The sequence below is a fragment of the Dipodomys merriami genome, unplaced genomic scaffold (genome assembly GCF_024711535.1).
Source record: "Dipodomys merriami isolate MVZ:Mamm:240054 unplaced genomic scaffold, mDipMer1.0.p SCAF_87, whole genome shotgun sequence".
NCBI classification, from domain to species: domain Eukaryota; kingdom Metazoa; phylum Chordata; class Mammalia; order Rodentia; family Heteromyidae; genus Dipodomys; species Dipodomys merriami.
In genome coordinates, this window is record NW_027206479.1 from 4,722,571 (window position 1) to 4,789,307 (window position 66,737).

Here is a 66,737-nt window from a genome sequence, read left to right on the forward strand (position 1 = left end):
TTAGGTTTAGGGTTAGGCTGAGGGTAAGGATTAGGGTTAGGGTTAGGGTAAGTTTTAGTGTGAGGGTTAGGGTTAGAGTGTGGGTTAGGTTTAGTGTGAGTGTTAGGGTGAGTGTTAGGGTGAAGCTTAGGTTTAGTTTTAGGGTTAGGGTGAGGGTGAGGGTTAGGGTTAGGCTGAGGGTGAGCGTTAGGGATAGGTTTAATGTTAGGGTTAGGGTTATTGTTAGGGTCAGGGTTAGGTTTAGGGTTAGGGTGAGGATGAGTGTTAGGGTTAGGGATAGCATTAGGGTAAGCATGAGGGTGAAGGAGGGAGTTAAGTTTAGGATTAGAGTTAGGTTTACGGTTATGCTTAGGGCTAGTGTGATGGTTAGGCTGAGGCTTCAGGTCAGGATTAATTTTAGGGTTAGGGTGAGGGTTAGTGTTAGGGTGATATTTAGGGAAAGGATGAGGGTTAAGGTGAGGTTGAATGTAAGGGTGATTGTGAGTGTTAGGGTTTGGGTGAGGGTTAGGTTGAGGGTGAGGGTTAGGGTTAGCATTACAGTGAGTGTTAGGGTTAGTGTTATGTTCAGAGTGAGTTTTAGGGTTAGGATTATGTTGAGGGTGAGGGTTAGGGTGAGGTTTAGGGTTAGGGTTAGAATTAGGGTTAGCGTGAGGGTGAGGGAGAGGGTTAGGTTTAGCATTAGGGTTAGGTTTGGGGTTAGGCTTAGTGTGAGGGTGATGGTGAGGGTGAGGCTAAGGGTCAGGGTTAGGGTTAGTGTTAGGGTGATGGTTAGGCTGAGGCTTCAGGTCAGGGTTAGGGTTAGGGATAGGGTGAGGGTTAGTGTTAGGGTGATAATTAGGGAAAGTGTGAGTGTTAAGGTGAGGGTGAGGGTTAGGGTGATTGTGAGGGTTAGGTTTTGGGTGAGTGTTAGGGTGACGGTGAGGGTTAGGGTGAGGGTGAGGGTTAAGGTTAGCATTAGCGTGAGCGTTAGGGTTAGGGTTATGTTGAGGGTGAGTTTTAGGGTTAAGGTTATGTTGAGGGTGAGGGTTAGGGTGAGGGTTAGTGTTAGGGTTAGCATTAGGTTTAGCGTGAGGGTGAGGGAGAGGGTTAGGTTTAGGATTAGGGTTAGGTGTGGGGTTAGGCTTAGTGTGAGGGTGAGGCTAAGGGTCAGGGTTAGGGTTAGTGTTAGAGTGAGGGTTAGTGTAAGGGTGATATTTAGGGAAAGGGTGAATCTTAGGGTGACGGTGAGGGTTAGGGTGAGGGTGAGGTTTAGGGTAAGGGTTAACATTAGGGTGAGGGTTAGTGTTAGGGTTAGGGTTAGGGTTAGGGTTAGGGTTAGGGTTAGGGTTAGAGTGAGTATTAGGGTTAGGGTTAGGGTGATGGTTAGTGTGAGGGTAAGCTTTAGGGTGAGGTTTAGGTTGAGAGTGAGGTTTAAGGAGAGGGTTAGGTTTAAGGTGAGGGTTAGTTTGAGGGTTAGGGTTAGGATTAGGGTGAGGGTATATGTTAGGGTGAGGGTTAAAGTTAGGGTGAGGTTTTGGGATACGGTTAAGGTTAGGGTTAGGTTGATGGTGAGGGTGAGTGTTTGTTTTAAAGTTAGGTTCAGGGTGAGGGTTAGGTTCATGGTTAGAATTAGCGTTAGGGTTAGGGTTAGACTAGGGTGAGGGTGAGGGTTAGGGTTAGGGTTGGGGTGATCTGTAGGGTTCGGGCGAGGTTTAGGATTAGGTTTAGGTTTAGGCTGAGGATTAGACTGAGGGTTGGGGTTAGGATTAAGGTTAGGGTTAGGGTTAGGGTTATTGTTAGAGTTCGGCTTAGGGATAGATTTAGGGTTAAGGTGAGAGTGAGGATGAGTGTTAGGATTAGGCTTAGGAATAGGGTTTTTGTTAGGGTTAGGGTTAGCGTTAGGGTTAGGGTGAGGGTGAGGGTTAGGTTTAGGGTTAGCATTAGGATTATTGTTAGGGTTAGGGTTAGGGTGAGGGTGAGGGTTAGGTTTAGTGTGAGGGTTAGGTTTAGGGTTAGGTTTAGGGTGAGGATAATGGTTAGGGTGAGGGTTAGCGTAAGGTTGAGCTTTAGGGTAAGCATTAGGATTAGGGTTAGGCTTAGTGTGAGGGTTAGGGTTAGGTTTAGGGTGAGGGTGAGGGTGAGGGTTGGGGTGAGGGTGAGGTTGAGGGTGTGGGTTAGATTTAGGATAAGGGAGAGGGTGAAGATTAGGTTTAGGTTTAGGATTAGGGTTAGGGTTAGGGTGACGTTGAGGGATAGGGTTACCATTAGGTTGAGGTTTAGGGTTAGTGTGAGGGTAGGGTGAGCATGAGGGTAAGGGGGAGGGGGAGGGTTGGGGTGAGGGTGAGACTTAAGGTTAGGGTTAGTGTTAGGGTGAGGGTTAGTGTGAGGGTAAGGGTTAGGGTTTGGTTTAGGGTTAGAGTGAGGATGAGGGTTAAGGTTAGTGTTAGGGGGAGGGTTAGGGTTAGTGTGAGGAGTAGGGTGAAGGTGAGGGTAAGGGATAGGGTGAGGGTTAGGGTTAGGTTTAGGGTTATGGTGGGGGTTAGGGAGAGGTTTGGGGTTAAGGTTAGGGTTATGTTTAGGATGAGGGTTAGTGTGAGGGTGATGGTTAAGGTGAGGGTTAGGGTTAGGTTGAGGTTGAGGGTTAGGGTGAGGGATTGGGTGAGGTTTTTGTTTAGGGTTAGGTTTAGGGTGAGGGTAAAGGTTAGGATGAGTTTTATGGTGAGGATGAGGTTAAGGGAGAGGTTTAGGGTTAGGTTGAGGGTTATGGTTAGGATTAGGGTGAGGGTATGTTTTAGGGTGACTGCTAGGGTGAGGGTTAGGGTTAGGGTGAGGGTTCGGTATATGGTTAGGGTTATGGTTACAGTGACAGTGAGAGTGAGTGTTCGTATTAAGGTTAGGATTAGGCATATGGTTAGGTTTAGGGTTAGGGTGATGGTGAGGGTTAGGGTTAGGGTTAGGGTGAGGGTAAGGTTTAGGGTGAGGTTTAGGGTGAGGGTGAGGGTGAGGTTTAGGGTGAATGTTAGGGTGAGGATTAAGGTGAGGGTGAGTGTATGTGTTAGATTGAGGGTTAGGTTGAGGGTTAGGTTTAGGGTGAGGGTTAGTGATAGGTTTACGGTTAGGTTTAGGGTGAGGGTGAGGGTGAGGGTTAGGGTTAGGTTCAGGGTGAGTGTGAGGTTCAGGGTTAGGATTAGGGTTTGGGTTAGGGTTACAATTACGCTGAAGGTGAGGGTGTGGGTGAGGGTTAGGGTTCGGGTGAGGGTGAGGATTAGGGTGAGTTTTAGTGTGTGGGTTATTGTTAGGGTTAGTGTGAGGATTAGGGTTAGGTTTATGGTGAAGGTAAGGGTTATGGTTAGATTTAGGGTAAGGTTTAGTGTTACGGTTATGGTGAGAGTGTGGGTTATGTTTAGTGTGAGTGTTAGGGTGAGGTTTAGATTTAGTTTTTGCTTTAGGGTTAGGGTGAGGGTTAGGGTGAGTGTGAGGGTTAGGGTTAGGGTTTGGGTGAGGGTTAGGGTGAAGGTGAAGGTTAGGGTGAGGGTGAGAGAGTTAGGGTTCAGGTTAGTGTGAGGATAAGGTTTAGGGTTAGGTTTAGGGTTATTGTGAGGTTTAGGGTTAGGGTGAGGGTTAGAGTTATGGTGAGGGTGAGGGTTAAGTTTAAGGTTGTGTGAGGGTTAGGGTTAGGGTGAGGGTTAGGGTTAGGTTTTGGGTTAGGGTGAGGGTGAGGGTGAGGGTGAGGGTTAGGGTGAGGGTGAAGTTGAGGGTGATGGTGAGGGTTAGGTTTAGGGTTAGGTTGAGGTTTAGGCTTAGTGTGAGGGTTGGATGAGCATGAGGTTAAGGGATAGGGTGAGGGTTATGGTTAGGGTGAGGGTTTGGGTTAGGGTTATTGTTAGGGTTAGGTTTAGGGTTACAGTTACGGTGAGTGTGAGGTTGAGAGTTAGGGTTAGGGTTAGGGTGAAGTTTAGTGTTAGGGTTAAGGTTAGAGTTAGGGTTAAGGTGAGAGTGAGGTTTAGGGGTAGAGTTAGGATTAGGGTGAGGGTTAGGGTTAGGGTGTGTGTTAGGTTGGGGTTGTAGGTAAGGGTAAATTTGAGGGTTAGGCTGAGGGTGAGGGTTACAGTAAGGGTGAGTGTTAGGGTTAGGGTGAGGATTAGTGTTAGTGTTAGGGTGAGGGTGAGGGTTAGTTTTAGGATTAGTGTTAGGGTTAGTGTGAGGTTTAGGGTGAAGATGAGGGTTAGGGTAAGTGTTACGGTGAGGTTTACGGTTAGGGTGATGCTTTGGGTTAGTGTGAGCGTTACTGTTAGCGTTAGGGTTTATGTTAGGGTGAGGGTAAGTGTTAGGGTGAGGGTTAGGGTTCGGGTGACGGTTATGGTTAGGGTGAGTATGAGGGTTAGGGTTAGGGTTATTGTTAGGTTTAGGGTTAGAGTTAGAGTTATGGTTAGGGTTATGCTTAGGGTTAGGGTTGGGATGAAGTTTAGTTTTAGGTTTATGGTTAGAGTTATGTTTAGGGTGAGGGTGAGATTTAGGGTTAGAGTTAGGGTTAGTGTTAGTGTTAGGGTTAGGGTGAGGGTTAGGGTTAGGCTTAAGCTTAGTCTTAGGCTTAGGCCGAGCATGAGGGTGAGGGTTAGGGTTCGGGTTAGGGTGAAGGTTAGATTGTGGTTTAGGGTTAGGATTAGGGTAAGGGTGAGGGCTAGGTTTAAGGTTAGGGTGAGGGCTAAGGTTAGGGATAGCATTAGGTTTAGGATTAGGGGTAGGGTGAGGATGAGTGTGAGGTTTAGGGTTAGGGTTAGGCTTAGAGTTAGGGTGAGGGTTAGGGTTAGGGTTTGGGTTAGTGTGAGGGTGAGGCTGAGGATTAGGGTTAGGTTTAGGGTTAGGGTTAGTGTTAGGTTTATGGTTAGGGTTAGGGTTAGGATTAGGGGGAGGGTATGTTTTAGGGTGAGGGTTAGGGTGTGGGTTAGGGTTAGGTTGAGGGTTAGGGATACGGTCAGGGTTATGGTTAGAGTGATGTTTAGAGTGAGTGTTAGTTTTAAAGTTAGCGTTAGGCTTAGGGTTAGGGATAGTGTTAGGGATACGTTTAGTGTTAGGGTTAGGGTGACGATGAGGTTTAGGGTTAGGGTTAGTGTCAGGGTAAGGTTCAGGGTGATGTTTAGGGTGAGGATTAGGTTCAGGGTTAGGGTTAGGGTGAGGGTGAGGCTTAGGGTTATGGTTAGATTGAGGGTGAGAGTGAGGTTCAGGGTTAGGATTAGGGTTAGGGTTAGGGTTAGGCTGAACGTGAGAGTGTGGTTGAGGTTTAGGGTTAGGGTTAGGGTGAGGGTTAGGTTGAATTTTAGTGTGTGGGTTTGTGTTAGAGTTAGTGTGAGGATTAAGGTTAGGGTTATGGTGAAGGTAAGGGTTAGGGTAAGGTTTAGGGTAAGGTTTAGTGTTAGGGTTATGGTGAGAGTGAGGGTTAGGTCTAGTGTGAGTGTTAGGGTGAGGTTTAGATTTAGTGTTAGCTTTAGGGTGAGGGTGAGGTTTAGGGTGAGTGTGAGGGTTAGGGTTTGGGTGAGTGTTAGGGTGAAAGTGAAGGTTAGGGTGAGGGTGAGACTTAGAATTAGGGTTAGGGTGAGGGTGAATGTTAGTGTGAGGATAAGGGTTAGGGTTAGGTTTAGGGTTATTGTGATGATGAGCGTTAGGGTGAGGCTTAGGGTGAGGGTGAGGGTTAAGTTTAAGGTTGTGTGAGGGTTAGGGTTAGGGTGAGGGTTAGGGTTAGGTTTTGTGTTAGGGTGAGGGCGAGGTGAGGGTGAGGGTTAGGGTGAGGGTGAAGTTGAGGGTGATCGTGAGGCTTAGAGTTAGGTTTAGGTTGAGGTTTAGGCTTAGTGTGTGGGTTGGGTGAGCATGATATTAAGGGATAGGGTGAGGGTTAGGGTTAGGGTGAGGGTTATGGTTAGGGTGAGTGTGAGAGTTAGGGTTATTGTTATGGTTAGGGTTAGAGTTAGGGTTATGGTTAGGGTTATGGTTAGGGTTAGGGTTAGAATGAAATTTAGTTTTAGGGTTTGTGTTAGAGTTAAATTTAGGTTGAGGGTGAGGGTGAGGGTTAGCGATCAGGTTAGGGTTCGGGTAAGTGTGAAAGTTAGTTTGAGTTTTAGGGTTAGGATTAGGGTAAGGGTGAGGGCTAGGATTAGGGTTAGGGTTCTGGTTAGGGTGAAGGTTAGATTGAGGTTTAGGGTTAGGTTGAGAATTAGGGTTAAGGTTAGGGAATGGGTGAGAGTTAAGTTTAGGTTTAGGGTGAGGATAAAGATGAGGATTAGGGTTAGGATTAGGCTTAGGGTGAGGGCTAGGGTGAGGTTGATGGTTAGGGTTAGTGTTAGATTAAGGTTTAGGGTTTGGTTTATTGTTAGGGTGAGGGTTAGGTTCAGGATTAGGGTTATGTTGAGGGTGAGGATTAGGGTTAGGGTGAGGGTTAGGGTTGGTATTAGGGTTAGCATGAGGGTGAGTGATAGGATTAGCGTTAGATTTAGGGTGAGGGTTAGGTTTAAGGTTAGGATTAGTGTTATTGTTAGGGTCAGGGTTAGAGTTATGGTGAGGGTGAGGGTGAGGGTGGGGGTGAGGGTTAGCGTTAGGGTGAGGTTTAGGGATAGGGTAGAATTAGAGTTAGGGTGAGCTTGAGGTTTAGGGTTAGATTTAGTGTTAGTTGGAGGGTTAGTTCGAGGCCTGGGTTAAGGTTAATTTTAGGGTTAAGGATAGGGTGAATGTTAGGTTGAGGTTTAGGGTTGTGGTTAGGGTTAGGGTTAGGATTATCGTGAGGCTCACCCTCACCCTAATCCTAATGCTAATCCATAACCCTAATCCTAACCATCACGGTGAGTGTGAGGGTTAGGGTTAGGGTTAGGCTTAGGCTTAAGTTTAGGCTGAGGGTGAGGGTGGGGGTGAGGATTAGGTTTAGGGTGATGGTTAGGATTAGGGTTATGGTGAGAGTTAGGATGAGGGTTAGAATTAAAATTAGGGTTAGGGTGAGGTCTAGGGTGAGGGTGGTGGTTAGGTTTAGGGTGAGGTTAGGATGAGGTTTAGGGTTAGGGTGAGGTTTAGGGTGAGATTGATGGTAAGGGTAAAAGTGAGGTTTAGGCTGAGGGTGAGGGTTAAGTTAAAGGTGAGGGTTAGGCTTAGGTTTAGGGTTAGGGTGAGGTTTAGATTGAGGATTAGGGTTAGAGTTAGTGTGAGGTTTAGAGTGAGTATGAGGGTTAGGGTTAGTGTGAGGGTGAGGGTTAGAATTAGGGTTAGGGTGAGGTCTAGGGTGAATGTGAGGGTTAGGATTAGGGTTATGGTTAGGGTGAGGTTTACAATTAGGCTGAGGGTTAGGTTTAGTTTGAGGGTTAGTGTTAGGGTTAGGGTTAGTATTAGGATGAGGTTTAGTGTTAGGGTGAGGGTTAGAGTTAGGGTGAGGGTTATGGTTAGGTTGAGGGTTAGGGTTCTGGTTAGGTTTATTGTTAGGTTTAGGATTAGGGTTCCGGTTCAGGTGAGGATGAGGGTTAGGGTTAGGGTTAAGGTGAAGTTTAGTGTCATGGTTAAGGTTAGAGTTAGTGTTAGGGTGTGGGTGAGGTATAGGGGTACAGTTAGGTTTAGGATGAGGGTTAAGGTTAATGTGCGGGTTATCATGGGGGTGAAGGTAAGGGTAAATATGAGGGTTAGGCTGAGGGTGAGGGTTATGGTAAGGGTGAGGGTTAGGGTTAGGGTGAGGGATAGTGTTAGCTTTAGGATGAGGGTGAAGGTAATATTGAGGATTAGTGTTAGGGTTAGTGTGAGGTTTAGGGTGAGGATGAGGGTTAGGGTTAGGGTGAGGGCTATGGTGAGTTTGAGGGTTAAGGTTAGTGTTAGGGTGAGGTTTAGGTTTAGGGTGATTTTTAGGGTTAGTGTGAGGTTTAGTGAGAGGGTTAGGGTTAGTGTTAGGGTGAGGGTAAGTGTTAGAGTGAGGGTTAGGGTTAGGGTGAGGGTTATTGTTAGGGTGAGGGTTAGGTTAGGGTTAGGTTTATTGTTAGGGTTAGGGAAAGGGTTAAGGTTACGGTGAGGGTGAGGGTTAGGGTTAGGGTTAGGATGAGGTTTAGGTTTAGGGTTAGTGTTAAAGTGAGGGTTAGGCTGAGGGTTAGGGTAAGGTTTAGGCTTAGGCTTTCGCTTAGTCTTAGGCTGAGCATGAACTTGAGTGTTAGGGTGAGGGTTAGGGTTAGGGATAGGGTTAGGGTGAGGGTTAGGATGAGGTTTAGGATTAGGATAAGTGTAGGGGTGAGAGCTAGGCTGAGGGTTAGGGTGAGGGTTAGGGTAAGGGATAGGGCTTGGTTTAGGATTAGGGTTTGGGTGAGGGTGAGTGTGAGAATTAGGATTAGGGTTAGGGTTAGGCTTAGAGTTAGGATGAGGGTTAAGGTTAGGGTTTGGGTTAGGGTGAGGGTGAGGCTGAGTATTAGGGTTAGGTTTAGGGTTAGTGTTAGGTTTAGGTTTATGGTTAGGGCTAGGGTTACGGTGAGGCTTAGGGTTAGGGTTAAATTTAGCCTTAGAGTTAGGGTGATGGTTATGTTTAGGGTTTGGGTTAGGGTCAGGGTGAGGCTGAGGATTAGGGTTAGTTTTAGGGTTAGGTTTGGCTTTAGAGTTAGTGTTAGGTTTAGGGTTAGGGTTAGGGTTACTCTGAGGGTTAGGGTTAGGCTGAGGGTGAGGTGGGGTTGAGGATTAGTGTTATGTTTAGGGTTAGTCTTAGGGTTAGGGTTATGTTTAGGGTGAAGGTTAGGATTAGGGTTATGGTTATTCTTAGGGTTAGGTTTAGGGTTAAGGTTACGGTGAGGGTGAGGGTGAGGGTTAGGGTTAGGGTTAGGTTGAGGTTTAGGGTTTAGGTTAGGGTTAGAGTTAAGTTTAGGGTGAGGGTGAGGTTTAGGGTCAGAGTTAGCTTTAGGGTGTGGGTTAGGTTGAGGGTTAGGGTTAGGGTTAGGTTTAGGGTTAGCAATAGGGTGAGAGTTACTTGGAGGTTTTGGCTTAGGGAAAGGGTTAGGATTAGGGTAAGGATGAGGGTGCGTGTGTTTGTTAGGGTTAGGTTTTGGGTTAGGAATAGGAATAGGCTGAGGGTGAGGTTGAGGGTGAGGGTTAGGGTTACTGTGAGCTTTAGAGTAAGGGTTAGGGGGAGGGTTAGGATGAGTGTTAGGGTTAGGTTTAGGGTTAGGGTGAGAGCTAGGGTGTGGGTGAAGTTTAGGTTTAGGGTTAGGATGAGGGTTAGGTTTAGGGTTAGGGTGAGAGTTAGGGTTCGGTTTAAGTTTAGGTTTAGGTTGAGGGTTTTGGTGAGGGTGAGGGTTAGGGTTAGGTTGATGGTTAGGGTTCAGATGAGGGTTATGGTGAGGGTGAGGTTTAGGGTTAGGTTTAGGGTTAGGGTGAAGCTGAGGTTGAGGGTTAAGGTTAGGGTTAGGCTTAGAGTTAGGCTAAGGGTGAGGATTAGGGTGAGGGTTAGGGTTAGGGTGAGTTAGGGTTAGGGTTAGGGTGAGAGTTAGGGTTCGGTTAAGATTAGGGTTAGGGTCAGTGTTAGGGTTAGCGTTACGGTGAGCGTGAGGGTTAGGTTGAGGTTTATGGTTAGGGTGAGGGTTAGGGTTAGGGTTAATTTTAAGGTTAGGGTGAGGGTAAGGATGAGGATTAGGTTTAACATTAGGGTTAGTGTGAGGGCTAAGGTGATGGTGATGGTTAGGGTTAGTGTTAGAATAAAGTTTAGGTTTATGGTTAGGGTTAGGGTGAGAGTTAGCTTGAGGGTTAGGGTTACGGTGAGGGTGAGGGTTAGGGTTATGATGAGGGTTAGGTTTAGGATTAGGTTTAGGGTGAAGGGGAGTATTAGGATTAGGGTTAGGTTTATGGTTAGGGTTAGGTTTAGGGTTAGGATTAGTGTTATTGTTAGGGTTAGGATTAGAGTTATGGTGAGGGTGAGGGTGAGTTAACGGGTTAGGGTTAGGGTGAGGTTTAGGATTAGGGTTAGGATTAGGGTGAGTGTGAGGTTTAGGGTTAGATTTAGGGTTAGTTGGAGGGTTGGGTCGAGGGGGAGGTTTAGGTTTAGTTTTAGGATTAAGGTTAGGGTGAGGGTTAGGTTGGGGTTTAGGGTTAGGATTAGGGTTAGGGTAAGGATAAGGTGAGGGTGAGTATGAGTGTGAGGGTTAGGGTTAGGCTTAGGCTTAGGCTTAGGGTTAGGCTGAGGGTTATGGTGGGGGTGAGGATTAGGTTTAGGGTGATGGTTTGGATTAGGGTTATTCTGAGGGTCAGGATGAGGGTTCGAATTAGGATTAGGTTAGGGTGAGGGCTGGGGGAGGGGGAGGGTTAGGCTTAGGGTGACGGTTAGGTTTACGTTTAGGGTGAGGGTTAGGATGAGGTTTAGAGTGAGGATGATGGTAAGGGTGAAGGTGAGGTTTAGGCTGAGGGTGAGGGTTAAGTTAAGAGTGAGGGTTAGGGTTGGGTTTAGGGTTAGGGTGAGGTTTAGGGTGAGGATGAAGGTTTGGGTTAGTGTGAGGTTGAGGGTTAGAATTAGGGTTAGGGTGAGGTCTAGGGTGAGAGTGAGGGTTAGCATTAGGGTTAGGGTTAGGTTGTGGTTGAGGATTAGGGTGAGGGTTAGGCTGAGTGTGAGGGTTAATGTTAGGGTTAGGGTTAGTGTTAGGATGAGTTTTAGTGTTAGGGTGAGGGTTAGAGTTAGGGCGAGGGTTATGGTTAGGGTAAGGGTTAGGGTGAGGGTTAGGGTTACTGTTAAGTATAGGGTTAGGGTTCCAGTTCAGGTGAGGGTGAGGGTTAGGGTTAGTGGTAGGGTGAGGTTTAGTGTTAGGCTTAGGGTTAGAGTTAGGGTTAGGGTGAGGGTGAGGTTTAGGCGTACAGTTAGGTTTAGGATGAGGGTTAGGGTTAGTGTGCGGGTTAGCATGGGGGTGACGGTAAGGGTAAAGATGATGTTTAGGCTGAGGGTGAAGGTTATGGTAAGGGTGAGGGTTAGGGTTAGGGTGACGGTTAGTGTTAGCTTTAGGGTGAGTGTGAGGGTTATATTGAGGATTACTGTGAGGTTTAGTGTGAGGATGAGGGTTAGGTTTAGGGTGAGGCCTATGGTGAGTTTGAGAGTTAAGGTTAGTGTTAGGGTGAGGTTTAGGGTTAGGATTAGGGTTAGGTTGAGGGCTAGGTTTAGGGTGAGGGTTAGGGTTAGTGTTAATGTGAGTTTTAGGGTTAGGCTTAGGGTTAGGTTTAGGGTGAGGGTTAGGATGAGGGTTAGGGTTACGTAAGGGTGAGGGCTAGGGTTTGGGTGAAGGTTAGAGTTAGGTTTAGAGTTAGGATGAGGGTGAGGGTTAGGATTAGGGTTAGGGTTAGGGTTATTGTTAGGGTTACGGTTACGGTGAGGGTGAGGGTGAGGGTTGGGGTTAGGGTTAGGTTGAGGTTTTTAGTGTTAGGGTTAGGGTTAGAGTTAGGGTTAGGGTGAGGTTAGGGTTAGGGTTACTCTGAGGGTTAGTGTTTGGTTTAGGGTATGGGTTACGGTGAGGGTTGTGGTTAGGGTGAGGGTTAGGATTAGGGTTAGGTTATTGTTAGGGTTAGGTTTAGGTTTTGGGTTAGGGTTAGAGTTAGGATTAGGGTGAGGGTGAGGTAAAGAGTTAGAGTTATTGTAAGGGTGAGGGTTAGCTTGAATGTTAGGGTTAGGGTTAGTGTTAGGGTTAGGGTTAAGTTTAGGGTGAGGGTGAGGTTAGGGTTGGGGTTATGGGGAGGTTCAGGATGAGGGTTAGGGTTAGGATTAGGGCTAAGTTGAGTGCTAGGTTGAGGGTCAGGTTTAGGCTTAGGGTTAGGGTGAGGTTTATTTTTAGGGATAGGGTGAGGGTGAGGTTTAGGTTTAGAGTTAGGGTAAGGGTGAGGCTGAGGATGAGGGTTAGCATTAGGGTTAGTGTTAGAGTTAGGGTTAGGGTGAGGGTTAGGATTAGGGTGAGGGTAATGGTGAGGGTTAGGCTTAGGCTTAGGTTACGATTAGGATTAGGGTAAGGGATAGGGTAAGTGAGATGGTTAGGGTTAGGGTTAGGCTTAGGCTTAGGTTTAGGCTGAGAGTGAAGGTGAGTTTGAGGGTTAGGGTTAGGGTGAAAGTTAGGGTTAGGTTTAGGGTGAGACTTAGGATTCGATTATATTTAGGGTTAGGGTGAGGGTTAGGGTTAGGTTTAGGGTTAAGGTGAGGGCTAGGGTGAGGGTGAGGTTTAGGGTTTGTGTTAGGGTAAGGTTTATTGTTAGGGTTAGGGTTTGAGTTACGGTTAGGATGAGGGTTAGGGTTACTGTGAGGGTGAGGGTTAGTGTTAGGTTGAGGGTTAGTGTTACGATTATGGTTAGGGTGAGGGTGAGTTTTAGGATTAGGGTTAGGGTTAGGGTTATGTTTATTGTTAGGATTACTGTTATGGTTACTGTTAGGGTTAGAGTTATGGTGAGTGTGAGGGTGAGGGTTAGGGTTCGGGTGAGGTTTAGGGTTAAGTTTAGGGTTAAGGTTAGGATGACGGGGAGGTTAAGGGTTGGATTTAGGGTTAGTTGTAGGATTAGGTCCAGCGTTAATGTTAGGGTTAGTGTTAGGGTTAAGGTTAGGGTGAGGTTTAGGTTGAGGATTAGTGTGAGGGTTAGTTTTAGATTTAGGGTTTAGGATGAGGTTTAGGGTTAGGGTTAGGTTTAGGATTAATGTTAGTGTTAGGCTTAAGTTGAGGGTTAGTGTGAGGGTGAGGTTTAGGGTTAGGGTTAGGATTCGGATTAGGATTAGGGTTAGTGTGAAAGATAGGTTGAGGGTTAGGGTTAGAGATAGGGTTAGGCTTAGGATTAGGCTGAGGGTGAGGTTGAGGGTGAGAGTTAGGTTTATGGTGAGGGTTAGGATCAGGATAAGTGTGAGAGTTAGGATTCAGGTTAAGTTTAGGGTTACGGTGAGGGTTAGGGTAAAGGTTACAGTGAGGGTAAGGGTTAGGGTTAGGTTGAGGGTTAGGGTTAGGCTTAGGGTTAGTGTGAGGTTGAGGGTGAGGGTTACGGTCAGTGTTAGGGTGAGGGTTAGGATGAGGGTTAGGGTTAGGATTAGGGTTAGGGGGAGGGCTAGGGTGAGGTTGAGGTTTAGGTTTAGAGTTAGTGTGAGGTTTAGGATGAGGGATAGGGTTAGGATTAGGGTTAGGCTGAGGGCTCGGTTGAGGGTGAGGGTTAGAGTAAGGGTTAGGCTTAGGCTTAGGGTTAGGCTGAGCATGAGGTTGAGAGTGAGGTTTAGGGTTATGGTGATGGTTAAGTTTAAGGTTAGGGTGAGGGTTAGGATGAAGTTTAGGGTTAGGGTGAGGTTTAGGGTGAGGATGATGGTAAGAGTAAAGGTGAGGTTAAGGCTGAGGTTGAGGGTTAAGATAAGGGTGAGGGTTAGGGTTAGGTTTATGGTTATGGTTAGGGTTAGGATGAGGTTTAGATTGACGATTAGGGTTAGAGTTAGGGTTAGTGTGATGTATAGGGTGAGGATGAGGGTTAGGGTTATGGTGAGAGTGAGGGTTAGAATTAGGTTTAGGGTGAGGGCTAGGGAGAGGGTGAGGGTTAGAGTTAGGGTTACGGTTAGGGTGAGGTTTAGGATTAAGGTGAGGGTTAGGGTTAGTTTGAAATTTAGTGTTAGGGTAAGGGTTAGTGTTAGGGTGAGGTTGTTAGGGTCAAGGTTAATGTTAGTGTTAGGGTTATGTTTAGGGTGAGGGTTAGTGTATGGGTTAGGGTAATTGTTAGGGTTATTGTTAGGGTTAGGGTTAGGGTAACAGTTACTGTGAGTGTGAGGCTTAGGGTTAGGGGTAGGGTGAGGTTGAGGCAGAGTTGGAGGGTAAGGTTTAGGGTTAGTTTTAGAGTTAGGGTTAGGGTGATGGTTAGGGTGAGGATGAGTGTGAGGGTGAGGGTTAATCTTAGGGTTAGGATTAGGATTCGTGTAAGGGTTCGGGTGAGTGTGAGGGTTAGGGTTAGGCTCAGGATTCGTCTGAGAGTGACAGTGAGGTTGAGGGTTAGGGTTAGGGTGAGGGTGAGGGCTAGGTTGATGATGAGGGTTATTGTCAGTGTTTGGGTAAGGTTTAGGGTTAGGGTTAGGGTTTCGTTTAGGGTTAGGTTGAGGGTTATTGTTACCGTGAGGTTGAGGGTTAGGGTTAGGTTGAGGGTTAGGGTTAAATTATGTTTAGGGAGAGGGTGAGTGTTAGGATTAGGGTTAGAGTTATGGTTAGGTTTAGGGTTAGGGTTAGGGTTAGGGTGAGGTTTAGGTTTAGGGTTAGGGTGAGGGTGAAATTTAGCGTTAGATTTAGGCTTAGTTGGAGGGTTAGGTCGAGCGTTAATGTTAAGGTTAGTGTTAGGGTTAAGGTTAGGGTGAGGGTTAGGTTGAGGTTTAGGGTTAGGGTTAGGGTTAGGATTAGGCTTAGGGTGAGTTGAGTGTGAGGGTTAGTCTGAGGGTGAGGGAGTGGGTGAGGATTATGGTTAGGGTGATGTTTAGGGTTCCGGTTAAGGTGAGGGTTAGGATGAGGGTTAGGGATAGGCTTAGGGTTAGGGTGAGGGCTAGGGTGATGGTGACGGTTAGGATAAGTGTTAGGCTTAGGGTTAGGCTGAGCATGCGGGTGAGGGTGAGGTTTAGGGTTAAGTATAGGGTGAGATTTAGTGTTAGTGTTAGGGTTAGAGTTAGGGTTAGGACGAGATTGAGGTTTAGGGGTAGGGTTAGGGTTAGGGTTAGGGTTAGGGTGGGGGTGACGGTAAGGGTAAACGTGAGGGTTAGGATGAGGGTGAGGGTTATGGTAAGGGTGAGGGTTAGGTTTAGGATGAGCTTTAGGGTTAGGGTGAGGGTGAGGGTTAGATTGAGGATTAGTGTTAGGGTTAGTGTGATGTTTAGGATGAGGATGAAGGTTAGGTTTAGGGTGAGGGGTAGGGTGAGGGTGAGGGTGAGGGTTAGATTCAGGACTAGTGTTTGGGTTAGTGTGATGTTTAGGGTGAGGTTGAGGTTTAGGGTTAGGGTTAGGGTTAGGATTAATTTTAGGGTTAGGCTTAAGGTGAGGGTTAGGGTGAGGGTGAGCTTTAGTGTTAGTGTTAGGATTAGGATTAGGGTTAGGGTTAGGGTGAGTGTGAGGGTTAGTGTTAGGGTTAGGGTTAGCCTTAGTTTTAGGCTGAATGTGAGGGTGAGGGTGAGGGTTACGGTGAGGGTGAGGGTTATGGTTAGGGTTAGGGTGAGAGTTAGGGTTAGGGTTAGGTTGAGGGTTAGGGTTAGGGTTAGGGTGAAGGTGAGGGTGAGGGTGAGGGTTAGTGTTAGGGTGAGGGTTAGGATCAGTGTTAGGTTTAGGATTAGGTTTAGGGTGAGGGCTAGGGTGAGGGTGAGGTTTAGGGTTAGGTTTAAGGTGAGGTTTAGGGTTAGGGTTAGGGTGAGGGTCAGGTTTAGGGTTAGTGTTAAGGTTAGGGTGAAGCTGAGGGTGAGGGTTAGGGTTAGGGTTAGTGTTAGAGTTAGGGTTACAGTGAGGGTTCGGATGAGGTTGAGGTTTAGGCTTAGTGTTAGGATTAGGATTAGGGTACAGGTTAGGGTAAGTGTGAGGGTTAGGGTTAGGGATAGGGTTAGCCTTATGGTTAGGCTGAGGGTGAGGGTGAGGGATAGGGTTAGGGTGAGAGTTTGTTGTAGGATTATGGTGAGTGTTAGTGTTCGGGTTATATTTAGGGTTAGGGTGAGGGTTAGGGTTATGGTGAGGGTTAGGGTTAGGTTGAGGGTTAGGGTTAGGATTAGGATTAGGGTGAGTGTTAGTGTTAGGGTTAGGGTGAGGGTTGGATTAGGATTAGGGTTAGGATTAGGGTTAGGGTGAGGGCTATGGTGAGGGTGAGTGTTACAGTGAGGGGGTAGGGTTAGTGTTAGGGTGAGGGTTAGGGTTATGATTTGGGTTAGTGTAAGGGTGAGTTTTAGGGTTAGATTTAAGGTTAGGGGGAGGGTTAGGTCGAGGGTTAAGGTTACGCTCAGTGTTAGGGTTAAGGTTGTGGTGAAGGTTAGGTTGAGGTTTAGGTTTAGGGTTAGGGTTAGGATTAGGGTTAGGGTGAGTGTATGTGAGGGTTAGGGTTAGGCTTAGGCTTAGGGTTTGGGTTATCCTGAGGTTGAGGTTGGGGGTGAGTATTAGGGTTAGGGTGATGGTTAGGGTTAGGGTTAGGGTGATGGTTAGGATGCGGGATAAGTATAGGATTTGTTTTTGTGTCAGGGCTAGTGTGTGGGTGAGGTTTATAGTAAGGTATAGGCTTAGGTTTCGGGTTAGGCTGAGCATGAGTTTGAGGGTGAGGGTTAGGGTTATGGTGATGGTTAGGTTTAAGTTTAGTTTGAGGGTTCGGATGAGGTTTAGGGTTAGAATGAGGATGATAATAAGAGTAAATGTGAGGTTTAGGCTGAGGGTGAGGAATAAGATAAGGGTGAGGGTTAGGGTTAGCATTTGCGTTAGGTTTAGGGTTAGTGTGAGGTTTAGATTGAGGATTAGGTTTAGGTTTATGGTTAGTGTGAGGTTTAGGGTGAGGATTAGGGTAAGGGTTAAGGTGAGGGTGAGGGTTAGAATTAGGGTTAGGGTGAGGGCTAGAGTGAGGGTGAGGGTTACAGTTAGGGTTAGGGTGAGGTTTAGGTTTATTGTGAGGGTTAGTCTTATGTTTAGAGTTAGTGTTAGCGTGAAGTTAAGTGTTAGGGTAAGGGTTAATGTTAGGGTGAGGATTATGGTTAGGGTGAGGGTTCGGGTTAGGTTTAGGGTTAGGTTTAGTGTTAGGGTTAGGATTAGAGTTAGGGTTAGTGTGAGAGTGAGGTTTAGGTTTAGAGTTAGGGTAAGGTTGAGGCTGAGGTTGAGAGTTAGGTGTAGGGTTAGTGTTAGAGTTAGGGTTAGGGTGAGGTTTAGGGTGAGGGTGAGGGTGATGGCTAGGGTTAGGCTTAGGATTGGGATTAGGATAAGTGTAAGTGTTAGGGTGAGTGTGAGGGTTAGGGTTAGGCTTAGACTTAGGCTTAGGGTTAGGCTTAGAGTGAGGGTGAGGTTGAGGGTTAGGGTTATGGTGAGGGTTAGAGTTAGGTTCAGGGTGAGAGTTAGGGTTCGGGTTAAGTTTAGGGTTAGGGTGAGCGTTAGGGTAACAGTTACAGTGAGGGTGAGGGATAGGGTTAGGTTGAGGGTTAGAGTAAGGTTTAGGGTTAGGGTGAGATGAGGGTGAGGGTTAGGGTTAGGGTTAGGGTGAGGGTTAGGATGAGGGTTAGTTTAAGAATTAAGGTTAGGGTGAGGGCTAGGGTGAGGGTGAGGTTTATGGTTTGGGTTAAGCTGAGGTTTAGGGTTAGGTTTAGGCTTAGGGTTAGGGTGAGGGTGAGGTTTAGGGTTAGAGTTAGGGTTTGGGTGAGGCTGAAGGTGAGGTTTAGGGTTAGGCTTAGTGATAGAGTTAGGGTTAGGGTTAGGGTGAGGTTTAGGATTAGGGAGGGGGAGGGTTGGGATTAGGGTTAGGATTCAGATAAGGGTTAGGGTGAGTGTGAGAGTTAGGGTTAGGGCTAGGCTTAGGCTTAGGGTTTTGCTGAGCGAGAGGTTGAGCGTGAGGGTTAGGGTTAGGGTGATGGTTAGGATTATGGTTAGGGTGAGGGTTAGGATGAGGTTTAGGGTTAGGGTGAGGGTTAGGTTGAGGATGTTGGTAAGGGTTAAGTTGAGGTTTAGGCTGAGGGTGAGGGTTACTATAAGGGTGGGGGTTTGGGTTAGGTTTAGGGTTAGGGTTATGGTTAGGGTGAGGGTTAGATTGAGGATTAGGGTTAGGGTTAGGGTTAGTGTGAGGTTTAGAGTGAGGATGAGGGTTAGGGTTAGGGTGAGGGTGAGGGTTAGAATTAGGGTTAAGTTGAGGCCTAGGGTGAGGGTTAGAGTTAGGGTTAGGGTTAGGGTGAGGTTTAGGATTAGGGTGAAGGTTAGGGTTAGTGTGAGGTTTAGTATTAGGGTTAGGGTTAGTGTTAGAGAGAGGGTAGGTGTTAGGGTTTGGGTTAATGTTAGGGTGAGGGTTATGTTTATGGTGAGAGTTAGGGTTGGGGTTAGGGTTATTGTTAGGGTTAGGGTTACTGTTACGGTTATGATGAGGGTGAGGGTTAGGGTAAGGGTTAGGGTGAGTTTTAGTGTTAGTGTTATTGTTAGAGTTAGGTTAAGGGTAAGGGAGAGGTTTAGGGTTAGAGTTAGGGTAAGGGTGAGGCTGAGGTTGAGGGTTAGGTGTAGGGTTAGTTTTAGAGTTAGGGTTAAGTTGAGGGTTTGTGTGAGGGTGAGGGTGAGGGTTAGGCTTAGGGTTAGGATTAGGATTAGGGTAAGTTTTAGGGTGAGTGTGAGCGTTATGTTTAGTGTTAGGCTTAGGCTTATGGTTAGGCTGAGAGTGAGGTTGAGGTTGAGGTTTAGGGTTAGGGTGAGGGTTAGGGTTAGGGTTAGGGTGACAGTTAGGGTTCAGTTAATTTTACGGTTAGGGTGCGGGTTAGGGTAAGGCTTACAGTGAGGGTGAGGGATAGGGTTAGGTTGAGCGTTAGGGTTAGGGTTAGGGTGAGGGTGAGGGTGAGGGTTAGGGTTAGTTTTAGGGTGAGGCTTAGGATGAGTGTTAGGGTTAGGATTAGGATTGGGGTGAGGGGTAGGGTGACGGTGAGGTTTAGGTTTAGGTTTAGGGTGAGGGTGAGTTTTAAGGTTCGAGTTAAGGTTAGGGTGAGGCTGAGGGTGAGGGTTAGTTTTAGGTTCAGTGTTAGTGTTAGGGTGACCTTGAGGGTTAGGGTGAGGGTAAGGGTTAGCCTTAGTGTTAGGATTAGGTTTAGTGTAAGAGTTAGGGTGAGTGTGAGGGTTAGGGTTAGGGTGAGAGTTAGGGGTAGAGTTAGGGTGAGAGTTAGGTTTCGGGTTAAGTTTAGGGTTATGGTGAGGATTAGGGTTATTTTGAGGGTTAGGGTTAGGCTTAGGATTAGGGCAAGTGTAGGGTTAGGGTTAAGGTTAGGGTTAGGATGAGGATTAGGGTTAGGATTAGGGTTAGGGTGAAGGCTAGGGTGAGGGTGAGGGTTACGGTTATTGTTTGGGTGAGATTTAGGGTTAGGGTTAGGGTTAGGGTGAGCTTTAGGATGAGGGTTAGGGTTACAGTGAAGGTGAGGTTTAGGTTTAGGGTCAGGGTTAGGGTTAGGATTTGGGTTAGGGTGATGGTGAGTTTTAGGGTTAGATTTAGGGTTAGGTGGAGGTTAAGGTCCAGGGTTAGTGTTAGGATTAGTGTTAGGGTTAAGGTTAGGGTGAGGGTTAGGTTATTGTTAAGGGTTAGGGTTATTGTTAGGGTTAGGATTAGGGTGAGTGTTAGGGTATGTGAGGGTTAGGGTTATGGTTAGGCTTAGGGTTAGGGTTATGCTGAGGGTGAGGGTGGGGGTTAGGATTAGTGTTAGGATGATGGTTACGGTTAGGGTTAGGGAGAGTGTTAGGATGAGGGATAGGGTTAGGACTAGGGTTAGGGTGAGTGCTAGGGTGAGGGTGAGGGTTAGAGTAAGGTTTAGGCTTAGGTTTAGGGTTAGGTTAGGGTGAACTTCAGGTTCAGGGTGAGGGCTAGGGCTAGGGTTAGGGTTAGGTTTATGTTTAGGGATAGGTTGAGGGTTAGATTGAGGATTAGGGTTAGGGTTATGGTTAGTGTGAGGTTTAGGGTGAGGATGAGGGTTAGAGTTACGCTGAGGGTGAGGGTTAGAATTAGGGTTAGGATGAGGGCTAGGGTGAGGGTGAGGGTTAGAGTTAGGGTTAGGGTTAGTGTGAGATTTAGTGTTAGGGTTAGGGTTAGTGTTAGGGTGAGGGTAAGTGTTAGGGTGAGGATTAATGTTAGGATGAGGGTTATAGTTATGGTTAGGGTTAGGGTTATTGTTAGGGTTAGGGTTAAGGTTACTGTGAGGGTGAAGGTTAGGGTTAGGGTTAGGGTGAAGTTTCGTGTAAGGGTTAGGGTTAGAGTTAGGGTAAGTTTGAAGCTGAGCTTGAGGGGTAGGTTTAGTATTAGTGTTATAGTTAGGGTTAGAGTTATGGTGAGAGTGAGGGTGAGGGTGAGGGTGAGTGTTAGGTTTGGGTTAGGGTGAGGTTTAGGTTTTTGTTTAGGGTTAGGGTTTGCCTGAGGGTGAGGTTTAGGGTTAGTGTTAAGGTTAGGGTGAGTCTGAGGTTGAGGGTTATGGTTAGAGTTAGTTTTAGAGTTAGGGTTACAGTGAGGGTTCGGTTGAGGGTGAGTGTTAGGCTTAGTGTTAGGATTAGGATTAGTGTAAGGGTTCGGGTGAGTGTGAGGTTTAGGGTTAGGGTTAGGCTTAGTCTTAGGGTTAGGCTTAGAGTGAGGTTGAGGATGAGGGTTAGGGTTAGTGTGAGGGTTAGGGTTAGGTTTAGAGTGAGAGTTAAGGTTCGGTTAAGTATAGGGTTAGGGTTAGGATCAGGGTTAGGATTAGGGTGATGGTGAGGTCTAGGGTGATGGTGAGGGTTAGGGTTATTGTTAGGGTAAGGTTTTGGGTTAGGTTTTGGTTTTCGGTTACAGTTAGGATGAGGCTCAGGGTTACGGTGAGGGTGAGGGTTAGGGTTAGGTTGAGGGTTAGGGTTAAGATTATCGTTAGTGTGAGGGTGAGTTTTAGGATTATGGTTAGGGTTAGGGTTAGGTTTAGGGTTAGGATTAGTGTTATTGTTAGGGTTAGGTTTAGAGTTATGGTGAGGGTAGGGTGAGGGTTAGGGTTAGTGTTAGCATGAGGTTTAGGGTTAGGGTTAGGATTAGGTTGAGGGTGAGGGTGAGGTTTAGGGTTAGATTTAGGGTAAGGTCGAGCGTTAATATTAGGATTAGTGTTCGGGTTAAGGTTAGGATGAGGGTTAGGTTGAGGTTTAGGGTTAGGGTTAGGGTTAGAATGAGGGTTAGGTTGAGGGTGAGTGTGAAGGATAGTGTTAGCGTTAGGCTTAGGCTTAGGGTTAAGCTAAGGTTGAGGGTGGGGGTGAGGATTAGGGTTAGGGTGATGGTTAGTGTTTGGGTTAGGGTTATGGTTAGGATGAGGTTTATGGTTAGGCTTAGGGTTAGGGTGAGGGCTAGGGTGAGGGTGAGGGTTAGGGTAAGGGTAAGGGTTAAGCTTAGGCTTAGGGTTAGGCTGAGCATGAGGTTGAGGGTGAGGGTTAGGGTTAGGGATAAGGTGAGGTTTAGTGTTAGGATTAGGGTTAGAGTTAGGGTTAGGGTGAGGGTGAGGTTTAGGGGTAGGGATAGGGTCAGGGTGAGGGTTATAGTTCGGGTGAGGGTTAGGGTGGGGGTGACGGTAAGGGTAAAGGTGAGGGTTAGGCTGAGGGTGAGGTTTATGGTAAGGGTGAGGGTTAGGTTTACGATGAGGGTTAGTGTTAGGGTTAGGCTGAGGGTGATGGTTAGATTGAGGATTAGTGTTAGGGTTAGTGTGAGGTTTAGGGTGAGGATGAGTTTTAGGGTTAGGGTTAGGCTTAGGATTAATGTTAGGGTTAGGCTTAAGGTGAGGGTTAGGGTGAGGGTGAACTTTAGTGTTAGTGTTAGGATTAGGATTAGCGTTAAATTTAGGGTGAGTGTGAGGGTTAGTGTTAGGGTTAGGGTTAGGATTAGTTTTAGGCTGAATGTGAGGGTGAGGGTGAGGGTTACGGTGAGGGTTAGGGTTAGGGTTAGGGTGAGAGTTAGGGTTAGGTGTAGGTTGATGGTTAGGGTTAGGGTTAGGGTTAGGGTGAAGGTGAGGGTGAGGGTGAGGGTTAGTGTTAGGGTGAGGGTTAGAATGAGGGTTAGGGTTAGGATTAGAGTTAGGGTCAGGGCTAGGGTGAGGGTGAGTTTCAGGTTTAGGTTTAGGGTGAGGTTTAGGATTAGGTTTAGGGTTAGGGTTAGGGTGAGGGTCAATGTTTAGGGTTAGAGTTAAGGTTATGGTGAGGCTGAGGGTGAGGGTTAGGGTTAGGGTTAGTGTTAGAGTTATGGTTACAGTGATGGTTCGGGTGAGGGTGAGGTTTAGGCTTAGTGTTAGGATTAGGATTAGGGTACAGGTTAGGGTAACTGTGAGGGTTAGGGTTAGGGATAGGGTTAGCCTTATGTTTAGGCTGAGGGTGAGGGTGAGGGTGAGGGATAGGGTTAGGGTGAGAGTTAGGGGTAGTATTAGGGTGAGTGTTAGGGTTCAGGTTAAGTTTAGGGTTAGGGTGAGGTTTAGTGTTTAGGATGAGTTTTAGGGTTAACGTTAGGGTTAGGATTAATGTTAGGTTTAGGCTTAAGTTGAGGGTTAGGGTGAGGATGAGGTTTAGGTTTAGGTTTAGTATTAGGATTATGTTTAGTGTTAGGGTGAGGAATATGATAAGGGTTAGGGTTAGGGATAGGGTTAGGGTTAGGTATAGGCTGAGGGTGAGGGTGAGGGTGAGGGTTAGGGTTAGGGTGAGGGTTAGGATCAGGATAAGTTTGAGAGTTAGGGTTCGGTTAAATTTAGGGTTAGGGTGAGGGTTATGTTAACAGTTACATTGAGGGTGAGGTTTAGGGTTAGGTTGAGGGTTAGGGCTAGGGTTAGGGTTAGGGTGAGGGTGAAGGTTAGGGTTAGTGTTAAGGTGAGGGTTAGAATGAGGTTTAGGGTTAGGATAAGAGTTAGTGTGAGGGCTAGAATGAGGGTGAGGTTTAGTGTTAGGGTTAGGTTGAGGTTTAGCATTAGGTTTAGGGTTAGGGTTAGGGTGAGGGTGAGGTTTAGGGTTAGAGTTAGGGTTAGGCTGAGGGTGAGGGTTAGGGTTAGGTTTAGTGTTAGAGTTAGGGTCACGATGAGGGTTCGGGTGAGTGTGAGGGTTGGCTTAGTGTTATGCATAGGATTAGGGTAAGGGTTAGTGTGAGTGTGAGGGTTAGGGTTAGGGTTAGGTTTAGGCTTAGGTTTAGGCTGAGGGTGAGGGTGAGGTTAAGGGTTAGGGTTGGGTTTAGATTTAGGGTTATGTTTAGGGTGAGAGTTAGGGTTCGGTTCAAATTTAGGTTTAGTTTGAGGGTTAGGGTTAGAGGTACTGTGAGCATGAGGGTTGGGGTTAGGTTGAGGGTTAGGCTTAGGATTAGGATTAGGGTGATGGTAAGTGTTAGGCTTTGGCTGAGGGTTAGGATGAGGATTAGGGATAGGATTAGGTTTAGGGTGAGGGCTAGGATGAGGGTGAGGGTTAGGGTTAGTGTTCGGGTGAGGGTTAGGATGAGGGTTAGGGTTACAGTGAGGGTGAGGGTTAGGATGAGGGTTAGGGTTACAGTGAGGGTGAGGGTTAGTGTAAGTGTGATGGTTAGGGTTAGGATTTGGGTTAGGGTGAGGGTGAGTTTTGGGTTAGATTTATTGTTAGGGGGAAGGTTAGGTCGAGGGTTAGGGTTAGCGTTAGGGATAAGGTTAGGGTGATGGTTAGGTTGAGGTTTAGGGCTAGGGTTAGGGTGAGGGTGAGGGTATGTGAGGGTTAGGGTTAGGGTTAGGGTTAGGTTTAGGGTTAGGTTTAGGGTGAGAGTTAGGGTTCGGATCAAATTTATGTTTAGTTTGAGGGTTAGGGTTAGAGGTACTGTGAGCATGAGGGTTGGGGTTAGGTTGAGGGTTAGGCTTAGGATTAGGATTAGGGTGATGGTAATAGTTAGGCTTTGGGTGAGGGTTAAGAAGAGGATTAGGGATAGGATTAGGTTTGGGGTGAGGGCTAGGATGAGGGTGAGGGTTAGGGTTAGTGTTTGGGTGAGGTTTCGGGTTAGGGTTAGTGTTCGGGTGAGGGTTAGGATGAGGGTTAGGGTTACAGTGAGAGTGAGGGTTAGGGTAAGTGTGATGGTTAGGGTTAGGATTTGGGGTAGGGTGAGGGTGAGTTTTAGGGTTAGATTTATTGTTAGGGGGAAGGTTAGGTCGAGGGTTAGGGTTAGCGTTAGGGATAAGATTAGGGTGAGGGTTAGGTTGAGGTTTAGGGCTAGGGTTATGGTGAGGGTGAGGGTATGTGAGGGTTAGGGTTAGGCTTAGGGTTAGGCTGAGAGTGAAGGTAAGGTTGAGGGTTAGGGTGAGGGTGAGGGTTAGAGTTCGGTTCAGGGTGAGAGTTAGGGTCCGGGTTAAGTTTAGGGTTAGGGTGAGGGTTAGGGTAACGGTTTCAGTGAGAGTGAGGGTTAGGGTTAGGTTGAGGGTTAGGGTAAGGTTTAGGGTTAGGGTGAGGGTGAGGGTGAGGGTGAGGGTGAGGGTTAGGGTTAGTGTTAGGGTGAGGGTTAGGATGAGGGTTAGTTTAAGGATTAGGGTTAGGGTGAGGGATAGGGTGAGGGTGAGGTTTATGGTTTGGTTTAGGCTGAGGTTTAAGGTTAGGTTTAGGCTTAGGGTTAGGGTGAGGGTGAGGTTTAGGGTTAAAGTTAGTTTTTGGGTGAGGCTGAGGAGGGTGTTAGGGTTAGGCTTAGTGTTAGAGTTAGGGTTACGGTGAGTGTTAGTGTGAGGTTGAGGGTTGGGGTTAGGGTTAGGATTCAGGTAAGAGTTAGGGTGAGTGTGAGAGTTAGGGTTAGGGCTAGTCTTAGGCTTAGGGTTAGGCTGAGTGAGAGGTTGAGTGTGAGGGTTATGGTTAGGGTGATGATTAGCATTACGGTTAGGGTGAGGGTTAGGATGAGGTTTAGGGTTAGGGTGAGGGTTAGGTTGAGGATGTTGGTAAGGGTTAAGTTGAGGTTTAGGCTGAGGGTGAGGGTTAAGATAAGGGTGAGTGTTAGGGTTAGGTTTTGGGTTAGGGTTAGGGTTAGGGTGAGGGTTAGATTGAGGATTAGGGTTAGGGTTAGGGTTACTGTGAGGTTTAGAGTGAGGATGAGTGTTAGGGTTAGGGTGAGGGTGAGGGTTAGAATTAGGGTTAGGATGAGGGCTAGGTTGAGGGTAAGGTTTAGAGTTAGGTTTAGGATATGCGTGAGGTTTAGGATCAGGGTGAAGGTTAGGGTTAGTGTGAGGGTTAGTATTAGGGTTAGGGTTAGTGTTAGAGTGAGGGTAAGTGTTAGGGTGAGGGTTAATGTTAGGGTGAGGGTTTATGGTTAGAGTTAGGGTTAGGGTTAGGGTTATTGTTAGGGTTAGGGTTACAGTTATGATGAGGGTGAGGGTTAGGGTAAGGGTTAGGTTGACCGATAGGCTTAGGTTAAACTTAGGGTTAGGGTTAGGGTGAGGGTGAGGGTGAGGGTTAGGGTTAGTTTTAGGGTGAGGCTTAGCATGAGGGTTAGGGTTAGGATTAGGGTTAGGGTGAGGGCTAGGGTGAGGGTGAGGTTTAGGTTTAGGGTTAGTGTGTGGTTCAGGGTTAGGTTTAGGTTTAGGGTTAAGGTGAGGCTGAGGTTTGAGATTAGAGTTAAGGTTAGGGTGAGGCTGAGGGTGAGAGTTAGTATTAGGTTCAGTGTTAGAGTTAGGGTTACCTTGAGGGTTAGGGTGAGGGTAAGGGTTAGCCTTAGTGTTAGGATTAGGTTTAGGGTAAGGTTTAGGGCGAGTGTGAGGGTTAGGGTTAGGGTGAGAGTTAGGGGTTGAGTTAGAGTGAGAGTTAGGGTTCGGGTTAAGTTTAGGGTTACAGTGAGTGTTAGAGTTAGGTTGAGGGTTAGGGTTAGGCTTAGGATTAGCGTTAGGTTGAGTGTGAGGTATAGGGTTAGAGTTAGGGTTAGGGGGAGGGTTATGGTGAGGGTTAGGGTTAGGGTTAGGGTGAGGGCTAGGTTGATGGTGAGGTTTAAAGTTAGTGTTAGGGTGAGGTTTAGGTTTAGGTTTAGGGTTAAGGTTAGGTTGAAGTTTAGGTTTAGAGTTATGGTAAGTGTGAGGCTGAGGTTGAGGGTTAGGGTTAGGGTTAGTGTTAGATTTAGGGATAGGTTGAGGGTTAGGGTTAAGGTGAGGGTGAGGGTGAGGGTTAGGCTTAGGGTTAGGATTAGGATTAGGATAAGTTTAGGGTGAGTGTGATGGTTGGGGTTAAGGTTAGGTTTAGGCTTAGGGTTAGGTTGAGAGTGAGGGTGAGGGTGAGCATTAGGGTTAGGGTGAGGGTTAGGGTTAGGTTTAGGGTTAGGGTGAGGGCTAGGGTGAGGGTGAGTGTTAGGGTTAGTGTTAGGGTAAGGTTTAGGTTTAGGGTTAGGGTTTGGGTTAGGGTTATGATAAGGTTTAGGGTTACATTGAGGGTGAGGGTTAGGGTTAGGTTGAGGATTAGGGTTAAGATTATGGTTAGGGTGAGTGTCAGTTTTAGGATTAGGGTTAGGGTTAGGGTTAGGTTTAGGGTTAGGATTAGTGTTATTGTTAGGGTTAGGGTTAGAGTTATGGTGAATGTGAGAGTGAGGGTGAGGGTGAGGGTTAGGTTATTGTGAGGATTAGGGTTAGGGTTAGGATTAGGGTTAGGATAAGGGTAGGTTTAGGGTTAGATTTTGGGTTAGTTGTAGGGTTAGGGAGTGCATTAATGTTAGGGTTAGTGTTAGGGTTAAGGTTAGGGTGAGGGTTAGGTTGATGATTAGTGTGAGGGTTAGTGTGAGGTTTAAGGTTTAGGATGAGGTTTAGGGTTAAGGTTAGGGTTAGGATTAATGTTAGGCTTAGGCTTAAGTTGAGGGTTAGGGTGAGGGTGAAATTTAGGGTTAAGGTTAGGATTAGGATTAGGGTTAGTGTTAGGGTGAATAATACGATGAGTGTTAGCGTTAGGGATAGGGTTAGGCTTAGGGTTAGGCTGAGGGTGAGGGTGAGGGTGAGGGTTAGGTTTAGGGTGAGGGTTAGGGTCAGGATAAGTGTGAGAGTTAAGGTTCGGTTAAGTTTAGGGTTAGGGTGAGGGTTAGGTTAACAGTTACATTTAGGGTGAGGGTTCGGGTTAGGTTGAGGGTTAGGGCTAGCGTTAGGGTTAGGGTGAGCGTGAAGTTTAGGGTTAGTGTTAGGGTGAGGCTAGCGTTAGGGTTAGGGTGAGGGTGAAGTTTAGGGTTACTGTTAGGGTGAGGGTTAGGATGAGGGTTAGTGTTAGGATCAGGGTTAGGGTGAGGGCTAGGGTGAGGGTGAGGTTTAGGGTTAGGGTTAGGGTGAGGTTTAGCATTAGGATTACGGTTAGGGTTAGGGTGAGGTTGAGGTTTAGGTTTAGAGTTAGGTTTAGGGTTAGGCTGAGGTTTAGGGTTAGGGTTAGGGTTAGTGTTAGAGTTAGGGTTATGATGAGGGTTCGGGTGAGTTTGAGGGTTAGGCTTAGTGTTAGGAATTGGATTAGGATAAGGGTTAGTGTGAGTGTGAGGATTAGGGTTAGGTTTAGGCTGAGGGTGAGGGTGAGGGTAAGGGTTAGGGTTGGGTTGAGAGTTAGGGGTATGGTTAGGGCGAGTGTTAGGGTTCGGTTTAAGTTTAGGTTTAGGGTGAGGGTTAGGGTTAGAGGTACTGTGAACATGAGGGTTAGGGTTATGTTGAGGGTTAGGCTTAGGCTTAGGATTAGGGTCATGGTTAAGTGTTAGGCTTAGGGTGAGGGTTAGGATGAGGATTAGGGTTAGGATTAGGTTTAGGGTGAGGGCTAGGGTGAGGATGAGAGTTAGGGTTAGTTTTTGGGTGAGGTTTAGGATTAGGTTTAGGGTTAGGGTGAGGGTTAGGATGAGGGTTAGGGTTCCAGTGAGGGTGAGGGTTAGTGTAAGTGTGATGGTTAGGGTTGGGATTTGGGTTAGGGTGAGGGTGAGTTTTAGGGTTAGTTTTATTTTTAGGGGAAAGTTAGGTCGAGGGATAGTGTTAGCGTTAGGGATAAGGTTAGGGTGAGGGTTAGGTTGAGGTTTAGGGTTAAGATTAGGGCGAGGGTGAGGTTATGTGAGGGTTAGGGTTAGGGTTAAGCTTAGGGTTATGGTTAGGCTGAAGGTGAGGTTGGGGGTGATGATTAGGGTTAGAGTGATGGTTAGGGTTAGGGTTAGGGTGAGGGTGGGGGTGAGGATTCGGGTTAGGATTAGGGTTAGGGTGCGGGCTAGGGTGAGGGTGAGGGTTAGAGTAAGGGTTAGGCTTAGGCTTACGTTTAGGCTGAGCGTGAGGTTGAGGGTGAGGGTTAGGCTTAGGGTGATGGTTATGTTTATCGTTAGGGTGAGGGTTAGGGTTAGTGTGAGGGTTCGTGTTAGGGTTAGGGGTAGTGTTAGGGTGAGGGTAAGTGTTAGGGTGAGGGTTATGGTTAGGGTGAGGGTTAGGGTTAGGGATATTGTTTGGGTTAGGGTTAGGTTACGGTTATGGTGATGTTGAGGGTTAGGGTTATCGTTAGGTTTAGGATGAGATTTAGGGTTAGGGTTAGGGTTAGGGTGAGAGTTAGGGTTAGGTTTAGGGTTAGGGTGAGGGTGAAGGTTAGGTTTAGGGTTAGGGTTATTGTTATTGTTAGGGTTAGGGTTAGAGTTACGGTGATGGTTATGTTTAGGGTTTGCATGAGGTTTAGGGTTCGGGTTACAGTGAGAGTGAGAGTAAGGTTTAGGTTGATGGTTAGAGTTAGGATTAGGGTTAGGGTGAGGTTTAGGGTCAGGGTTAATGTTATGGTGAGGGTGAGGGTTAAGGTTAGGGTGAGGGTTAGGGATAGGATGAGGGTTAGGGTTAGGTTTAGGGTGAGGTTTAGCGTTAGGGTTAGGATTAGCGTTAGGTTGAGTGTGAGGTATAGGGTTAGAATTAGGGTTAGGGGGAGGGTTATGGTGAGAGTTAGGTTTTGCATTAGTGTTAGGGTTAGGGTGAGGGTGAGTTTTAGGTTGAGGTTTAGGTTTAGGGTTAGGTTAGGTGTTATTGTTAGGGTTAGAGTTAGAGTTACGGTGAGGGTGAGGGTGAGGGTAACGGTGAGGGTTAGGGATAGCATGAGTGTTAGGGTTAGGGTGAGTGATAAGATGAGAGTGAGGGTTAGGGATAGGGTTAGGCTTAGGGTTAGGTTGAGAGTGAGGGTTAGGGTGAGGGTCAGGGTTAGGGTGAGGGTTAGGTTAGGGTTAGGTTGACAGTTAGGTTTCGGGTTAAATTTAGGGTTAGGGTGAGGTTTAGGGTAACGGTTACAGTGAGGGTGAGGGTTAGGGTTATTTTGAGAGTTAGGGTTAGGTTTAGGGTTAGGGTGAGGGTGAGGGTGAGGGTTAGTGTTAGTGTTAGGTATTAGCTTAGGATGAGGTTTAGTTTTAGGATTAGTGTTAGGGTGAGGGCTAGGGTGAGGGTCAGGTTTAGTGGTTGGGTTAGGGTGAAGTTTAGGGTTAGGTTTAGGGTTAGGGTTAGTGTGAGGTTGAGGTTTAGGGTTAGAGTTAGGGTTAGGGTGAGGCTAAGGGTGAGGGTTAGCGTTAGGGTTAGTGTTAGAGTTAGGGTTACAGTGAGCGTTAGGTTGAGGGTGAGTGTTAGGCTTATTGTTAAGATTAGGATTCCGTTAAGGGTTAGGGTGAGGGTGAGGGTAAGAGTGAGGGTTAGGGTTAGGTTTAGGGGGAGGTTTAGGGTTAGTGTTAGGATTAGGGTTATGCTGAGTAAGAGGTATAGGGTTAGAGTTTCGGTTAGTGGGAGGGTTATGGTGAGGGTTAGGGTTAGGGTTAGGGTTAGTGTTAGGGTTAGGGTGAGGGTGAGGTTTAGTTTGAGGTTTAGGGTTAGGCTTAGTGTTATTGTTAGGGTTAGGGTTAGAGTTACAGTGAGGGTGAGGATGAGGGTAAGGTTGAGGTTTAGGGATAGGATGAGGATTAGGATTAGGGTGAGGTATAGGATGAGAGTTAGGGTTAAGTATAGGTTTAGGCTGAGGGTGAGGGTTAGGGTGAGGGTTAGGGTTAGGGTGAGGGTTAGGTTTAGGGTTACGGTGAGAGTTAGGGTTCGAGTTAAGTTTAGGTTTAAGGTGAGGGTTAGGATAAGCGTTACTGTGAGGGTGAGGAATAGGGTTAGGTTGAGTGTTAGGGATAGGTTTAGGGTGAGGTTTAGGGTTAGGTTTAGGGTTAGGGTTAGGGTGAGGGTGAGGTTTAGGGTTAGAATTAGGCTTAGGGTGTGGCTGAGGGTGAGGGTTAGGGTTAGGGTTAGTGTTAGAGTTAGTGTTACAGTGAGGGTTAGTGTGAGTCTGAGGGTTAGGCTTAGTGTTAGGATTAGGATTAGGGTGTTAGGGTGAGTGTGAGGGTTAGGGTTAAGGTTAGGTTTAGGGTTAGGGTTAGGCTTAGGGTAAGGTTGAGGGTGAGGGTGAGGGTTAGGGTGAGATTTAGGAGTAGGGTTACAGTGAGATTTAGGGTTCGGGTCAAGTTTAGGGTTATGGTGAGGGTTAGGGTTAGGGTTACGGTGAGAGTGTGGGTTAGGTTTAGGTTGAGGGTTAGGGTTGGGGTTATGGTGAGGGTTAGATTGAGAATTAGGGTTAGGATTAGGGTTAGTGTGAGGGTAAGGTTGAGGATGAGGGTGAGGGCTAGGGTGAGGGTGAGGGTTAGAGTTAGGGTTAGGGTTAGGGTGAGGTTTAGGATTATGTGAGTCTTAGGGTTAGTGTGAGGGTTAGGGTTAGGGTTAGGTTTAGTGTTAAAGTGAGGGTAAGTGTTAAGGTGAGGGTTAATGTTAGGGTGACGGTTATGGTTAGGGTGAGGGTTAGGGTAGGGTTAGGGTTATTTTAAGGGTTAGGGTTAGGGTTAATGTTACGGTGAGGGTGAGGGTTAGGGTTATGGTTAGGGTTAGGTTCAGTGTTAGGGTTAGGGTTAGAGTTAAGGTTAGGCTGAGGTTGAGGATTAGGGTTACAGATAGGGTAAGGGTGAGGCTGAGTTTGAGGGTTAGGTGTAGGGTTAGTGTTAGAGTTAGGGTAAGGTTGAGGTTTTGGGTGAGGGTGAGGGTGAGGGTGATCATTAGGCTTACGGTGACGATTCGGGTTAGTGTTAGGGTTAGGGTGAGTGTGAAGGTTATGGTTAGGGTTAGCCTAGGCTTCGGGTTAGGCTGAGAGTGAAGGTGAGGTTGAGGTTTAGGGTTAGGTTGAGGGTTAGGGTTAGGGTTAAGGTGAGAGTTAGGGTTCGATTAAGTTTAGGGTTAGGGTAAGCGTTACTCTGAGGGTGAGGGATATGGTTAGGTTGAGGGTTAGGGCTAGGGTTAGGGTTAGGGTGAGGGTGAGGGTGAGGGTTAGGGTTAGTGTTAGGGTGAGGCTTATGATGAGATTTAGGGTTAGGATTAGGGTTAGGGTGAGGGCTAGGGTGAGGGTGAGGTTTACGGTTAGGCTTAGGGTGAGGTTTAGGGTTAGGATTAGGGTTAGGATTAGTGTGAGTGTGAGGTTTAGGGTTAGAGTTAGGGTTAGGGTGAGGCTGAGGGTGAGGGTTAGGTTTAGGGTTAGTGTTAGAGTTAGGGTAACATTGAGTTTTAGTGTGAGGGTGAGGGTTAGGCTTAGTGTTACGATTAGGATTCGGGTGTTAGGGTGAGTGTGAGGGTTAGTGTTAGTGTTAGGTTTAGGGATAGGATTAGGCTTAGGGTAAGGGTGAGGGTGAGGGTTAGGGTTAGGGTGAGAGTTAGGGGTAGGGTTAGGGTGAGAGTTAGGGCTCGGTTTACATTTAGGGTTAGGGTGAGGGTTAGGGTTAGGGTTACAGTGAGGGTGAGGGTTATTTTTAGGTTGAGGGTTAGGGTCAGGCTTAGGTTTAGGGTGAGGGTTACGGTTAGGTTTAGGGTGAGGGTTAGGATGAGGATTAGGGTTAGGATTAGGGTTTGGGTGAGGGCTAGGGTGAGGTTTAGGATTAGTGTTTGGTTGAGGTTTAGGTTTAGTGTTAGAGTGTGGGTTAGGATATGTGTTAGGGTCACAGGGAGGGTGAGAGTTAGGGTTAGGGTGAGGTTTAGGGTTAGGATTTGGTTTAGGGTGAGGGTGAGTTTTAGGATTAAATTTAGGGTTAGGGGGAAGGTTAGGTCAAGAGTTAGGGTTAGGGTTAGTGTTAGAGTTAGGGTTACATTGAGTTTTAGTGTGAAGGTGAGGGTTAGGCTTAGTGTTAAAATTAGGATTCGCGTGTTAGGGTGAGTGTGAGGGTTAGTGTTAGGTTTAGGCTTAGGGTTAGGCTTAGGGTAAGGGTGAGGGAGATGGTTAGGGTTAGGTTGAGAGTTAGGGGTAGGGGTAGGGTGAGATTTAGGGCTCGGGTTAAATTTAGGGTTAGGGTGAGGGTTAGGATTAGGGTTACAGTGAGGGTGAGGGTTATTGTTAGGTTGAGGATTAGGGTTAGGCTTAAGATTAGGGTGAGGGTTAGGGTTAGGTTTAGTGTTAGGGTTAGGGTGAGGCTGAGGCTTAGGGTTACGGTTAGTGTTAGAGTTAGGGTTACACTGAGGGTTTGTGTGACTGTAAGGGTTAGGCTAAGTGTTAGGATTAGGATTAGGGTAAGGGTTAGGGTGAGTGTGAAGTTTAGGTTACGGTTAGGCTTAGGCTTATGGTTAGGCTGAGGGTGAGGGTGAGGTTTAGGGTTAGGCTGAGAGTTAGGGGTAGTTTTAGGGTGAGAGTTAGTATTCGGGTTAAGTTTAGGGTTAGGGTGAAAGTTAGGGTTAGGATTATGGTGAGTGTGAGTGTTAGTGTTAGGTTGAGGTTTAGGGTTAGGCTTAGGACTAGGGTTGGGTTGATGGTTAGGGTTGGGGTTATTGGGAGGTTTAGGATGAGGATTAGGGTTAGGATTAGGGTTTGGGTGAGGGCTCGGGCTCGGGCTCGGGCTCGGGTTAGTGTTTGGGTGAGGTTTAGGTTTAATGTTAGGTTTAGGATGAGGGTGAGTGTTACAGTGAGGGTGAGGTTTAGGGTTAGGGTGAGGGTTAGGGTTAGGATTAGGGTTAGGGTGAGTGTATGTGAGGGTTAGTGTTAGGGTTAGGCTTAGGCTTAGGGTTAGGCTGAGGGTGTGGATGGGGGTGAGTATTAGGGTTAGGGTTATGGTTAGGGTTAGGGTTAGGGTGTGGTTTAGGATGAGGGATATGGTTAAGATTAGGGTTAGGGTGAGGGCTAGGGTGAGGGTGAGGGTTAGATTAAGGGTTAGGCTTTGGCTTATCTTTAGGCTGATCATGAGGTTGAGGGTCAGGTTTAGGGTTAGGGTGATGTTTATTTTTATGGTTAGGTTGAAGGTTAAGATGAGGTTTAGGGTTAGGGTGAGGATGATGGTAAGGGTAAAGGTGAGGTTTAGCCTGAGGGTGAGGGTTAAGATAAGGGTGAGGGTGAGGGTTTGGTTTAGGGTTAGGGTTAGCATTAGGGTGATGGTTCTATTGAGGATTAGGTTTCGAGTTAGGGTTAGCGTTAGATTTAGGGTGAGGATGAGGGTTAGGGTTAGGGTGAGGATGAGGGTTAGAATTAGGATTAGGGTGAGGGCTAGCGTGAGGGTGAGGATTAGAGTTCGGGTTATGGTTAGGATGAAGTTTAGGATTAGGGTGCGTGTTAGGGTTAGTGTGAGGTTTAGTTTTAGGTTTAGGGTTAGTATTAGGATGAGGGTAAGTGTTAGGGTGACGGTTAATGTTATACTGAGGGTTCTGGTTAGGGTGAAGTTTAGGGTTTGGGTTAGGGTTATTGTTAGGGTCAGGGTTAGGGTCAGGGTTAGATTGAGGATGAGTGTTAAGGTTAGTGTGAGGTTTAGGGTGAGGATGATGATTAGGGTTAAGGTGAGGGCTAGGGTGAGGTACAGGGTTAGTTTTAGGGTGAATTTTAGGGTTAGGGTGATGGTTAGAGTTAGTGTTAGCATTAGTGTTAGCATTAGGCTTTGTGTTAGGGTGAGGGTAAATGTTAGGGTGAAGGTGAGGTTTAGGGTGAGGGTTATGTTTAGGGTGAGTGTTAGAGGTAGGGTTAGGGTTATTGTTAGGGTTAGTGTTAGGGTTACTGTTACGGTGAGGGGGAGGTTTAGGGTTAGGGTTAGGGTTAGGATGAGGTTTAGGTTTAGGTTTAGGGTTAGAATTAGGGTTAAGGTGAGGGTGAGGTTTAGGGATATAGTTAGGGATAGTGTTAGGGTTAGGGATAGGGTCAGGGTTAGGGTTAAGCTTAGGCTTAGGCTTAGGCTGAGGCTGAGCATGAGGGTGAGGTTTAGGGTTAGGGTTATGTGATGGTTAGGGTTAGGGTTAGGGAGAGGTTTAAGATGAGGTTTAGGGTTAGGAATAGGTTTAGGGTGAGGGCTAGGTTGAGGGTTAGGGTGAGGTTTAGGGATAGGTTTAGGTTTAAGATTTGGGTTAAGGTGAGGGTGAGTGTGAGATTTAGGGTTAGGGTTAAGGTGAGGCTTAGGGTTAGGGTGAGGGTTAGTTTCAGTGTTTGGGTTAGGGTGTGGGTGAGGCTGAGGATTAGGGTTAGGTTTAGGGTTAGGTTTAGGGTTTGGTTTAGGTTTAATGTTAGGGTTAGGGTTAGGGTTACCTTGAGGGTTAGGGTTAGGGTTAGGGTTAGGTTTAGGCTGTGGGTGAGGGTGGGTGTGAGGATTAGTTTTATGGTTAGTTTTAGGGTTAGTGTTGTGGTTAGGGTTGAGTTTGAAGTTAGGGTGAGGCTGAGGCTGAGGGTTATGGTTAGGGTTAGGATTAGGGTTAGGGTTAGTTTTATTGTTAGGGTTAGGGTTAAAATTACAGTGAGGTTGAAGTTGAGGATGAGGATAAGTTTTAGGGTTAGGGTTAGGGTGAGGTTTAGTGTTAGAGTTATTGTTAGGGGGAGGGTTATGGTGAGGTTTAAGGTTAGGGTTAGTGTTAGGGTTAGGGTGAGGGTGAGGGTTAGGTTGAGGTTTATGGATATGGTTATTGTTAGGATTATTGTTAGGGTGACCGTAGTATGAGGGTTAGGGTGAGGTTTAGGCTTAGGCTTAGGGTTAGGCTGAGGGTGAAGGTGGGGGTGAGGATTAGGGTTAGGGTAATGTTTAGGGTTAGGGTTAGTGTTATTGTTAGGGTTAGGTTTCGAGTTATTGTGAAGGTGAGGGTGTGGATGAGGTTTAGGGTTTGGGTTAGGGTGGAGTTTACAGTTAGGGTTAGTGTTAGTGTTAGTGTTAGGGTTAGGGTGAGGGTGAGGTTTAGGGTTAGATATAGGATTAGGGGGAGGGTTAGGGTTAGGCTTAGGGTTAGGGTTACAGTTAGGTTGAGGTTTAGGGTTAGGGTTAGTTTTAGAGTTAGACTTACTTTGAGGGTGAGTGTTAGGGTTACGGTTAGGGTTAGGGTTAGGGCGAAGTTTAGGGTTAGTGTAAGGGTTAGGGTTATGGTGTGGGTTAGGGTGAGGCTAAGGCTTAGTGTTAGAATTAGGATTAGTGTAAGGGTTAGGGTGAATTTGAGGGTTATGGTTAGGTTTAGGCTTAGGGTTAGGCTAGGCATGAGGTTGAGGTTAGGCTTAGGGTTAGGGTTAGGGATAGGGTGAGGTTTAATGTTAGGGTTAGGGTTAGAATTAAGGTTTGGTTGAGGGTGAGGTTTAGGGGTATAGTTAGGGTCAGGGTGAGGGTTAGGGTTAGGGTGAGGGTTAGGGTGGGGGTGACGGTAGGGTAAAGTTGAGTTTTAGGCTGAGGGTGAGGTTTATGGTAAGGGTGAGGGTTAGGTTTAAGGTGAGGGTTAGGGTTACGGTTTGGGTGAGGGTGAGGGTTAGATTGAGGATTAGTATTAGGGTTAGTGTGTGGTTTAGAGTGAGGATGAGAGTTAGGGTTAGGGTGAGGGCTAGGGTGAGGGTGAGGGTGACGGTTAGATTGAGGAATAGTGTTAGGGTTAGTGTGAGGTTTAGTGTGAGGATGAGGTTTAGGGTCAGGTTTATGGTTATGATTAATATTAGGGTTAGGCTTAAGGAGAGGGTTAGGGTGAGGGTGAGGTTCAGGATTAGTGTTCGAATTAGGATTAAGGTTAGGGTTAGGATGAGTGTGAGGGTTAGAGTTAGGTTTAGGTTTAGGCTTAGTGTTTGGCTGAAGGTGAGGGTGAGTGTGAGGGTTACCGTTAGGGTGAGAGTTAGGGGTAGGGTTAGGATGAGAGTTAGAGTTCAGGTTATGTTTAGGGTTAGGGTGAGGGTTAGGTTTAGGGTTACAGTGAGGGTGAGGTTAGGGTTAGGTTGAGGGTTAGGATTAGGCTTAGGATTAGGTTGAGGTTTAGTGTAAGTGTTAGGGTGAGGGTTAGGATGAGGATTAGTGTTAGGATTAGGGTTCAGGTGAGGGCTAGGGTGAGGGTGAGGGTTAGGATTAGTGTTTGGGTGAGGTTTAGGGTTAGGGTTAGGGTGAGGGTTAGGATATGTGTTAGGGTCACAGTGAGGGTGAGGGTTAATTTTAGGGTGAGTGTTAGGTTCAGGATTTGGGTTAGGGTCACGCTGAGTTTTAGGATTATATTTAGGGTTAGGGGGAGGGTTAGGTCAAGGGTTAGGGTTAGGGTTAGTGTTATGGTTAAAGTTAGGGTGAGGGTTAGGTTGACTTTAGGGTTAGGTTTAGGGTTAGGATTAGGGTAATGGTTAGGGTGGGTGAGGCTTAGGGTTAGGGTTAGGCTTAGGGTTAGGATTATGCTGAGGGTGAGGGTGGGGTGAGGATTAAGGTTAGGGTGATGGTTAGGGTTAGCATTAGGGTGAGGATTAGGATGAAGGATAAGGTTAGGATTATTGTTAGGGTGAGGGCTAGGGTGATTGTGAAGGTAAGGGTAAGGTTAGGCTTAGACTTAGGTTTAGGCTGAGCATTATTTGGAGGGTGAGGGTTAGGTTAGAGTGATGGTTAGGTTTACGGTTAGGGTGAGAGTTAGGATGAGGTTTAGGGTTAGGGTGAGGATGATGGTAATGGTAAAGGTGAGGATTAGGCTCAGGGTGAGATTTAAGATTAGGGTGAGGTTTAGGATTAGGTTTAGGATTAGGGTTAGGGTTAGGGTGAGGGTTCGATTGAGCTTTAGGGTTAGGGTTAGGGTTAGTGTGAGGTTTAGTTTGAGGATGAGGGTTAGGGTTAGGGTGAGGGTGAGGGTTAGAATTAAGGTTAGGGTGAAGGCTAGGTTGAGGGTGAGGGTTAGAGTTAGTGTTAGGGTTAGGGTGAGGTTTAGGATTAGGGTGAGGGTTAGGGTTAGGGTTACGGTTAGTGTTAGGGTGAGAGTGTTAGTGTGACTGTTAATGTTATCGTGAGGGTTCTGGTTAGTGTGACGTTTAGGGTTAGGGTTAGGGTTATTGTGAGTGTTAGGGTTAGGGTTAGGTTTACGGTGTGGGTGAGGGTGAGGGTTAGGATTAGGTTAGGGTGAGGTTTAGTGTTAGGGTTAGGGTGAGAGTTAGGTTTAGGGTGAGGGTGAGGTTTAGGGCTAGAGTTAGGGTTAGGGTGAGTGTTAGGGTTAGGGTGAGGATTAGGGTGTGGGTGACGGTAAGGGTAAAGGTGAGGGTTAGGCTGAGGGTGAGGGTTAAGGTAAGGGTGAGGGTTAGGGTTAAAGTGAGGGTTAGGTTTAGGGTTAGGATAAAGATGAGGGTTAAATTGAGGATTAGTATTTGGGTTAGTGTGAGCTTTAGGGTGAGGATGAGGATTAGGGTTAAGGTGAGGGCTATGGTGAGGGTGAGGCTTAGGGGTAGTGTTAGGGTGAGGTTTAGGGGTAGGGTGAAGATTAGGGTTAGTGAGTATTAGTGTTAGCATTAGGGATATAGTGTTAGGGTGAGGGTAAATGTTAGGGTTAAGGTGAGGTTTAGGGTGAGGGTTAGGGTTAGGGTTAGGGTTATTGTTAGGATTAGGGTTACTGTGAGGGTGATGGTTAGGGTTAGGTTTAGGTTGAGGTTTAGGTTTAGGGTTAGGGTTAGAGTTGGGTTTAGCGTGAGGGTGAGGTTTAGGGTTAGAGTTAGGGATAGTGTTATGTTTGGGGATAGGGTGAGGGTTAGGGTTAGGCTTAGGCTAAGGCTTAGGCTTAGGACCAGCATAAGGTTGAGGGTTAGGGTGATGGTTAGGGTGAGGGTTAGGGTTAGGGTTATAATGAGGTTTAGGTTGAGGTTTAGGCTTAGGATTAGTTTTGGGGTGAGGGCTAGTATGAGGGTTAGGTTGAGGTTTAGGGATAGGTTTAGGTTTAGAATTTGCATTATGGTGAGGGTGAGTGTGAGGGTTAGGGTTAGGGTTAGGGTTAGGGTTAGGGTGAGGGTTAGTGTTAGGGTTTGTGTTACGGTGAGGGTGAGGCTGAGGATTAGGGTTAGCTTTAGGGTTTGTTTTAGGGTTAGGGTTATTTTTAGGGTTTGGGTTAGGGTTAGGGTTACCTTGAAGGTTTGGGTTAGGTTTAGGGTTAGGGCTATGGTTAGGCTGAGGGTGAGGGTGGGTGGGGAGGATGAGGGTTAGGGTTAGGTTTAGGGTTATTGTTAGTGCTATGGTTAGGGTTAAGTTTGCTGTGAGGGTGAGGCTGAGGTTGAGGGTTATGGTTAGGGTTAGGATTAGGGTTAGGGTTAGTGTTAGGATTAGGATTAGGGTTAGGGTTATGGTGACGGTGAGGTTTAGGGTTATGGTTAGGGTGAGGTTTAGGGTTAGGGTTAAGGTTAGGGTTAGAGTTATGGTGAGGGTGAGGGTTAGGGTTAGGGTTAGGGTTAGAGTTAGGGTGAGGTTTAGGGTTAGATTTAGGGTTAGCATTACAGTGAGGGTGAGGGTGCCACTGAGTGTGAGGTTTAGGGTTTGAGTTAGGGTTAGGATTAGGCTGAGTGTTAGGGTTAGGGTTAGTGGTAGAGTTTGGGTTATATTGAGGGTTAGGGTGAGGGTCAGGGTAAGGCTTACTCTTAGGATTAGGATTAGGGTAAGTGTTAGAGTGAGTGTGAGGGTTAGAGATAGGGTTAGAATTAGGGTTAGGTTTAAGCTGAGCATGAGGTTGAGTGTGAGGGTTAGGGTTCTGGATAGAGTGAGGTTTAGTGTTAGGGTTACCTTTAGAGTTAGGGTTAGGTTGAGGGTGAGGTTTAGGGGTAGGGTTAGGGACAGGGTGAGGGTTAGGTTTAGGGTTAGGGTGACGGTGAGGGTTAGATTGAGGATTAGTGTTAGATTTAGTGTGAGGATGAGGGTAGGGTGAGGATGAGGGTGAGGGTTAGATTGGGGATTAGTGTTACGGTTAGTGTGCGGTTTATGGTGAGGATGAGGTTTAGGGTTATGTTTAGGGTTAGGATTAATGTTAAGGTTAGGCTTAATGTGAGGGATAGGGTGAGGGTGAGGTTTAGGGTTAGTGTTAGGATTAGGATTAGGGTTAGGTTTAGGGTGAGTGTGAGGGTTAGGGTTAGGTTTATTGTTACGCTTAGTGTTTGGCTGAAGGTGAGGGTGAGTGTGAGGTTTAGGATTAGGGTGAGTGTTAGGGTGAGAGTTAGGGTTCGGATTAATTTTAGGGTTAGAGTGAGGGTTATGGTAAGGGTTACAATGAGGGTGAGTGTTAGGGTTAGGTTGAGGGTTAGGGTTAGGGTTAGGGTGAGAGTTAGGTTTTGATTTAAGTTTTGCTTAGGGTAAGGGTTATGGTAAGGTTTACAGTGAGGGTGAGTGTTAGGGTTAGGTTGAGGGTTAGGGTTAGGGTTAGAGTTAGGGTGAGGGTGATGGTGAGGTTTAGGTTTAGGGTTAGGGTTAGGGTGACGCTGATGGTTAGGGTTAGTGTTAGCCTTAGAGTTAGGGTTACATTGAAGGTTAGGGTGAGGGTGAGGGTTAGGCTCAGTGTTAGGATTAGGATTAGGGTAAGGTTTAGTGTGAGTGTGAGGGTTAGAATTAGGGTTAGGTTTAGGCTTAGTGTTAGGCTGAAGGTGAGGGTTACAGTGAAGTTTAGGGTCAGGGTGAGTGTTAGGGTTAGGTTTAGGATGAGAGTTCGGGTAAGGGTTAAATTGAGGGTGAATGTTATTGGTGAGTGTTATTGGTAGGATGAGGGTTAGCGTTAGGGTTAGGGTGAGAGTTAGGGTTCGGTTTAAGTTTAGGGTTAGGGTTAGGGTTACGGTAAGTGTGAGGGTTAGTGTTAGGTTGAGGGTTATGGTTAGGCTTAGGATTAGGGTGAGGGTTAGGGTTAAGGTGAGGTTTAGGGATAGGGTTAGTGTTATTGTTAGGGTTAGGGATAGGATGAGGGTTAGATTGAGGATTAGTGTTAGGTTTAGTGTGAGGTTTAGGCTTAGGATGAGGATTAGAGTTAGGGTGAGGGCTAGGATGAGGGTGAGGGTTACGGTTAGTGTTAGGGTGAGTTTTAGGGTTAGGAAAATGGTTAAAGTTAGTGTGAGCATTAGTGTTGCGTTAGAGTTTGTTTTAGGGTGAGGGTAAATGTTAGGGTGAAGGTGAGGGATAGGGTTAGATTAGGGTTATTGTTATTGTTAGAGTTAGGGTTACTGTTTCGGTGAGTGTGAGGGTTAGGGTTAGGTTTAGGGGTAGGGTGAGGTTTAGGTTTAGAGTTAGGGTTAGGGTGAGTGAGAGGTTTAGGGTTAGAGTTAGGGATAGTGTTAGGGTTAGGGATAGGGTGAGGGTTAGGCTTAGCCTTAGGCTTAGGCTTAGGCTGAGGCCGAGCATGAGGGTGAGGTTTAGGGTTAGGGTTAGGGAGACGGTTAAGTTTAGGGTTATTGTGAGATTCAGGATGAGGTTTAGGGTTAGGATTAGGTTTAGGGTAAGGGCTAGGATTAGGGTTAGCTTGAGGTTTAGGGATAGGTTTATGTTTAGGATTTGGGTTAGGTTGAGGGTGAGTGTGAGGGTTAGGGTTAGGGTTAGGGTGAGATTTATGTTTAGGGTGAGGGTTCGTGTTAGGGTTTGGGTTAGGGTGAGGTTCAGGCTGAGGATTAGGTTTAGGTTTAAGGTTAGGTTTAGGGTTTCGTTTAGGTTTAATGTTAGTGTTAGGGTTAGGTTTACCTTGAGGGTTAGGGTTAGGGTTAGGGTTAGGCTGAGTGTGAGGGCGAGTGTGAGGATTAGGGTTAGGGTTAGGGTTAGCATTATTGTTAGTGTTAGGGTTAGGGTTAAGTATGCAGTGAGGGTGAGGCTGAGGGTGAGAGTTATGGTTAGGGTTTGGATTAGGGTTAGGGTTAGTGTTATTGCTAGGATTAAGGTTAGAGTTAGGGTTAGGGGGAGGTTTATGGTGAGGTTTAGAGTTAGGATTAGTGTTAGTGTTAGGTTGAGGGTGAGGGTTAGGTTGCTGTTTAGGGATAGGTTTAGGGTTAGGATTAGGTTTAGGGTGAGTGTGAGTATGAGGGTTAGCCTGAGGGTTAGGCTTAGGCTTTGGGTTAGGCTTTGGGTGAGGGTGGGGGTGAGGATTAGGATTAGGGTTAGTGTTTTGGTTAGGGTTAGGATGAGGGTAAGGGTTAAGATGATGGTTGGGGTGAGGGTGAGTGTTTGGTTTAGGGTTAGGATTAGGGTTAGGTTTAGAGTTAGGATTTGTGTTATTGTTAGGGTTAGGGTTAGAGTTATGATGAGGGTGGGGTTGAGCGTGAGGTTGAGGGTTAGGTTTAGATTTAGGGTAAGTTGGAGAGTTAGTTCAAGTGTTGATGTTAGGGATAGTGTTAGGGTTAAGGTTAAGGTTAAGGTCAGTTTCAGGTTGAGGTTTAGGTTTAGGGTAAGGTTTAGGGTTAGGGTTAGGGTTAGGGTTAGGCTGAGGGTGGGGGTGACTGTATGGGTAAAGGTGAGGGTTAGGCTGAGGGTGAGGGTTAGTTTTAGAGTGAGGGTTAGGGTTAGGATTAGGGTGAGGGTGAGGGTTAGATTGAGTATTAGTGTTAGGATTCGTGTGAGGTTTAGGGTGAGGATTAGGTTTAGGTTTAGGGTTAGGATTTATATTAGGGTTAGACTTAAGGTGAGGGTTAGGCTGAGGGTGAGGTTTAGAGTTAGTGTTGGATTAGGATTAGGTTTAGGGTTAGGGTGAGTGTGAGGGTTAGTGTTAGTGTTAGGTTTAGGCTTACTCTTAGGCTGAAGGTGAGGTTGAGGGTGAGGGTTAGGGTTAGGGTGAGTGTTAAAGTTAGGGTTAGGGTGAGAGTTAGGGTTCGGGTTAAGTTTAAGGTTAGGGTGAGGGTTAGGGTAAGGGTTACAGTGAGGTTGAGGGTTAGGGTTAGATTGAGGTTTAGGTTTCATGTTAGGGTGAGGGTTAGGATGTGGGTTAGAGTTAGGATTAGGGTTAGTGTGAGAGCTAGGGTGAGGGTAAGGTTTAGGTTTAGTGTTAGGGTGAGGTTTAGGGTTAGGTTTAGGGTGAGGGTTAGGGTGAGGGTGAGGTTTAGGGTTAGTGTTAGGGTTAGGGTGAGGCTGTGGGTGAGGCTTAGGGTTAGGGTTAGTGTTAGAGTTAGGGTTTCGGTGAGGGTTAGGGTGAGGATGAGTGTAAGGCTTAGTGTTAGGATTAGGATTAGGGTAAAGGTTAGTGTGAGGGTGAGGGTTAGTTTTAGGGTTAGGGTTAGGTTTAGGGTTAGGCTTAGGGTGAGGGTGAGGTTGATGGTTAGGGTTAGGGTGAGAGTTTGGGGTAGAGTTTTTGTGAGAGCTAGGGTTCAGGTTAAATTTAGGGTTAGGGTGAGAGTTAGGGTTAGTGTTACAGTGAGGGTGATGGTTAGGGTCAGGTTGAGGGTTAGGGTTAGGCTTAGGATTAGGGTGAGTGTTAGGGTGAGGGTTAGGATGAGGATTATGGTTAGGATTAGCCTTAAGGTGAGGGCTCAGGAGAAGGTGAGAGTTAGGGTTTGGGTTAGGGTTAGGTTTAGGGTTAGGGTTAGGGTTAGGGTGAGGGATAGGGTGAGGTTTAGGGTTAAGGTGAGGGTGAGAATTAGGGTTTTGGTGAGGGTTAGGGTTAGGATTAGGGTTACAGTGAGGGTGAGGGTTCGATTGAGCATTAGGGTTAGGGTTACGGTTAGTGTGAAGTTTAAGGTGAGGATGAGGGTTAGGGTTAGGGTTAGGGTGAGGGTTAGAATTAGATTTAGGTTGAGTGCTAGGGTGAGGGTTAGGGTGAGAGTTAGGATTAGGTTTCAGTTTAGGATTTGGTTTAGAGTGAAGTTGAGTGTGAGGTTTAGGGTTAGGGTTAGGCTTAGGCTTAGGGTTAGGTGAGGGTTATTGTTAGGGTTTGGGTTAGGGTGAGGTTGAGGCTGAGGATTAGGGTTAGGTTTAGGGTTTGGTTTAGGGTTAGGGTTAGTGTTAGTGTTAGGGTTAGGGTTAGGGTTACCTTGAGGGTTAGGGTTAGGTTTAGGTGTAGGGTTAGGGTAAGGCTGAGTGTGAGGATGGGGAGGAGGCTTAGGGTTAGGGTTAGGGTTAGGGTTGTTGTTAGTGTTATGGTTAAGTTTGCAGTGAGGGTGAGGCTGAGGGTGAGAGTTATTGTTACGGTTAGGATTAGGGTTAGGGTTAGTGTTATTGCTAGGGTTAGGGTTAGAGTTACAGTGAGGTTGAGGGTGAGGGTTAGGTTTAGGGTTAGGTTTAGGGTTAGAGTTAGGGTTAGGGTTAGGGTGAGGATGAGGTTTAGGGTTAGAGTTAGGGTTAGGCGAGGTTTAAGGTGAAGTTTAGGGTGAGGGTGAGGGTTAGGATGAGGGTTAGGGTTAAGGTGAGGGTGAGAGTTAGGTTTATGTTGAGGGTTAGGGTTAGGATTACGGTTACAGTGAGGGTGAGTGTTATTGTTAGGGTTAGGGTTAGGGTTATGTTTACTGTGAGGGTGAGGGTGAGGGTTAGGGTTAGAGTGAGGTTCAATCTTAGGGTTAGGGTTAGAGTTAGGATTAGGGTGAGGATGAGGTTTAGGTTTAGATTTAGGGTAAGGGTGAGGCTGAGGTTGAGATTTGGGTTTAGGGTTAGTGTTAGAGTTAGGGTTAGGTTGAGGGTTAGGGTGAAGGTGAGGGTGAGGGTTAGGCTTACTCTTATGATTAGGATTAGGGTAAGTGTTAGGGTGAGTGTGAGGGTTAGGGATACGTTTTGGTTTAGGCTTAGGGTTAGGTGAGAGTGAGGGTGAAGGTGAGGGTGAGATTTAAGTTGAGGGTTAAGGTTAGTTTTGGGTGAGAGTTAGGGTTCGGTTAAGTTTAGTGTTAGGGTGAGAGTTAGGGTTAGGATTAGGGTTAGGGTGAGGGCTAGGCTGAGGGTGAGGTTTAGGGTTAGTGTTAGGGTACGATTTAGGGTTATGGTTAGGGTTTGTGTTAGGGTTAGGATGAGGATTATGGTTAAGATTATGGTTGGGGTGAGGGTGAGTGTGAGGTTGAGGGTTAGGGTTAGATTTAGGGTTAGTTGAAGGGTTAGTTCGAGGGTTAATGTTAGGGTTAATGTTAGGGTTAAGGTTAAGGTTAGGTTGAGGTTAAGGTTTAGGGTTAGGGTTAGGGTTAGGATTAGGCTTAGGGTGAGGGCTAGGGTGAGGGTGAAGTTTAGGGTAAGGGATAAGCTTAGGCTTAGGTTTAGGCTGAGCATGAGGTTTAGAGTGAGGGTTAAGCTTAGGGATAGGGTGAGGTTTAGTGTTAGGGTTAGGGTTAGAGTTAGGGTTAGGGTGAGGGTGAGGTTTAGGGGTAGGGTTAGGGTCAGGGAGGGTGCTAGGATTAGGGTGAGTGTTAGGATGGGGGTGATGGTAAGGGTAAAGGTGAGAGTTAGGTTGAGGGTGAGGGTTATGATAAAGGTGAGGGTTAGGTTTATGGTTAGGGCTAGGGTTTGGGTTCGGGTGAGGGTGAGTGTTAGATTGAGGATTAGTGTTAGGGTTAGTGTGAGGTTTAGGGTGAGGATGAGGTTAAGGGTTAGGGTTAGGGTTAGGATTAATGTTAGGGTTAGGCTTAAGGTGAGGGTGAGGGTGAGGGTGAGGTTTAGGGTTAGTGTTAGGATTAGGATTAGGGTAGGTTTAGGGTGAGTGTGAGGTTTAGGTTTAGTTATAGGGTTAGGCTTAGTGTTTGGCTGAAGGTGAGGGTGAGGGTGAGGGTTATGGTTAGGGTGAGTGTTAGGGTTAGGGTGAGAGGTAGGATTCAGGTTAAGTTTAGGGTTAGGTTGAGGGTTAGGTTAAGGGTTAAATTGAGGGTGAGGGCTAGGGTGAGGGTGAGGTTTAGGTTTAGGGTTAGGGTGAGGTTTATGGTTAGGTTTAGGGTTAGGGTTAGGGTGAGGGTGAGGCTTAGGCTTAGAGTTAGCGTTAGGGTGAGGCTGAGGGTGAGGGTTAGGGTTAGGGTTAGTGTTGGAGTTAGGGTTACTGTGAGGGTTAGAGTGAGGTTGATGGTAAGGCTTAGTGTTAGGATTAGGATTAGGTAAAGTGTTAGGTTGTGTGTGAGGGTTAGGGTTAGGCTTGGGGTTAAGCATAGGGTGAGGGTGAGGGTGAGTGTTAGGGTTAGGGTGAGAGTTAGAGGTAGGGTTAGGGTGAGAGTTATGGATCGGGTTAAGTTTAGGGTCAGAGTGACGGTTAGGGTTAGGGTTACAGTGAGGGTGAGGGTTAGGGTTAGGTTGAGGGTTAGGGTTAGGCTTAGGATTAGGGTGAGTGTTAGTGTAATGTTACAATGAGGGTTAGGATGAGGATTAGGGTTATGATTAGGGTTCGGGTGATGGTAGGGTCTGGTTGAGTGTTAGGATTAGTGATTGGGTGAGGTTTTGGGTTAGGTTTAGGGTGAGGTTTAGGATATGGGTTAGGGTTACAGTGAGGGTGAGGGTTAGGGTTAGGTTGAGGTTTAGGGTTAGGATTTGGGTTAGGGTGAGGGTGAGTTTTAGGATTATATTTAGGGTTAGGGGGAGGGTTAGGTCAAAGGTTAGGATTAGGGTTAGTATTAGGGTTAAGCTTAGGTTGAGAATTAGGTTGAGGTTTAGGTTTAGGGTTAGGATTAGGGTTAGGGTAAGGCTATGTGAGAGTTAGGGTTAGGCTTAGGCTTAGGGTTAGGGTTGTGCTGAGGGTGAGGGTGGGGGTGAGGATTAGGGTTAGGGTGATGGTTAGGGTGAGGGCTAGGGTGAGGGTGAGGGTAAGGGTAAGGGTAAGGCTTAGGCTTAGGTTTAGGCTGAGCATGAGGTTGAGGGTGAGGGTTAGCGTAGGGTGATGGTTAGGTTTATGGTTAGGGTGAGGGTTAGGATGAGGTTTAGGGTTAGGGTGAGTATGATGGTAAGGGTAAAGGTGAGGTTTAGGCTGAGGGTGAGGATTAAGATAAGGGTGAGGGTTAGGATTAGGTTTAGGGTTATGTTTAGGGTTAGTGTGAGAGTTCGATTGAGCATTAGGGTTAGAGTTACGGTTAGTGTGAGGTTTAGGGTGAGGATGAGGGTTAGGGTTAGGGTGAGGGTGAGTGTTAGAATTAGAGTTAGGTTGAGTGCTAGTGTGAGGGTTAGGGTGAGGGTTAGGGATAGGTTTAGGTTTAGGATTTGGATTAGGATGAGTTTGAATGTGAGGGTTAGGGTTCGGGTTAGGCTTAGGGTTAGGGTGAGGGTTAGTGTTAGGGTTTGGGTTAGGGTGAGGTTGAGGCTGAGGATTAGGGTTAGGTTTAGGGTTTCGTTTTGGGTTAGGGTTAGGGTTAGGGTTAGGGTTAGGATTAGGGTAACCTTGAGGGTTAGGTTTAGGGTTAGGGTTAGGTTTAGGGTTAGGCTGAGTGTGAGTGTGCGGCGGAGGATTAGAGTTAGGGATAGGGTTAGGGTTATTGTTAGTGTTATGGTTAGAATTAAGTTTGCAGTGAGGGTGAGGCTGAGGATGAGGGTTATGGTTAGTGTTAGGATTAGGGTTAAGGTTAGTGTTATTGTTAGGGTTAGTGTTAGAGTTACAGTGAGGTGGAGGGTGAGGGTTAGGTTTAGGGTGAAGTTTAGGTTTAGAATTAGGGTTAGGGTTAGTGTGAGGGTGAGGTTTAGGGTTAGAGTTTGGGTTAGAGTGAGGTTTAGGGTTAGTTTTTGGGTTGAGAGGAGGGTGTGTGTTAGGTTGAGGTTTAGGGATAGGCTTAGGGTTAGGATTAGGGTTAGGGTGAGCGTGAATATGAGGGTTAGGGTGAGGGTTAGGCTTAGGCTTAGGGATAGGCTGAGGGTGAGGGTGGGGGTGAGGATTAGGGTTAGGGTGATAGATAGGGTTACAGTTAGTGTTATTGTTAGGTTTAAGGTTCATGTTAGGGTGAAGATGAAAGTACGGGTGAGGGTTAGGCTTAGGATTAGGGTAGGGTTTAGGGTTAGGGTTAGAGTTAGGGTGAAGGTGAGGGTGAGGTTTAGGGTTAGATATTGTGTTTGGTTGAGGGTTAGGGTGAGGGTTAGGGTTAGGGTTAGTGTTAGGGTTAGGGTGAGGATGAGGTTTAGGGTTAGATATAGCGTTAGGGGGATGGTTAGGGTTAGGGTTAGGGATAAGGGTAGGGTGAGGTTTAAGTTTAGGGTTAAGGTTAGGGTTAGAATTACAGTGAGGGTGAGGGTAAAGGTTAGTGTGAGGTTTAGGCTTAGGGTTAGTGTTAGGGTTAGGCTGAGTGTTAGGGTTAGTGTTAGTGTTAGAATTAGAGTTATAGTGAGGGTTATGGTGAGGGTGAGGGTAAGGCTTAGTGTTAGGATTAGGATTAGTGTAAGGTTTATTTTGAGTGTGAGGGTTAGGGTTAGGGTTAGTGTTAGGCTTAGGGTTAGGCTGAACATGAGGTTGAGTGTGAGTGTTAGGGTTAGGGATAGGGTGAGGTTTAATTTTAGGTTTAGGGTTAGAGTTAGGGTTAGGTTCAGGGTGAGTTTTAGGGGTAGGTATAGAGTAAGGGTGAGGGTTTAGGGTTAGGGTGAGTGTTAGGATGAGCGTCAGGGTGAGGGTTAGGGTTAGGGTGATAGTTAGGCTTTGGGTTAGGTTTAGGGTTAGGTTGAGGGTTAAGTTAAGGGTTACAGTGAAGGTGAGGGTTAGGGTTAGGTTGAGGGTTAGTGTTAGTGTTATTGTTAGGGTGAGGGTTAGGATGAGGGTTAGGGTTAGGGTGAGGCCTAGGGTGAGGGTGAGGTTTAGGGTTAGGGTTAGGGTGCGGTTTAGGTTTAGGTTTAGGGTTAAGGTTAGCGTTAGGGTGAGGGTTCGATTGAGGATTAGGGTACGGGTTAGGGTTACTTTTAGGTTTAGGGTGAGCATGAGGGTTAGTGTTAGGGTGAGTTTGAGGTTTAGAATTAGGGTTATGATGAGTGCTAGGATGAGGGTTAGGATGACGGTGAGGGTGGGGGTGAGGATTAGGGTTAGGGTGAGAGTTATTGTTAGGGTGAGGGTGAGATTTAGGGTTAGAGTTAGGTTTTGGGGGAGGGTTTGGGTGAGGTTTAAGGTTAGAGTTAGTGTTAGGGTTATGGTGAGGGTGAGGGTTAGGTTGAGGTTTAGCGATAGGGTTGGTTTAGGATTAGGGTTAGGGTGAGCATGAGTATGAGGGTTAGGGTGAGGGTTAGGCTTAGGGTTAGGGTTATGCTGAGGGTGAGGGTGGGGGTGAGTATTAGGGTTAGGGTGATGTTTAGGGTTAGGGTTAGCGTTAGGGTTTGAGTTAGGGTGACGGTGAGGGTGGGTGTGAGGTTAAGGCTTAGGGTTAGGGTGGAGTTTAGGGGGAGGGTTAGGGTTAGGGTTAGGATTAGGTTTAGTGTTAGGTATAGTGTGAGGGTGAGGGTTAGGGTTAGGGTTTGGGTTAGAATTTCCGTGAGGGTAAGATTGCGGGTGAGTGTGAAGTTTAGGGTTAAGTGTATGGTTAGGCTTAGGTTTATGCTTAGGGTTAGGCTGAGAGTGAGGGTGAGTGTGAGGGTTAGGGTTAAGTTGAGGTTTAGGGTTAGGGTCATGGGGAGGGTTAGGATGAGGGTTAGGGTTAGGATTAGGGTTAGGGTGAGGGCTAGGGTGATGATTATGTTTATGTTTAGGGTTAGGGTGAGGTTTAGGTTTAGGGTTAGGTTTCAGGTTAGGGTTAGGTTGAGGTTTAGAGTTAGAGTTAGTGTTATGGTGAGGGTTAGGTTTATGGTTAGAGTTAGGTTTAGGGTGAGGTTTAGGTTGAGGGTTAGGGATAGGGTTAGTGTTAGGGTTAGGTTTAGAGTGAGTGTTAGAGAGAGGGTTTGGGTTAGGGTTAGGGTTAGGGATAGGATTATTGTTAGGGTAAAGGTGAGTGTGTTTTTTAGGGTTAGGTTTAAGGTTCGGCTTAGGGTTAGGGTGAGGGTGAGGTTGAGGGTGAGGGTTAAGTTTAGGTTGAGGGTTAGGGTTAAGGTTAGGGGAGGGATAGGATGAGGGTTAGGGTTAGGATTAGGGTTAAGGTAAGGACTAGGGTGAGGGTGACGTTTAGGGTGAGGTTTAGCTTTAGGGTTAGGGTTAGGGATAGGGTGAGTTTGAGGTTTAGGGTTAGGGTGAGGCTGAGTTTGAGGGTTAGGTTTAGGGTTAGTGTTAGGGTTAGAGTTAGGGTTGGGTGAGGTTTAGGGTGAGGGTTAGGGTTAGGTTTAGGGTTAGGCTTAAGGTTAGGCTGAGAGTGAGGGTAAGGGTGAGGGTTAGGGTTAGGGTGAGGGTAAGGTTTAGGGTTATGGGGAGGGTTAGGATGAGGGTTAGGGTTAGGATTAGGGTTAGTGTGAGGGCTAGGGTGAGGGTTAGTTTTAGGGTTAGGTTTAGGGTGAGGTTTAGGTGTAGTGTTAGGGTTAGGGTGTGGGTGAGGTATAGGGTTAGAGTTATGGTAAGGTTGAGGCTGAAGTTGAGATTTAGTGTTAAGGTTAGTGTTAGACTTAGGGTTAGGGTGAGGGTTAGGGTGAGGGTGAGGTTTAGGCTTAGAGTTAGGATTAGGGAATGGGTAAGGTAAGTGTGAGTGTGAGGGTTAGGGTTAGGGTAAGACTTAGGCTTAGGGTTACGCTGTGGGTGAGGGTGAGGGTGAGGATTAGGGTTAGGGTGAGGGTTAGGGTTAGGGTTAGGATTAGGATTAGGGTTAGGGTTAGGCTGAGGGTGAGGGTGAGGGTGAGGTTTAGGGTTAGGGATATGGTGAGGGTTAGGGTTGGTTGATGTTTATTGTGAGGGTAAAGGTTAGGGTTAGGGTTAAGATTATGGTTAGGGTGAGTGTTAGGATTAGGGTTAGGGTTAGGGTTAGGTTTAGGGATAAGGTTAGTGTTATTGTTAGGGTTAGGGTTAGAGTCATGGTCAGGGTGAGGGTGAGGGTGAGGGTGAGGTTTAGGGTTAGGGTTAGGGTGAGGTTTAGGTTTAGGTTTATTCTTAGAGTTAGGGTGAGGGTGAGGTTTAGTGTTAGATTTAATGTTAGTTGGAGGGTTAGGTCCAGCGTTAATGTTAGGGTTAGTGTTAGGGTTAAGGTTAGGGTTAGGGTTAGGCTGAGGTTTAGGGATAGGGTTAGGTTTATGCTTAGGGTTAGGATTAGGGTTAGGTTGAGGGTGAGTGTGAGGTTTAGGGTTAGGCTTAGTCTTAAACTTTGGGTTAGGCTGAGGGTGAGGGTGGGGGTGAGGATTAGGGTTAGGGTGATGGTTATAGTTAGGGTTATGGTGAGGGTTAGGATGAGGGTTAGGCTTAGAGTGAGGGCTAGGATGAGGGTGAAGTTTAGGGTAAGGGATAAGTTTAGACTTAGGGTTAGGCTGAGCATGAGGTTGAGGGTTAGTGATAGGTTGAGGTTTAGTGTTAGCATTAGGGTTAGAGTTAGGGTTAGGGTGAGGGTGAGGTTTAGGGGTAGTTTTAGGGTCAGAGTGAGGGGTAGGGTTAGGGTGAGGGTTAGGGTGGGTGTGATGGTAAGGGTAAGGGTGAGAGTTAGGCTGAGGGTCAGGGTTATGGTAAGGGTGAGGGTTAGGTTTAGGGTGAGGGTTAGGGTTAGGGTGAGGGTGAGGGTTTGGGTTAGACTGAGGATTAGTGTTAGGGTTAGTGTGAGGTTTAGGGTGAGGATGAGGGTTAGGGTTAGGGTGAGGGCTAGGTTGAGGGTGAGGTTGAGGGTTAGATTGAGGATTAGTGTTAGGTTTAGTGTGAGGTTTATGGTGAGGATAAGATTTAGGGTTAGGGTTAGGGTTAGAATTAATGTTAGGGTCAGTCTTAACGTGAGGGTTAGAGTGAGGGTGAGGTTTAGGGTTAGTGTTAGGATTAGGATTAGGGTTGGGTTTAGGGTGAGTGTCAGGGTTAGGGTTAGGCTTAGTGTTAGGCTGAAGATGAGGGTGAGTGTGAGGGTTAGGTTTAGGATGAGTGTTAGGGTTAGGGTTATGGTGAGAGTTAGAGTTCCGGTTAAGTTTAGGGTTAGAGTGAGGGTTAGTGTAAGGGTTACAGTGAGGGTGTGGGTTAGAGTTAGTTTGAGGGTTAGGGTTATGGTTAGTGTTAGGGTGAGGTTTAGGATCAGGGTTAGGGTTAAGATTAGGATTAGGGTGAGGGCTATGGTGAGGGTGAGGTTTAGGGTTAGGGTTAGGGTGAGGTTTAGTGTTAGGTTTAGGGTTAGGGTTAGGGTGAGCGTGAGGTTTAGGGTTAGAGGTAAGTTTAGGTTGAGTCTGACGGTGAGGTTTATGGTTAGGGTTAGTGTTAGAGTTATTGTTACTGTGAGGGTTAGGGTCAGGTTAAGGGTAAGGCTTCGTGTTAGGATTGGGATTAGAGTAAGTGTTAGGGTGAGTGTGAGGGTTAGGTTTAGGGTTAGGGTTAGGCTTAGGGTGAGGTTGAGGGTGAGGGTTAGTGTTAGGGTGAGAGTTAGGTGTAGGGTTAGGGTGAGAGTTAGGGTTCGAGTTAAATTTAGGGTTAGGGTGAGGGTTAGGGTTAGGGTTACAGTGAGGGTGAGGGTTAGGGTTAGGTTGAGGGTTAGGGTTAGGTTTAGGATTAGGTTGAGTGTTAGGGTTAGTGTTAGGGTTAGGGTGAGGGTGACGTTTAGGGTTAGATATAGGGTTAGGGTGAGGATTAGGTTAGGGATAGGGTTAGGGTTTGGGTGAGGTTTAGGGTTAGGGTTAGAGTTAGGGTGAGAATTACAGTGACGGTGAGGGTGCAGGTTAGTTTGAGGTTTAGGTTTAGAGTTAGGGTTAGGGTTATGCTCAGTGTTAGGGTTAGGGTTAGTGTTAGAGTTAGTGTTATGGTGAGGAAGTAGGGGGAGGGGGAGGGTAAGGCTTACTGTTAGGATTAGGAATAGGGTAATGGTTTGGGTGAGTGTGAGGGTTAGGTTTAGTGTTAGTGTTAGGGTAAGGCTGAGCATGAGGTTGAGTGTGAGGGTTAGGGTTAGGGATATGGTGAGGTTTAGTGTTAGGGTTAGGGTTAGAGTTAGGGTTAGGGTTAGGATGAGGGTCAGGGTGGGGCTGAGGATTTGGGTTAGACTTAGGGTTATTGTTAGGGTGATGATGAGTTTTAGGATTAGAGTTAGGTTTAGGGTGAGGATTTGGTTTAGGTTCAGGTATAGGGTTAGGTTTAGGATTAGGGTTAGGGTGAGCATGAGTATGAGGCTTAGGGTGAGGGTTAGGCTTAGGCTTATGGTTAGGCTGAGGGTGAGGTTGGGGGTGAGGATTAGAGTTAGCGTGATGTTTATGGGTAGGGTTAGTGTTATTATTATGGTTAGGGTTTGAGTTAAGGTGAGAATGAGGGTTCGGGTGAGGGTTAGGTTTAGGGTTAGGGTTGGGTTTAGGGTTAGGGTTAGGTTTAGGGTGAGGGTGAGGTTTAGGGTTAGATATAGGGTTAGGGGGAGAGTTAGGGTGAGAGTTAAGTCTAGGGTTAGTGTTAGGGTTAGGGTCAGGTTGAGGGTTAGGTTTAGGTTTAGGGTTAGGGTGAGGGTGAGGGTGCAGGTGAGTGTGAGGTTTAGGGTTAGGTTTATGCTTAATCTTAGGTTTATGCTTAGGGTTAGGCTGAGGCTGAGGTTTAGGGTTAAGGTGAGGGTTAGGGTTAGGTATATGGGGAGGGTTAGGATGAGGTTTAGGGTTAGGATTAGGGTTAGAGTGAGGGCTAGGGTGAGGGTTATGTTTAGGGTTAGGGTTAGGCTGAGGGTTAGGGTTAGAGTTAGCGTGAGGTTGAGGTTTAGGTTTAGCCTTTGGGTTAAGGTGAGGCTTAGGGTGAGGTTTTGGATTAGGGTTAGGATTAGAATTACAGTAAGGGTTATGTTGAGTGTGAGTGTTAGGGTTACAGTTAGGGTGAAGTTTAGGGTTAGGATTATGGTTAGCATGAGGGATAGGATGAGGGTTAGAGTTACATTGAGGGTGAGGGTTAGGGTTAGGTTGTTGGTTACGGTTAGGGTTACGGTGAGGTTTAGGGTTAGGGTTAGTGTGAGGGATAGGATGAGTACTAGGGTTAGGATTAGGGTTAGGGTGAGGGCTAGGTTGAGTGTGAGGTTTAGTGTTAGTGTTAGGGTGAGGTTTAGGGTTAGAGTTAGGGTTAGAGTGAGGGTTAGGGTGAGGGTTATGGTTAGGGTGAGGGTTAGCCTTAGGGTTAGTGTTATTGTTAGGTTTAGGGTTACTGTTATGGTGAGGGTGAGGGTTACACTTAGGGTTAGGATGAGGTTTAGGTTTAGGGTTAGTGTTAGTGTTAGGTTTAGGTTGAGGGTGAGGGTTAGGTTTAGAGTTAGGGATAGTGTTAGGGTTAGGGATAGGGTGAGGGTTAGGTTTAGACTTAGGCTTAGGCTGAGGCTTAGGCCGAGTATGAGGGTGAAGGTTAGGGTTAGGGTGAGGGTTAGGGTTGAGGATAGGATGAGGTTTACAATGAGGTTTAGGGTTAGGATTAGGTTTAGGGTGAGGGCTAAGGTGAGGTTTAGGAATAGGTTTAGGTTTAGGATTTGGGTTAGTTGAGGGTGAGTGTGAGGGTTAGGAGTAGTGTTAGGGTTAGGCTTACGGTTAGTGTGAGGGTTAGTGTTAGGATTTGGGTTAGGGTGAGGGTGAGGCTGAGGATTAGGGTGAGGTTTAGGGTTTGGTTTAGGGTTAGTGTTAGGGTTAGGGTTAGGGTTACCTTGAGGGTTAGGGTTAGGGTTAGGGTTAGGCTGAGGTTGAGTGTGGGGTTGAGGGTTAGTGTTAGGGTTCGGGTTAGGGTTATTGTTTGTGTTTTGTTTAGGGTTAAGTTTGCTGTGAGGGTGAGGAAGAGGGTGAGGGTTATGGTTAGGGTTAGGATTAGGGTTAGGGTTAGTGTTATTGTTAGGATTTCGGTTAGAGTTACAGTGAGGTTGAGGTTGAGGGTGGGGGTTAGGTTTAGGGTGAGGTTTAGGGTTAGAGTTAGGGTTAGGGTTAGGGTGAGGGTGATGTTTAGGGTTAGAGTTAGGGTTAGGGGGAGGGTTATGGTGAGGTTTACGGTTAGGGGTAGTGTTAGGGAGAGGGTGAGTGTGAGGGGTAGTTTGAGGTTTAGGGATAGGTTTAGGGTTAGGATTAGGGTTAGGGTGAGCATGAGTATGAGGGTTAGCCTGAGGGTTAGGCTTAGGCTTAGGGTTAGGCTGAGGGTGGGGTGAGGGTGATGGTTAGGGTTAGGGTTAGTGTTATTGATAGGGTTAGGGTTCGAGTTACGGTGAAGGTGAGAGTGGGGGTGAGGGTTAGTGTTAGGGTTAGGTTGGGGTTTAGAGTTAGGGTTAGGGTTAGGGTGAGGGTGAGGTTGAGGTTTAGGGTTAGATATAGGGTAAGGATGAGGGTTAGTGTGAGGGTTAGGGTTAGAGTTAGTGTTAGTGTTAGGGTGAGGGTGAGGTTTAGGGTTAGATATAGGGTTCGGGGTGGGTTAGGGTTAGGATTAGGGGTACAGTTAGTGTGAGGTTTAGGGTTTGGGTTAAGTTTAGGGTTAGAGTTACGGTTAGGGTGAGGGTTAGGGTTAGGGTTAGTGTTAGAGTTAGGGTGAGGTTTAGGGTTAGTGTTAGGGTTAGGTTTAGAATTACAGTGACGGTGAGGGTGCAGGTGAATGTGAGCTTTAGAGTTAGAGTTAGGGTAAGGGTTAGGCTGAGTGTTAGGGTTAGGTTTAGTGTTAGGCTTAGGGTTAGGCTGAGCATGAGGTTGAGTGTGATGGTTAGGGTTAGGGATAGGGTGAGGTTTCGGGTTAGGTTAGGTTTAGATTTAGGGTTAGGTTGAGGTTGAGGTTTAGGGGTAGGGTTAGGTTCAGGGTGAGGGTTAGGGTTAGGGTGAGGGTGAGGGTTAGATTGAGGATTAGTGTTAGGGTAAGTTTGAGGTTTAGGGTGAGTTTGAGGAATAGGGTTAAGGTGAGGGCTAGGGTGAGGATGAGGGTGAGGGTTAGATTGAGGATTAGTGTTAGGGTTAGTGTGAGGTTTAGGGTGAGCATGAGGTTTAGGGTTAGGGTTAGGGTTAGGATTAATGTTAGGGTTAGGCTTAAGGTGAAGGTTAGGGTGAGGGTGTGGATTAGGGTTAGTGTTAGAATTAGGATTAGGGTTAGGTTTAGGGTGAGTATGAGGGTTAGGGTTAGGGTTAGGTTTAGGCTTAGTGTTAGGCTGAAGGTGAGGGTTAGGGTGAAGGTTAGGGTTAGGGTGAATGTTAGGGTTAGGATTAGGGTGAGAGTTAGGGTTCGGGTTAAGTTTAGGGTTAGCGTGCTTGTTAGGTAAGAATTACAGTGAGGGTGAGGGTTAGAGTTAGGTTGAGGGTTAGGGTTAGGGTTAGTGTTATGGTGAGGTTTAGGATGAGTGTTAGGGTTAGGAGTAGGTTTATGGTGAGGACTAGGGGGAGGGTGAGGTTTAGGGTTAGGATTAGGGTGAGGTTTAGGGTTAGGTTTAGGGTTAGGGTTTGGGTGAGGGTGAGGTTTAGGTTTAGAGTTAGCTTTAGGTTGAGTCTGTGGGTGAGGGTTAGGGTTAAGGTTAGTGTTAGAGTTAGGGTTACGGTGAGGGTTAGGGTGAGGGTAAGGCTTAGTGTTAGTATTAGGATTAGGGTAAGGTTTAGGGTGAGTGTAAGGTTTAGGTTTAGGGTTAGGGTTAGGCTTAGGGTTAGGCTTATGGTGAGGGTGATGGTGAGGGTTAGGGTTAGGGTGAGAGTTAGGGGTAGGGTTAGGGTGCAAGTTAGGGTTCGGGTTAAGTTTAGGGTTAGGGTGAGTGTTAGTGTTAGGGTTACAGTGAGGGTGAGGGTTAGGGTTAGTTTGAAGGTTAGGGTAAGTCTTAGGATTAGGGTGAGGGTTAGGATTAGGTTTATGGTGAGGTTTAGGATGAGGATTAGGGTTAGGATTAGGGTTCGGGTGAGGGCCAGGGTGAGGGTGAGGGTTAGGGTTAGTGTTTGGGTGAGGTTTAGGATTAGGGTTAGGGTTAGGTTGAGGGTGAGGGTGGGGGTGAAGATTAGGGTTAGGCTTAGGGTTATTGTTAGGGTGAGGGTGAATTTTAGAGTTAGAGTTAGGTTTAGGGGGATTTTTAGGGTAAGGTTTAGGGTTAGGGTTAGGGTTTGGGTTAGGGTTAGGGTGAGGGTTAGGTTTAAGATTATGGTTATGGTGAGGGCGAATGTTAGGATTAGGGTTAGGGTTAGGGTTAATTTTAGGGTTCGGATTAGTGTTATTGTTAGGGTTAGGGTTAGAGTTATTGTGAGGGTGAGGGTGAGGGTGAGGGTTAGGGTTAATGTTAGGGTTAGGGTGAGTTTTAGGGTAGGCTTAGTATTAGAGTTAGGGTGAGGGTGAGGTTTAGGGTTAGATTTAGGTTTAGTTGGAGCGTTAGGTCGAGGGTTAATGTTAGGGTTAGTGTTGGGGTTAATGTTAGGGTGTGGGTTAGGTTGAGGTTTAGGGTTAGAGTGAGGGCTATGGTGAGGGTGAGTTTTAGTGTTAGGGTTAGGGTGAGGTTCAGCGTTAGGTTTAGGGTTAGTGTTAGGTTGAGGTTGAGGTTTAGAGTTAGAGTTAGGGTTAGGGTGAGGCTGAGTGTGAGGTTTAGGGTTAGGGTTAGTGTTAGAGTTAGGGTTAGGGTGAGGGTTAGGGTGTGGGTGATGGTTAGGCTTAGTGAAAGGATTAGGATTAGGTTAAGGATTAGGGTGTTGTCACGGTTAGGGTTAGGATGACTTTTAGGTTTAGGGTTAGGGTTAGAGTTAAGGTAAGGGTGAGGGTGAGGTTTAGGGTTAGAGTTAGGGTTAGTGTTAGGGTTAGGGTTAGGGAGAGGGTTAGTGATTGGGTTAGGCTTAGGTTTAGGCTTAGGCTTAATCTTTGGCTGAGCATGAGGGTTAGGGTTAGGGTGAGGGTTAGGGTTAGGGTTACGGTGACGGTTAGGATGAGGTTTAGGGTTAGGATTAGTGTTAGGGTGAGGGCTAGGCTGAGGCTGACTGTGAGGGTTGGGTTTAAGGATAGGGTTAGGATTAGGGTTAGGTTGAGGGTGAGTGTGAGTGTTAGGGTTAGGGTTAGGCTTAGGGTTAGGGTGAGGGTTAGGTTTTGGGTTTGCATTAGGGTGAGGCTGAGGATTAGGGTTAGGGTGAGGTTTAGGGTTAGGCTGAGGGTGATGGTGGGGCTGAGTATTAGGGTTAGGGTTAGGGTTTTGGTTATTGTTATTGTTATGCTTAGGGTTAAGTTAGTGGTGAGGGTGATGCTGAGGTTTATGGTTATTGTTAGGGTTAGTGTTATTGTTAAGGTTAGGGTTAGAGTTATGGTGAGATTGAGGGTGGGTGTGTGGGTTACGGTTAAGGTGAGGTTTAGCATGAGGTTTACTGTTAGGGTTAGGGTGAGGGTGAGTTTCAGGTTTAGGGATAGATTTAGGGTTAAGGTGAGGGTTAGGGTGAGGTTTAGGCTTAGGTTTAGTGTTAGGGTTAGGGTGAGGGTGAGGTTTAGGTTGAGGTTTAGGGATAGATTTAGCGTTAGGGTGAGGGTTAGGGGTAGCTTTAGGATTAGGGTTAGTGTGAGGGTGAGTGTTTGGTTTAGGGTGAGGTTTAGGCTTTGGCTTAGGGTTAGGCTGAGGATGAGGGTGGGGCTGAGGATTAGGGTTAGTGTGATGGTTAGGGTTAGTGTTATTGTTAGGGTTAGAGTTAGAGTTATGGTGAGGGCGAGGGTGGGGGTGAGGGTTAGGTTTAGGGTTAGGGTGAGGGTTAGTGTAAGGGTCATGATGAGGGTGAGGGTTAGGGTTAGGTTGAGCTTTAGTGTTAGGTTTAGGGTTAGAGTGAGGGTGAGGGTTAGGGTTAGTGTGAGGGTGAGGATTAGGTTGAGGGTTAGGTTTAGGATTATGGTTAGGGTGAGGGCTAGGGTGAGGGTTAGGTTTAGGGTGAGGTTTAGGGTTAGGGTGAAGGTGAGGTTTAGGGTTTGAGTTAGGGTTAGGATGAGGCTGAGGGTGAGGGTTAGGGTTAGGTTTAGTGTTAGGGTTAGGGTTAGGGTGAGGGTTAGGATGAGGGTGACGGCTAGGCTTAGGGTTAGGATTAGGATTAGGGTAAGGGTTTGCATGAGTGTGAGGGTTAGGGTCCGGGTTAGGCTTAGGCTTAGTGTTAGGCTGAGGGTAAGGGTGAGGGTGATTGTTAGGGTTAGGGTGAGGGTTATGGTTAGTGTTATTGTTAGGGTTAGTGTTAGATTTACGGTGAGGGTGAGGGTTAGGTAAGGTTTTGGGTGTTGTTAAGGGTTAGGGTTAGGGTTAGGCTGAGTGTGAGGGTTTGGATTAGATATAGTGTTAGGGGGAGGCTTAGGGTGAGCGTTAGGTTTAGTTTTAGTGTTAGTGTTACTGTTAGGGTTAGTTTTAGAGTTGGGGTTAGGGTGATTTTTAGGGTTAAGGTTAGTGTAAGGTTTAGGGTGAGGGTGAGGGTTAAGTTGAGGTTTAGGGATAGGTTTAGGTTTAGGATTAGGGTTAGGGTGAGGGTGAGTGTGAGTTTTAGGGTGAGGGTTAGGCTTAGTCTTAGGGTTAGGTTGTTGGAGAGGGTGGGGGTGAGGACTAAAGTGATGGTGATGGTTCGTGTTAGGGTTAGTGTTATTGTTAGTGTTAGGCTTAGTGTTACGGTTAGGGTGAGGGTGAGGGTTAAGTTGAGGTTTAGGGTTAGGGTTATAGTTATGGTTAGTGTGAGGGTTAGTGTTAGGGTTAGGGTCAGTGTTAGGGTGAGGTTAAGTGTTAGGGTGAGAGCTTGGTTTAGGGTGAGGGTTGTGGTTAGGGTGAGGTTTAGGATTAGGGTTAGGGTTATTGTTAGGGTTAGGTTTAGGGTTAATGTTACGGTGAGGTTGAGGGTTAGGGTTAGGTTTAGTGTGAGGTTTAGGGTTTAGGTAAGTTTAGAGTTATGTTTAGGGTGAGGGTGAGGTTTAGGGTTAGAGTTAGGGTTAGGATGAAGCTGAGAGTGAGCGTCAGGTTTAGGGATAGTGTTAGGTTTAGGGTTAGGGTAAGAGTTAGAGTGAGGTTTAGGGTTAGGGTTAGGGATAGGTTTAGGCTTAGGGTGAGGGATAGTGTGTGTGTTATGGTAACTTTTAGAGTTAGCCTTAGGGTTAGGATGAGGGTGAGGTTGAGGGTGAGGTCTAGGGTTAGGTTCAGGGTTAGGGTTAGGTTTAGGGGGAGGGTTAGTATGAGGGTTAGAGTTAGGATTAGGGTTAGTGTAAGGGCTAGAGTGAGGGTGAGGTTTAGGGTTAGGGTTAGGGTGAGGTTTAAGATTAGGTTTAGGGTTAGGGTTAGGGTTAGGGTGAGGGTGAGGGTGAGGTTTAGGTTTAGAGTTAGGGTTAGGGTGAGGCTGAGGGTGAGGTTTAGCCTTAGGGTTAGTTTTAGGGTTAAGGTTAGGGTGAGGGTTAGGGTGAGGTTGTGGGTTACGATGAAGATTAGGGTTAGGTTTAGGGTGAGTGTGATGTTTAGGGTTAGTGTTAGTGTTAGGCTTAGTGTTAGGCTAAGGGAGAGGGTGAGGGTGAGGTTTAGGGTTAGGGTGAGGGTTAGGGTTAGGGTCATGGCTAGGGTTATGATGAATGTTAGGTTTAGGATTAGGGTTAGGGTGAGAGCTAGGGTGAAGTTGATGTTTAGGGTTAGGTTTAGGGTGAGGTTTAGGATTAGGTTAGGGTTAGGGTTAGGGTGAGGGTGAGGTTTAGGTTTAGAGTTAGGTTTAGAGTGAGGCTTAGTGTGAGGGTTAGGGTTAGTGTTATTGTTAGGGTTAAGCTTATTGTTACGGTTAGGTTGAGTGTGAGGGTTAAGTTGAGTTTTAGGGTTAGGTTTACAGTTAGGGTTAGGGTGAGGATAGTGTTAGGGTTAGGGTTAGTGTTAGGGTGAGGTTAAGTGTTAGGGTGAGAGCTTGGTTTAGGGTGAGGGTTGTGGTTAGGGTGAGGTTTAGGATTAGGGTTAGGGTTATTGTTAGGGTTAGGTTTAGGGTTAATGTTACGGTGAGGTTGAGGGTTAGGTTTAGGTTTAGGGTGAGGTTTAGGGTTTAGGTAAGTTTAGAGTTATGTTTAGGGTGAGGGTGAGGTTTAGGGTTAGAGTTAGGGTTAGTATGAGGCTGAGAGTGAGCGTCAGGTTTAGGGATAGTGTTAGGTTTAGGGTTAGGGTAAGAGTTAGGTTTAGGTTTAAGGTTAGGGTTAGGGATAGGTTTAGGCTTAGGGTGAGGGTGAGCGTGAGTGTTATGGTTACTTTTAGGGTTAGCCTTAGGGTTAGGATGAGGGTGAGGTTGAGGGTGAGGTCTAGGATTAGGTTCAGGGTTAGGGTTAGGTTTAGGGGGAGGGTTAGTATGAGGGTTAGAGTTAGGATTAGGGTTAATGTAAGGGCTAGGGTGAGGGTGAGGTTTAGGGTTAGGGTTAGGGTGAGGTTTAGGGTTAGAGTTAGGGTTAGGGTGAGGCTGAGGGTGAGGTTTAGGGTTAGGGTTAGTTTTAGGGTTAAGGTTAGGGTGAGGGTTAGGGTGAGGTTGTGGGTTAGGATAAGGATTAGGTTTAGGTTTAGGGTGAGTGTGAGGGTTAGGGTTAGTGTTAGGGTTAGGCTTAGTGTTATACTAAGGGAGAGGGTGAGGGTGAGTTTTACGGTTAGGGTGAGGGTTAGGGTTAGGGTCATGGCTAGGGTTAGGATGAATGTTAGGTTTAGGATTAGGGTTAGGGTGAGAGCTAGGGTGAAGTTGATGTTTAGGGTTAGGTTTAGGGTGAGGTTTAGGATTAGGTTAGGGTTAGGGTTAGGGTGAGGGTGAGGTTTAGGTTTAGAGTTAGGTTTAGAGTGAGGCTGAGTGTGAGGGTTAGTGTTAGTGTTAGTGTTAGAGTTAGGGTTAAGGTGAGGGTTAGTTGAGGGTGAAGGTTAGTGTTAGTGTTGGGTTAGGCTTAGGTTTAGGCTGATGTTTAGGGTGTGGGTTAGGATTAGTGTTAGAGTGAGGGTTAGTTTTAGGATTAGTGTTAGGGTGAGGGTTAGGGTGAGTTTTAGGATGAGGATTAGGGTTAGGATTAGTGTTAGGGTGAGGGCTAGGGTGATGGTGAGAGTTAGGGTTAGTGTTAGGGTGAGGTTTAGGGTTATGGTTAGGGTGAGGGTTAGGATGAGTGTTAGGGTTACAGTAATGCTGAGGGTTAGGGTTAGGGTGAGGATTATAATTAGGATTAGGGTTAGGATGAGGATGGGTGTTAGGATTAGGTTTAGGGTTAAGGTTAGGGTTAGGGTTAGGTTTAGCTTTAGGATTAGTGTTATTGTTAGGGTTAGGGTTAGAGTTATGGTGAGGGTGAGGGTTAAAGTTAGGGTTAGGGTGAGGGTGAGACTGAGGGTGAGGGTTATGGTTAGGGTTAGGCTGAGGGTGAGGGTGGGGGTGAGGAATAGGTTTTGGGTGATGGTTAGGCTGAGGGTGAGGGTGAGGGTGACGGTTAGGGTTAGGGTGAGGGTGAGGGTTAGGGTTATGGGGAGGGTTAGGATGAGGGTTAAGGTTAGGATTAGGGTTAGGGTGAGGGCTAAGGTAAGGGTGAGGTTTAGGGTTAGTGTTAGGGTAAGGTGTAGGGTTAGTTGTAGGGTTTGGGTTAGGGTTAGGATGAGGCTTAGTGTTAAGATTATGGTTAGGGTGAGTGTTAGGTTTAGGGTTAGGTTTAGGGTTAGGTTAAGGGATAAGATTAGTGTTATTTGTAGGGTTAGATTTAGAGTTATGGTCCGGGTGAGGGTGAGGGTGAGGGTGAGTGTTAGGGATAGGGTTAGGGTGAGGTTTAGGGTTAGGTTTAGGATTAGAGTTAGGGTGAGGGTGAGGTTTAGTGATAGATTTAATGTTGGAGGGTTAAAGTTAGGGTTAGGGTTAGGGTGAGGGTTAGGATGAGGGTTAGGGTTAGGATTAGGTTTAAGCTGAGGGCTAGGGTGAGGGTGAGGGTTAGGTTTAGGATTAGGCTTAGTCCTAGGGTTAGGCTGAGGGTGAGGATGAGGGTTAGGGTTAGGGTGATGGACAGGGTTAGGTTTAGGGTGAGTGTTAGGATGAGGGTTAGGGTTAGGATTAGGGTTAGGATGAGCGTGACGGTAAGAGTAAAGGTGAGGTTTAGGCTGAGGGTGAGTGTTCCCCTAAGGGTGAGCGTTAGGATTAGGGTGAGGGTTAGGGTAAGGGTTAGAGTGAGGGTTAGGGTGAGGGTGAGGGTTATATTGAGGATTAGGGTTAGGGTTAGTGAGAGTTTAGGGTAAGGATGAGGTTTAGGTTTAGGGTGAGGGTTAGGGCGAGAATAGGGTTAGAGTGAGGGCTAGGGTGAGGCTGACGGTTAGGGTTAAGGTGAGGTTTAGGGTTAGGGTGAGAGTTAGGGTTACTGTGATGGTTAGTGTTATAGTGAGCGATAGTGTTAGGGTGAGGGTAAGTGTTAGGGAGAGGGTTAGGATTAGGATGAGTGTTTTGGTTAGGGTGAGGGTTAGGGTTAGGGTGAGGGTTATGGTTAGGGTGAGGGTAAGGGTTAGGGTGAGGGTTAGGGTTAGGGTGAGGGTTATGGTTAGGGTGAGGGTTAGGGTTATGTTGAGGGTTTGAGTGAGGGTTAGGGTTAGGGAGAGGTTTAGGGTTACCGTTAGAGTTAGGGTTAGGGTAAGGTTGAGGTTTAGGTTTAGAGTTAGGGTTCAGGTCAGGGTTAGGATGAGGGTTAGGGTTAGGGTTAATTTTATGTTTAGGGTTAGTGTGAGATTTAGGGTTAGGGTTATGGTTAGGATTAGGGTTAGTTTGAGGGTGAGTGAGTGGGTTAGGGTTAGTTTTAGGTTTAGGCTTAGGGTTAGTCTGAGAGTTAGATTGAGGGTAAGGGTTATGGTTAGGGTGAGGGTTAGGTTTAGGGTGAGGGTGAGGTTTAGGATGAGGGTTAGGTTTAGGATTAGGGTTAAGGTGAGGGTTAGGGTGAGGGTGAGGTTTAGGGTTAGTGTTAGGGTGAGGTTTAGGGTTAGGGTTAGGGTTAGGGTCAGTGTGAGTTTGAGGTTTAGCATTAGAGATAGGGTTAGGGTGAGGGTTATTGTTAGGGCTGGTGTTAGGGTTAGAGTTAGTGTGAGGGTTAGGCTTAGGGTGTGTGTTAGGGTTATGGTGAGGGTTAGGTTTAGGATTAGGGTTAGGGTGAGGGCTAGGGTTAGGGTGAGGTTTAGGATTAGGGTTAGGGAGAGGGTGAGTGTGAGGATTATTGTTAGGGTTAGGTTTAGGCTTAGGGTTGGGCTGAGGGTGAGTGTGAAGATGAGGATTAGTGTTAGGTGAGTGTTAGTGTTAGGGTTAGGGTGAGAGTTAGGGTTCGGCTTAAGTTTATGTTTAGTGTGTGGGTTAGTTTGACGGTGTCGATAAGGTTAAAGGTGAGGGTTAGTCTGAGGGCGAGGGTTACGGTAACGGTGAGGGTTAGGGTTAGGGTGAGGGTTAGGGTTGGGATGAGGGTTAGGGTTAGGGTGAGGGTTAGTGTTAGAATTAGGGTTAGGGTGAGGTTTAGGGTTAGGGTTAGGTTTAGGGTGATGTTTAGGGTTATGGTGAGGGTTAGGTTTAGTGTGAGGGTTAGTGTTGGGTTGAGGGTAAATGTTAGGATGAGGTTTAGCGTTAGGGTGAGGGTTATGATTTGGGTGAGGTTTAGGGTTATGGTTAGGTTTATTGTTAGGGTTAGGGTTAGGTTTATGTTTATGGTGATGTTGAGGGTGAGGGTGAGGTTTAGGGTTAGGGTTATGGTGAGATTTAGGGTTAGACTTAGGGTTAGATTTAGGATTAGGGTGAAGTTGAGGTTTAGGGTTAGAGTTAGGGTTAGGGTGAGTGTTAGGGTGAGGGTTAGGGTTAGGGTTAGTGTTAGGGTTAGGCTTAGGTTGTGGGTTATGGTGAGGGTTAGGTTTACGGATAGAGTAAGTTTAGGATTAGGGTTAAGGTGAGGGTGAGTGTGCGGGTTAGGGTTAGTGTTAGGGTTAGGCTTAGGGTTAGGCTGAGGTTGAGGGTGAAGCTTAGGGTTAGGGTTAGGTTGCGGGTTAGGGTTAGGTTTAGGGTTAGAGTTAGCCTTAAGGTGAGTTTTATGGTTAGGTTTAGGGTTCTGGTAATGGTGAGGGTTAGAGTTAGCATCAGGGTTAGTGTGAGCGTTTGGGTTAGGGTTAGGGTGAATGTTAGGGTTAATGTGAGGTTTAGGGTTAGGGTTAGGGTTAGGGTGAGGGTTAGGTTGAGGGTTAGGGTTTGGGTTAGGATTAGGCTGAGGGTGAGGGTTAGCGTGGGGTTTAGGTTAGGCTTAGTGTCAGGATTAGGGTGAGGTTAAGGTTTAGGGTGAGGGTTAGGCTTAGGGTTAGGGTGAGAGTTAAGATGAGGGTTAGGGTTTCAGTGAGGGTGAGGGTTAATGTTAGCGTGATGGTTAGGGTTAGGATTAGGGTTAGGGAGTGGGTGATGGTTACGATTTCGGTTAGGGTTGTTGTAAGTGTTATGGTTACTATTACATTTGCAGTGAGGGTGAGGCTGTGGGTGAAGGTTAGGATTAGGGTTAGGGTTAGTTTTAGGGTTAGGATTAGTGTTAATGTTAGGGTTAGGGTTTGACTTTCGGTTTGGGTGAGGGTGAGGGTGAGGGTGAGGGTTAGTTTTAGGGTTAGGGTGAGTTTTAGGCTTCGGGTTAGGATTAGGGATAGGGTCAGGGTGAGGTTTAGGGTTAGAGTTAGGTTGAGGGGGAGGGTTAGGGTGAGGGTCAGGGTTAGGGTTAGTGTAAAGGGTTAGCATTAGGTATAGGGTGAGGGTTAGGTTGAGGTTTAGGGTTAGGATTGGGATTAGGGTTAGGATTAGGGTTAGGGTGAGGGTGAGTATGAGGGTTAGGGTTAGGATTAGGCTTAGGCTTAAGGTTAGGCTGAGGGTAAGGGTGGATATGAGTATTAGGCTTAGGGTGATGTTTATCCTTAGGGTTAGTGTGATGGTTAGCAGGAGGTTTAGGGATAGGATTAGGGTTAGGGTGAGGGCTAGGGTGAGGGTGAGGGTTAGGGTTAGGGTTAGGTTTAGGCATAGGTTTAGGCTGAGGGTGATGGTGAGGTTGAGGGTTAGGGTTATGGTGATGGCTAGGGTTAAGGTTAGAGGGAGGGTTAGGATGAGGGTTCGGATTAGGGTGAGGGTTAGTATGAGCATGATGGTAAGAGTAAAGTTGAGGGTTAGGCTGAACCTGAGGGTTACAGTAAGGGTGAGGGTTAGGGTTAGGGTGAGGGTTAGGGTAAGTGTTAGGGTTAGGGTTAGATTGAGGATTAGGGTTAGGGTTAGTGTGAGGTTTAGGGTGAGGATGAGGATTAGGGTTAGAATTAGGGTTAGGGTGAGGGATAGCATGAGGATGAGGGTTAGGTTTAGGGCTAAGTTTAGGGTGAGGGTTAGGGTGAGGGGTAGGGTTAGGTTTAGGGTGAGGGTTAGGTTTAGTGTGAGGGTTATGGTTAGGGTGAGGGTGAGGGTGTGGGTAAGGGTTATGGTGAGGGTTAGGTTGAGGGTGGGGGTTAGGGTTATGATTAGGTTTAGGGTTATGGTGAGGTTTAGGGTGAGGGTGAGGGTTCAGGTTAGGCTTAGGTTTGTGGTGTGTGTAAGTGATAGCATGTGGGTTAGGGTGAGTGTTAGAGTTAGCATTAGGGTTAGGGTGAGGGTTAGGGTGAGGGTTAGGTTTAGGATTTGGGTGAGGGTGAGGGTGAGAGTGCGGTTTAAGGTGAGGATTAGGGTGAGTTTTAGGGTTAGGCTGAGGGTTAGGGTTAGGGTTAGCGTGAGGGTGACGGTGAGGGTGACGGTTAGGGTTAGAGTTATGGTGAGGGTTCGATTAAGTGTGAGGTTTAGGGTGAGTATGAGGTTAAGGGTTAGTGTGAGGGTTAGGGTGTGTGTGAGGGTTAGGGTTAGGGTTTGGGTTAGGGTGAGGGTTAGTGTGAGGGTTAGGGTTAGGGTTATGCTTAGGGCTAGTTTGAGGGTTAGGCTGAGTGTTAGGATTAGGATTAGGGTGAGGGTTAGGTTGAGGGTTAGATTGAGGGTGAGGGTTAGTGTTAGGGTGAGGTTTACGGTTATTTTTAGGGTTAGGGTTAGGTTTAGGGTGACGGTGGTTTCGGGTGAGGGTTAGGGTGAGGGTTAGAGTAGGGTTAATGTGAGGGTTAGGATAAGGGGTAGGGTTATGTATAGGGTTAGGGTTAGGATTAGTGTGAGGTTAAGAATTAGGGTGACGGTTAGGTTGAGGGTGAAGTTTAGGGTTAGGAATAGTGATAGGGTTAGTGTTATGCTGAGGGTGAGGGTGAGGGTGAGGGTTGGGTTTAGGGTTGGGTGAGGGCTATGGTGAGGGTTAGGGTATGGGTGAGGGTTAGTGTGAGGGTGATTGTAAGGGTAAAGGTGAGGGTTAGGCTGAGGGTGAGAGTTAAGATAAGGGTGAGGGTTAGGGTTAGGGTGAGTGTTAGGTTAAGGGTTAGGGATAGAGTGAGTGTTTGATTGAGGATTAGAGTTAGGGTTAGTGTGAGGTTTGGGGTGAGGATGAGGGTTATGATTAGGTTGAGGGTTAGGTTAAAATTAAGTTTACAGTGAGGGCTAGGATGAGGGTGAAGTTTATCTTTAGGGTTAGGATGAGGTTTAGGGTTAATTTGAGAGTTAGGGTTAGTGTGAGGGTTAGTGTTAGAGTTAGGGTTAGTGTTAGGATGAGGGGAAGTGTTAGGGTGAGGGTTAGTGTGAAGGTGAGGGTTATGTTTGGGGTGAGGGTTAGTTAGGGTTAGGTTATGATTAGGGTTAGGGTTAGGATGAGGGTGAGTGTGTGGGTTAGCGTTAGGTTTAGGTTTAGGTTTAGCGTTAGGCTGAGGGTGAGGTTGAGCTTGAGGATTAGGGTTAGGGTGATGGTTAGGGTTAGGGTTAGAGTGAGGGTTAGGATGAGGGTTAGGATGAAGGTGCGGATTAGGGTTATGTTTAGGGTGAGGTTTAGGGTTAGGGTTAGGGTTAGGGTTAGGTTGAGTTTGAGGTTTATGTTTAGAGTTAGGGTTAGGGTGACAGTGTTAGGTTTAGGGTTAGGTTTGGGGTTAGGGTGAGTGTTAGGGTTAGGATTAGGGTTAGGCTTATGGTGAGGGTGAGGTTTAGGTTTATGGTGAGACTTAGGGTTAGTATGAGGGTTAGTGTTAGGGTGAGGGTAAGTGTTAGGGTGAGGGTTAGGATTAGGTTTAGGGTTAGGGTGAGGTTTAGGGTGATGGTGAGTTTTAAGGTTAGGGATAGGT